Genomic DNA, 60,948 nt, shown 5'->3' on the forward strand with positions numbered 1-60,948 from the left:
TCTGCATGGGAACTGCTTCTCCCTGACAAAGGAGCACCAGCAGCTGTTTCATCCCTAATTGTGGAAGGATGAAAGACCTGACTCCTATCTCCAGGGCTGTCTCGGACAGTCGTGGAACCGCCATTCTTTGACACGGCAGATGGAGCAGGAGACAAGGCCTTTCGAGCTATGGGAGAGTCCTCACATGGTGGAGTTGGAGTGCGAGGGATGGCAGTGTTGCTTTTGCTGTGCCATAGCGAGGGTGCTGATGACTTCTCCTGGGTGTCAGACTTAGGGTATTTCTCCAGCACAGGAGGAGAGCGGGATTTCCTTCCTGGAGAGGTGCAGATTTCTCGGGAGCCTGATCTGGAATGCTTCCTCACAGGAGACGACCGAAAATCAGGAGACACTCTGGACCCAGTGCTTTTGTAGCTTGCTGTTATTCGTGGGGCATCTAATCTGGGAGGTGAACGGGATGCATTCCGGCTGGTAGCACTCCGTTGTGGTGACAGCCTAGACATCTCTCTCCGTGCTGGTGATCGGGAATGGCCTCTGCGAGGTGAGGCGACTGAGCGCTCACCCTTCCATGTGAAGCGAGATTTGTCTTGACGGGAAGGGGATCTTGAGCAGCTTCGGCCTGGGGATGAGATGGACCTTTCCCGCCGTAATGAGCCCCGAGACTTGTCTCGCCGCCTGGAGAGCGAACGGGAGCGACTCCTCCATGACAGAGAGCCAGATCTTCCCCGTCGCAAGGAGGTTCGAGGTCGGTTGTCACAGTGAGATGACGATTCAGATCTACGTGGATGCATGCTGGTGTTCGACCTCTGCCTTGAGCGCGATCTAGACCTCTGTCTCAGAGGTGTTCTAGATTTCCGTCTCGGGCTCAATGGTGACATAGATCTCCGTCTTCTTGTAATTGGTGTTCTAGACTTCTCTCTGGCTCGTGGAGATGAACCAGACCTTCGACGTCGTGGTGGGGTTCTAGATTTTATTCTGGGTCTTGGGGAGGATCCAGATCTGCGACGGCGGCGAGGTGGGGTTCTGGACTTCATTCGTGGTCTTGGGGATGAACCAGACCTGCGTCGCCTTGGTGGGGTTCTGGACTTCATTCGTGGTCTTGGAGATGATCCAGACCTACGTCGTCTGGGGGGTGTCCTGGACTTCACTCTGGGCCTTGGTGGTGACCCAGACCTACCACGCTTTGGTGGAGTTCTGGATTTTGCTCTAGGTCTGGGTGGAGACCTTGATGTCCTGCGTCTTACAGGTGTCCTTGATTTTACTGACGGTCTGGGAGGTGACGGAGATCTGCTTACAGATTTTTCTTTTCGTTCTGGTGAAGACTCTGAACTGCTCTCACTGTTGTGTATTCTTGGCTTCTCTTTAACCTCTGAATACGACCCTGACCTGCTCCTCCAAGGTGCATCTCTGAGTGCCTCTTTCTTCTCTACAGGATAAACCTTCAAAGTCTCACTTGCTTCTGGAGAAGCTCCAGGTCTGTTGTGCTTTGCAACAGCTGGAAGTGTGCTGTTGTCTGGTTCTGGAGATGAATCTGACCTGCTGTGTGCTGGCGATGATACAGATTTGCTCTTGTTGACTGAAAGTGTTGCAGAGCGACTCAGTCGTGGAGGTGATCGAGATTTATTGTCTTCTGGAGAAGATGTTGATGAAGAGGAGGAGGAAGAGGAGGAAGAGGAGGAGGAGGAAGAAGAGGAGGAGGAAGAAGAGGAAGATCCAGATCTACTTCGCCTTGATGGAATCTTTGACTCTGTGAGTACTGATGACCCAGGCTGGCCTTGACTTGGTGGAGACTTCAATTTCTCTTTCCCAGGGGGAGATGAATCTAATTTACTTTTCTGGAATGGTGATGCAGCTCCCTCCATTACTGCCAATGATTTGTTGTGCCTTGCAGGTGACCCAGATTTTGACTTTATTTCTTGGGACTTATTTTGTTTTGGGGGAGATCTGGATTTGCCATTTAGTTCAGGAGATGATCTGGACCCACTTCTCCTCATAGGTGATCTAGACTTCTCTCTCACTGCTGGAGGGGAGAGCCCAGGTCTGACCTGAATCAACGGTGATGTGACTTTCTTTGTCTCAGGAGAGTACTTCAACTTGCTCCTGGAAGGAGATTTAGATTGCTCCTTGACCAATGGGGAGGAACCAGATCTGCTTCGCCTTGCTGGTGATCTGGATTTCTTCAACTCCAAAGAGCCGGTTGTACATTTTCCCAGTGGTGAAGTGGATTCCTTCTTCAGTTCCAAAGATGATCCAAATGTAGTTCGTCTTGGAGGAGAAAGAGATTTCTCCCTCAAAGCTGGAGGTGATCCAGACAAGCTCTGCCTTCGGACTGGTGATCTAGGCTTCTCTTTTGCTGCTAAAGACCTTCCAGATCGGCTTCGCTGCAACGGGGGTGTAGACTTTGGTTCTGGAGAGGTTGTTCGTCTTGGAGGGGATATTGAGTTTTCTTTTGTTGATGACTGAGAGGAACCAGACCGGTCTCGTCTTGGAGATGATCTTAATTCCTTCTGCAGCCCTGGAGAGGACCCTGACTTGGTTTTCACCTCTGGAGAAGACTCAGACCTGTTTCGCCTTCTGGAGGATCCAGACCTGCTACGTCTTACAGGTGAGTTAGATTGGCTTCTTCTGGAAGACATTTTAGTTTTCTCTTCAACTGCTGAAGAATCCTCAAACTTCTTTGTATGTCTTGGAGATGAACCAGATCTGCTCCTTGAGGACATGCTAGATTTATTTTTGACTGCTGGAGGTGTCCTGGATTGACTTCGCCTTTCTGGTGATCTGGATTTCTTTTTTGGTGTTGAAGAACCAGACCTGCTTTGCCGTGGAGATAACCTGGACTTCGTTTTCAGCCTGGGTGAAGAACTAGAGCGACTGTGCCGTGATGGTGTTCTTGATTTTTTCTTCCTTGACCTTGGAGATGAACCTGAACGACTTCTTCTAGGAGACAACTGTGATTTCTTCTTTGCCTTTGGAAGTGATCCAGATCGACTGCGCCGGGGAGAAACACGTAATCTGCTCCTTGATTCAGGAGATGAGCCAGACTGGCTACGCCGCAAAGGTTTTCTGGACCTCTCTCTCATTTGGGGGGAGGAACCAGATCGGCTTCTTCTTGAAGAAATTCTGGAGGCCTTCCGATCCGGAGATGACACAGACCTACTTCGCCTTGCTGAAATTAACGACTTCTCTCTCCTTGGTGAAGAGCTTGACCTCCCTCTCCTGGGAGGGGTTCTGGTTCTAGATCGCCCTCTTCTGGGTGGAGTTCTGGATCGAGACCTTGCTCGTCTGGGTGGAGTTCTGGATCGAGATCGGCCCCTTCTTGGTGGGGTTCTTGAACGTGACCTCCCTCTTCTTGGTGGGGTTCTTGACCTGCCCCATCTCCCACTATTTCTGCTTCTAGACCAGCCATGCCTTTGGGGAGTTCTAGAACGAGACCAGCCACGCCTCTGAGGTGTCCGTGATCGGCCCCATCTAGGAGGACTTCGTGAGCGTGACCTGCCCCACCGCTGGGGTGTTCTTGACCGGCCCCGCCACTGAGGGCTGCGAGAACGGATCCTTCTCGGAGGAGTACGTGAACGGGATCGAGCACGTCTCTGAGCCGAGCGAGACCTTCCCCTCCTTGGAGGTGTGCGTGATCTGCCTCTCTTAGCTGGGGTGCGTGACCGAGATCTACCTCTTCGAGCAATGGGTGTTTGGGAGAGAGATCTATCCCTCCGACTGGTCCTTGACTTGTTGCCCCTGGCTGGAGGGGTGCCCGATAATTCACGACGAGATGTGACCTTGGCAGCCTGCTTTTGCCCAGAGCGGGAGACTTCAGGGGATGAGCTAGACCTCTCTCTCTGTGCGGAGGTCTTCTCTTTGCCTTGCCTTTTAGGAGGCTCCTCTGGAGAAGAGCTACGGGAAACTGGGGCTGGCTTGGTTGCTGGGGAAGGAGAGGAGGAGGAAGAAGAAGAGGAGCAGCTACCACTCTCTGAAGGAGAACAAGAGCGCTGAGGTGGAGAGCCATCGGGTGAGCCCTTCCTCAACTTTATCTCACTGGCTTTAGAAGTAGGAGATGAGGCAGCTGCCAGATTCTCCTTCTTGTCAGTCGATGATTTAGCCTTGGATAGTAGAGTCCCATTATGATCCTCTGTCTGCTTCTTAGGGGGTGGGGAGACACTCTCCTTCGAGGAGGGATGCTTCTGCCCCGAGACTCTTTCCCGAGAAGGATCACTTGGCATTGGAGAGCGATGCTTGAACCTTGAATCCCGCTCAAATGATGGAGAGGATTTCCGATCCCCATGCCGAGCAGACTTCCTCTCCTTCTCTCTTTCCTTCTCTCTGGCAGGAGATAAAGAAGGGCTGCCAGAGCGCTGGCGGGTCTCACGTACTGGAGAATGCTTGGACATAGTTTTCTGGACAACAGGAAATTTAAAAAAAAAAACTGTTAGTATTACAACCCCGACTCCATGATTTTTCTCCTACAAATATAATCAAGTCCTGCTGAAATCCCTAAGGAATCTCTGTTGCAAGTCACTAAAGTATAATCCCGTACCTCCCGCTTTTCTCTGCTTTCTCGAGGGCTTGGGCTCCTGCCCCGCCGGACAGGCTCAGGAGAAGATGAGCGTGTTCTCTCTGGCAGATTCTTGGAAATTGCCTCAGTTTCCCCTTGTTTACGTGAAGGTGCTGAGGGAGACTTGCTCTGTCGCCTTAAGGGGGCCCGCTTCTGGGCTATGGTGCTACCTGACCTGTAGATGATAAATAACTATCAGAGACTTGAAATGTGAGTTAGTCTGAAATCTGGTTTCAAGAACACTGGATTGGGTGAGGAAGGAATAGAGGGAACTTTGGATCTCCATCCCAAAGCCGTACCTGCTACAGGAAGCATCTGAAGAGGAAGAATCATCTGGGGATGAGGAACGATCCCGTCGGCCTTTCTGAGATGCGGACTCACTAGTGGACCTAAGAGAGTTAGAAATGTGAGCAGAAAGGATGCAAAAAAAAGACCACCTTTAGCAAGGAGGGATCTTGGTAGTGGCAAGAAAAACATGATTTTTACCTCCTGCGTTTCTTTTCCTTAGACTTGTGTTTGCTCTTGGGACTTGGGGACCTGGAAAAAGACATTTGTTTTCAAACATTCTGGAAACATTGCACAGCCATTATTTCTATCTCAATTCCTATAGTACCCACTGCAGAACATCCCTGTCCCTAGGAATAACCAAGAAGCTATTATTAAACAGATGTCCCTAAAACACCGCCACACAATTCATAACAAAGAGATCAATGCAACATGTGGCTAGTAATGTTGGATGTAGTTGTGGGACAATCAGATTCAAGTCACCACTCAACAATGAAAATCACAGGGTATCCTCTGAGAACTCACAATTTCTCAGTTCTGATTGGTTGAGAATACAAGCAGAGTAAAATCAGAATTGCACTCTCTATACCCAAATGCATTTTTAAAATGTTAAGACTCACCTGTGCTTTCTTTTCTTTGACTCTGACCTACAAAAAAGAAACAGGGTCTTACATACTTCAGCTTATTGCCGGTCACCTAACAACATAATAGTATGCCCAGAAACCTTGATACTGGATGAAAAGTGATGACTTCCCTCCACCCCAGTCCTACACACGATGCTTTCAGACAGAGAATTTCTGACAAGAGATAGCTGCATATAGGGTGAGAAAGGCCCCAAACTCTACATCACGCAACTTCTTTTGTAGGGAAAAACAAGACAACCGTATCCCACAGAAAGCAAGAGGTCTGTTCTCTCATGCACACTTGAAGACAAACCAGAAGCTACTTAGGAAACACTGAAAATAACCATCAGATGAAGAGATAAAGATTCTAAAGCCCAGTCTATCACACTAAACCAGCCTGTCTCTCCCAAGACAGCCCCTTACCTGTGTTTCTTTTTCTTTGAACTTTTCTTCCTCTCCCTCCGAGAAGGTGATCTGCTCTCAGATCTTGAAGAGACAAATGAAAGGGACATATTACATGTGGTAAGGAGTAAGGGAGACCCACACATCCCAGATCCCTTACTCTCTCCCCTCACTAATGCACCCCACCTAGTCAAACTCAAACTGACTCCCTCTTCTCGCCACATCTCACCACTGCCTTTGCTCATTCACCCACCTGCCTCTGTCTTTCTTCTTTTTCTTCTTCTTCTGTTTTGGGGACGGTGAGCGGGAGCTGCTAGACTCTTTAACAAGACTGGGAAAACACAGAGAAATGGTGAAAAACCAACTCCCAAACAGGCTCCAAAATAACGGCTCTCCCTTCCTTCTTTCCTCTCCCCATTCCTCCCAACACATCCCCAAGCAGGCAACTAGGCTGCCAAATTCTCAAGTTTAGGGGCATTAGCATGCACACCACAAAAGGAATATTAGGGAGTCCCAGTATCGTTAACAACCCTTACAAAAAATATGTCAAAACTACAGCAAACTCATGTCAAAATACAAATCAGATTTTTTAATGCATATATATTTAATAAAGGTATCATCTGATGTAATCTTACCCCAAGGCAAGGCTTGTATTATATAGTACAGTAAACGTCAAACAACTTTTATCAAGTAATATCTATTTCTTAAACAAAAAAATACAGTAACTTGATTCCCAATCCATGTAAAGCGACAGGAGCTCAACTGAGGTAAGCACAACCATGTCTACCTCCCCAACTTCTATCTTTTCTTTCCTCAGCAAGGATGCCCACATACCTGTACTGCTTTTGCTGTTCCTGCTGTTGCTTAGCTGCTGCTGCAGCTGCAGCTGCCGCTGCCTCCTTAGCCCTGCGGTTGGGGTCAAAGGAGCTGCCATCCACATAGTTGTCACTAATTCCAAAGGCAGCTCTGAGCCTCTCGTTCTTCTTTTCATTGGCCTCAGCCAGCTGATGGGTCTCTGTGACACTGGAGAAGAACAGAAATAGTTACTACAGGGGAAACCTGAGGTTATGAGGCAAGCCCGAGGGAAGTATGGGAAGAGCAACAAGCCCCACAGGGAAGGGAAAGGAGGTGGGGCGCTAATAAATCAGAACCAAAATCCACCAAGGTGCCTTACTTACGTCGGCTTCTGCTGCTGTTCCCCCTCCTTGACCACTGCTACATCCTTCTCCAAAAGCATCATCCGAAAAGTGGCTACCTTTTCCTGGATCTCCCCTTCTCCATACCTGGGTTGAGAACACCAGAAAATATTTTACAAGGCTTACCAGATGGGCCCCATAAACAAGGCAACCAGTCTCTAATGAGGTAGTAGGCAGTGCTGCTAAGGGACATGAATCATAACAGATTGAAAACACAGACTACTTCTATCTAGCACAGCATAGTACTTATGACTTAAATGTAAACCAAAGACTTAAGCACACACACACACACAATCATGACCTAGCTAAGTGTCTTTCTACGAACCACTATTCTCTCAGCCTCAACCTCCCTGAGATCTGCAATTTAGAGATAATATTACAATAACTGTGCATAGGAGAATCATCATTATCAATAAAGCATTTGACTAGAACTTCAAAGTATTTTATAAAAAGCTAAGCAACATTGTTACTACCCCCCAAAAGGAATAATTTTCTACTACAAATGAAAATGTCATCTTCACTCCTGGAATCCAGCAAAACAAAATTGACAAATTTAACTTTTCTTGCAATACACATAAAATTGATTCAACACCTACTAAATGTAAAGTAACTTCACTCTGCTTGTTTTTCCTATAAATAAGTTAATACTACATATATTGTACCTGAAGCACTTCTGAACAAGTCCCACTGAAACCAACAGGCAGCAAGCGGCCAGTGCCACAACGCATATGTACATCTAGCATGTATAGTTTATGACATGATTTCTCATATTTTCAACTCGAGGCAGCCAAAAATTAATGATGTCCTCCCATCACAAAATGGTAATATATATAGGCGGTTTGGTACTATCAGCAGGCAATTACTGACATCTAATCAATATTTAGAAATTACTAAATTCTTTGCCAAAGCATTTTCCTTGTGAGAATGAGGTCCATAGTTTAACTTTCCTCAAGCATAGTAGACATTTACTCAGGAGGTACTAAGACTCAGCCCCCCTATTGACTACTCCAGAGAATTGACAGATCCTGAGGCTCACTTTAAGTAGAGAAAGAAGGCTTTTCCCCCACTCCCAAGCACCTCTCATAAGTATTTTTACCCATTTCATGTAAATTCTTCTCCCATTCACCTTTCATGCTCAACTTGTGCCTCATTCCCCCACCCTACCCTACCCTCGAGCCTGGTCCTTGAACATGTTCACTTATTCTTCCCATTTCAGTTTTCCTCTTTACTCCTAGTTTATTTATACCTGTATTATTAATCATAAATATGTAACTTTCAAATTTCCTTCAACACCTACTCTCACCCTTTGCCCTTAGAGGAAGCACAGCTTTTCCTTCCTCACCCCTGCTTCCTAACTTTGTCTACCTTCCATCATTGCTGTGGTAAGAAATCAGAGTAATTGGTCAGTTACCAAGACCAATGTTGCCAACAAATGAAGGCAGAAATCCCAGGTGCAATGCCACATACCCCACCTTCCCAAATCCCACATACCCCACCTTCCCATACCCCACCTTCTTCCACAATTGCTATCAGCCTTATTCATTCAACAGCTGTCACTGTCTCCATGCTTATTTTCAGCCCACATTGTTATATCCCAATTGTTATATTCCCTATTGCCTGCTACAACCTACCCCTGCTCTTCCATGAGTTCAGCCAACTCTAAGCATTTCAGCTCAACCTTCCGCTTGCGCTCGTGGTCCAGGATGTCCTGGTTGGGTTTTTTAACCAGGGATGACTCCAGCTTCCTCAACTCCTCTTCTGACTTGTAGTCAGTGCGATCTTTCTTGTGGCGCACGGCCGAGAGGTTGCGCTGCACGTAACCGTTGGTGCCGCTGCCCCGGGGAGTGGGGAGTCCTATCCCATTGTACATGGCGCTCACAGGCTAGCACCAATGGTGCCTCTAATGCCTACAGAAAAAAACAGATGGTGTATGGCTAGAAGCAGAGGCAAAAGAGCAACTGGCAGCTTCTGCCAACATTTTCCAAATACCAGGATGGACCCATGCCTCTCCACAATCAAGACTGAAAATATAAATGCACAGAAGAAATACACAGAAATCATGTGGTGCAACATGCTTCCCACAAATTATGTACTTATGATGACTCCAACCTGAATCTAGTGCCAAACACCCCCTCACACATACACTTTCCTTTCTTCTCACTTTGCCCCATTAATGCTCCCTATGCATCTTCAAATTTACTCATCAAAGTCTCCCTTATTGCATTTCAGGCTCCCCTTCCCCTCATCTTCAAATTCTATCTGCTCCCCCAGAGAAGTGACTCACCTGCAGCCTCTTACCTACATCTTTCCTGTTCAACACTTTTCCCTTCATGAATCTCCCAGAAACCTGATTCCCCCCCCCCACCTGCTCTCAGAATTTGCTTGAATTTACTCATCGCACCCCCTAGAGAGCAGCGACGATAACAAAACTCTGGAGCCTTAACTTCCACTCTACTGAACCCCTCTTCCTATTTTTACATTTTACACAAATACAACCCTATCCTTTGTTCCCAACCCCACCAGTTTCAAGCCCCCAGCTAAGGCTACAATCCTGCTCATTATCTGGGAGCTCAGTCGGACTTACCTCTGAGCAAAAAAATAAACCTGCACACGATTGGCCTGCAACACTCTCCTCCTCCCTCCCTCACTATCCCGTTTGATCCTCGGCCATAAACGGCTGAAACTCCAGCCCGATATTTCCCCAATCTGGCTCCAACAACCCCATTAACCTCCTTTGAAGGACTGAACTCCCAGTCTTGTTATAACCTCCCCAGTCTCTATGAGGTTTCTAACCGGCTTAAAGGCCTGCGCCCCACCACCACATGGACCCACAACCTGGCTACGAGCAAATCATTCCTATATTCCCCACCCCCAAAAAGGCCTTGACAGCCATCTCTGTAGCAGTTTCAAGCCCCACCCCTACCCCCTACTAGGCCTTTCCTCCCTCCCCAGGAATATCCACACACACACACCTCTACCTATTAGGCCGATTCACCTCAAGGCCTGATGAGACCCTCCCTCTGCCCGCACCCCAGCACTCAACCCAACACCCGCCCACGCATGCACCGCATCCATGACGCGCGCCCGCGGGCCCCCTCCCCAAACCCTCTCCTCCCTCCCCCTGCGCGACTCCCGAGGACGGGCCGCCCCGGAGTAGGCCTCTCACCCGCCTCCCTCGCGCTGCTCAGGGAGGCCGCTCTCTCTGCCTGCGCCACTCTCTCGCTCTCTCTCTCTCTCGCGCTCCCTCACCCGACGCAGCAGCAGCAGCCGCGGCGCAGGCGAAGGGTGAAGGGGAGGAGGGGGAAAGGAGGAGGAGAAGCGGAACCGCCCCCCTTCCCGTCCAATTCGCTCCCGTCTGTCCCTCTCCTCGCCCGCGGGGTTATGGGAAACATAGTCCTTTCGCGACCAAGACCCTGACGCCAATAGTCTCCGAGGCATGGAAAAGACTACAAGTCCCGGCATGCATCGCAAGCAGCGCGAAGGTCGGACGCCATTTTCTAAAGCGCTCTGGGGAGAGGAATAGAGATGAGGGGGGAGGCTGTTTCAGGAAGACTTTGCCCCTGCGGGTGGATTTTCCTTTCGCTCTCACCCTCACTTTTTTCCCTCTCTCTCTCGTACAGCAGTCACATCGAGGCGCGACGCACTTCGGGAGGCACCGCTAGTGGTGCGTGAGGGAGCGCGGACAGGACGAGACGAGACGGATCCGTCCCTCCCGTCAGCCACCGCGCGTTCCCAAATTAGAGAGCAGAGGGGTGGAATCCAGAGTAGAAAGCCAAGTCTCGCGAGATTTCATTTTGTAAACCCGCGTTGCGTCTATCGTGACGCAAAATGTTAGGCGCGTGGTTCGCGTGCCTTCGAAGCATGCTGGGAACTGTAGTTCAGTTGTTCCCATTGCACCATAGCACCCGCACACACTCCTCCTACAAGTGAGACAACAACTTCCAGAATGAATTGCGAGCTGATGTTGCTGCATTTTGTTTCCCGTTTCTCCTCAGAAAGAGGAAAGAATGGGGAATTTTATTCCTAGAGGGACTTTCCATAAAGCCCAAAGTGAAAGGTTGGCTGGGAGTGGAGTGGATAATCCGTTGCGCACCAGACGGTGGATTTTGGGGAAAGTTAAGGTAGCAATAGGGACCCAGGTGGCGCTGTGGTTAAACCACTGAGCCTAGGGCTTGCTGATCAGAAGGTCGGCGGTTCAAATCCCTGCAACGGGGTGAGCTCCCGTTGCTTGGTCCCAGCTCCTGCCAACCTAGCAGTTCGAAAGCACGTCAAAATGCAAGTAGATAAATAGGAACCGCTACAGCGGGAAGGTAAACGGCGTTTCCATGTGCTGCTCTGGTTTGCCAGAAGCGGCTTTGTCATGCTGGCCACATGACCTGGAACCTATACGCCGGCTCCCTCGGCCAATAATGCGAGATGAGCGCGCAACCCCAGAGTCGGTCACGACTGGACCTAATGGTCAGGGGTCCCTTTACCCTTTACCTTTAAGGTAGCAATATCTCATCATCAATGCAGCCTTCTGCCATCTTGTCAGCCCTGATATATACTCAGCTTCGCAGCGTGGCGAGCAGAGTTTAATTCTCAAGAGTCGCATTTACATTTCATTTTTATTTTTTAAGAAACTGCATTACCCAGAATACACTTAATAAAAATACGGACCCTAAACCTTCTGGGAAATGTAGTTTTTACCAATTGGATCATTGCCGGATTTACGTATAAACTAAACAAGCTATAGCTTAGGGCCCCACTATTGGGGGCCCCACCCAAAAAAAAAAATAAAGGGGAAAAAACTGGATGTACATTTCCAAAATAGAAGATAAAAACAAAATAAAACCTACATACCTATTAGGTCCATAAATTACCATATAGCATATATTCAACACAAAAAACAGCGACAATTTGTTGTTGACAAAGGACAGCTGGATATATAAAGAGCCCCATTACCTTCAGTAGCTTAGGACCTCATCAAACCTAAATCTAGCCCTGAATTGAATATTTGTATTGGTTGCCTAGGGGTTACCCACCCAGTCCTCGCACCTTTCATAGCCCTCAGAATAGCCCTAAGCTGGTAGTGGCCAAACGTGGCACTCCAACTGTTTTGAGACTACAGTTCCCATCATCCCTGACTACTGGTCCTGTCAGGGGTGATGGGAGTTGTAGTCCAAAAACAGCTGGAGGGCCACGTTTGGCCACCACTGCCCTAAGCCAGGCTTCCTGAACCTCAGCCCTCCAGATGTTTTGGCCCTACAACTCCCATGATCCCTAGCTAGCAGGACCAGTGGTCAGGGATGATGGGAATTGTAGTCTCAAAACATCTGGAGGGCTGAGGTTGAGGAAGCCTGCCCTAAGCCATACATGGGAACTTCCAGCCCAGGAGCTTGCAAGGATCACCAGAAACGGCCCAGCCAAATGAGACCGCAGCTGAGTTAAAACCTCCCACCGACCCACCCAAACTTTATTAACTTATTTTTGTTTCTACTGTTCCTCTTGACACAGTTGTTCCTGAGGCAGTTTCCACGTGGTTTGACCTAGAAAGCCTTAAACAGCTCAGGACTGCAAGACCTCAAGGACCACCTTTCCCCATATTAACTGAGGTCATCCTCTGAGGTCCTTAACTTCATGTGCCTCCTCCATGAGGGTGACAACACAAGAACGAGCCTTTTCTGCCGTGGCTCCTGATTAGTGGAATGCTCTCCTCAGGGTGGTTCAGTTGCCGCCTTCATTATACACCTTTAAGCGCTTTAGATGTTCCTCTTTAACCAGGCCTTTCACTGATTGACATCCAATGCCCTTTTAAAATGTGTTGGAGTGGGGAATATTGGGTTGTTCTTGTTTCTATTTTTATTATGTCTTTTGTGATTTTATGTATGTTGTTGTTGTATAGTCGTTTAGTCGTGTCCGACTCTTCGTGACCCCATGGACCAGAGCATGCAGGCAACTCCTGTCTTCCACTGCCTCCCACAGTTTGGTCAGACTCATGTTCGTAGCTTCGAGAACACTGTCCAACCATCTCATCCTCTGTCGTCCCCTTCTCCTTGTGCCCTCAACCTTTCCCAACATCAGGGTCTTTTCCAGGGAGTCTTCTCTTCTCATGAGGTGGCCAAAGTATTGGAGCCTCAGCTTCAGGATCTGTCCTTCCAGTGAGCACTCAGGACTGATTTCCTTCAGAATTGATAGGTTTGGTCTTATTGCAGTCCATGGGACTCCAGCACCAAAATTCAAAAGCATCAATTCTTCGGCGATCAGCCTTCTTTATGGTCCAGCTCTCACTTCATTTTATGTAAACCTGCCGGTATATTATTGACCTCTATCCTGGACTGCTGTTCTTCAAACATTTACATTTTTTGAAATTGGCCAGAACTGGCAATTGTGGCGCTGTTGCCAGGAAATGCAGGGCAAGCAATGCAGAAAAGTGGGCTTCACCAGCCACATCACCAACTGCCCCACAAGGCCAGTTCTCCAACAGGTGAGTCGATAGCCATGTTGCCAATCCCCACATGAATAGGTGGCAAGGGCGTACCCACCATGCGGCAAGTTAGGGCAGCTGCCCTACTCTAGAAGCAGGGCTGGTGGGCAGAGGCGGAGCACAGCCCGGCGGAGCGCGAGTTCGCCATTCCCGCCGCACCGCGCCGCACCCTCCCTCCAGCTCCCCGGCGCGCCCTCAGGCAAGGCCAAGCGCGGCGGGGAACCAGGGAGCGCGGCGCGGTGGGCGGGAACGCCGAACTCGCGCTCCGCTGGGCTGGGCTCCACCTCCGCCCACCAGCCCTGCTGCTAGGGAGGGGCACAGCCCGGCGGAGCGTGAGTTCGCCGTTCCCGCCCGCCGCGCTGCGCCCTCCCTCCAGCTCCCCGTCGCGCCCTCTGGCAAGGCCAAGCGCGGCGGGGAACCAGAGAGCGCGGCGCGGCGGGCGGGAACGCTGAACTCGCGCTCCGCTGGGCTGGGCTCCGCCTCCGCCCACCAGCCCTGCTTCTAGGGAGGGGCACAGCCCGGCGGAGCACGAGTTCGCCGTTCCCGACCACTTTGTGGCCCCTCCCCTTCCGTGCCTTGGCCCCTCCCCTTGCCCCCCCTAGTTTTGATCCTGGGTACGCCCATGATAGGTGGTATTGCAATTGCATTCCAAGTTAGAAGACCCTCCAAGAAAGTAAGCCTTGAAAAGACAGAAGGGCAAATGGGAATATTAGAATGTAAGAATATTGATGTAACATTATCTAGGGTCTCTGTAATAACCTAATGAATTCAATTCTGGAGCATAGGGCTACAAATACGAAAGCAAAGACTACACCACTCTAGCCTTCCTCATTGCAAAATGTCTAGTAAACCTTTCACATCCGTTCTTGCCATATACCTGAGCGGGGAAGCAGATCAAGAGTTAGGAATGCATGGTGCATGAGGAAAAGCTGAAGCCACTGGCCATATTTGGCCAAGGAAGAGATGATTAAGATGATGACAGAAGCTTGCAAGTATCTAAAAAGCTAAACAAGAGAAGGAGTAACGTCAGTTTTCCAACCTAGCAACTAATTTCTATGGGGAATTGTCGTAATGGAATCTCAGCTGGTATCAAAAGCAAAAGTTTCATTTGTACTGCTATGGGATTTGTTGTTTTTAATGTTCCATAAAGACTCAGTCTTGTCCATTCATATTTTAGTCTGATTCTGTGCATGTTCACTCAAACATCAGTCCCACTGAATTGGACAGATGAAGACTATACAGTGGTACCTCTGGATGCGAACGGCATCTGTCCCGGAGCCCCGTTCACATCCAGTGCTGTACTCAACTTGAAGCGCCAAATCTGTGCATGCTCGCTGCGCGATTCGGTGCTTCTGCGCATGCGTGTGATGTCATTCGACACTTCTGCGCATGCGCGAATTGCCAAACCCGGAAGTAGCCCGTTCCGTTACTTCTGGGTTCAGCACGTTCGTAACCTGTGTTGTACACAACCCGCAGCATTCGTATGTAGAGGTATGACTGTATAGGATTGCAGACATGGTTGCACATCATCAATTCTCTACTTTTTAAAATGTATTTTATTGCTTTTTCATATGTAGAGTTCTTTACAGTACTTCTAATACTTAACCATTCTCTCACACCTGTATTTTTCTTTCTTAATATGTTTTTATTGATTTTCTTACATGGTAAAGATTATACATTCCAAATAAAATGCAAAAGAAACAACAAATTACCAAACAAATATGTATAAATCTTTAAATTCCTAAAGACAACTTGTATTATATAATTCACAATTTCTTAATTTCTCCATATGACTTCCAATCTCCTCATTGAGGGTTCATCCTTTTTCCCCCTTTTTATTATCACTGCTTCAATATTCCTTATCTCCATTTCTTTCTTTTATTTTATCTCATATATTCTTTATCTAACTTACACATTGCGGAGTTTAGACAAAGCATGTCCAGGTTTTCACTTGTAGACAATGTTTAATTAAATATTCTTTATAAATTCCCCATTCTTTTTTATACCTTTGGGTTGGCTATCTCCTAATTGTCTCAGTCATTTTTGCTAATTCAAGATATTCAAACAATTTCTCCTGCCATTCCTCTTTTGATGGTATCATTTCACCTTTCCATTTTTTGGCGACCAGTATTCTCGCTGCTGTTGCAGTGTATAGGAATATTCTTTTTTGCTTGGAAAACTCTTTTTTCCTTGGTCCCAATATCCCCGAGAGAAAGGCTTCTGGTTCTTTTGTAAAAGTTTGTTTGAATAAAAATTAATTTCTTTGTACTGTATATCATATCCCAGAATTTTTTAGTTTTATTGCAGCCCCACCACATATGAATCATTGTCCCTTCAGCCTGTTTACACCTCCAGCATTTGTTTGAGCATGTTCTGTACATCTTTGCTAACTTACTGGGAGTTATATACCACCTGTAGAACATCTTCAAATGATTTCCCCTTAGTGTATAACAGGCTGTGAATTTCCAGTCTGTATTCCATAGTCTTTCCTATGCTGACATTGGTATATTTTTCCCCAAATCAATTGCCCACTTAGTCCTGACTTATTTGGCTTCCTCGTCTTTAACCTCCCATTCAAGTAGGAGTTTGTACATTTTGGAGATTACCTTTGTCTTACTATATATTACTTCTTTTGCCAAATCTCACACCTGTACAGTATTTTTCTTTAGCTTTGTTGAGTTTGGAGCAGAGATGCTGTTGCACAGAAAAACTGGAATACCTCAATTGTGCAGCTCTTTTTGTTGTTAAAGTGTTTTCTTGCAAGAAAATCACACAACTGGTGTCTCTGGCAAGAGATTCTGGGGAACGGTGGGTAGCCCTGTACCATTTCACTAAACATGGCCCTGCCCTACAATGAGGAATGTGGGGAATGTGGTGCTTTTCATTAAAATGTGGGTGAAAAGTACAGAAGTGAAGCTCTCAAATCAAGTAGCTCTTGAAGTTTGAACAGCCCTTGTAAAAATCCCTTGCCATTGTTTGTGTGGACACAGCCACCAATCCTACAAAAAAGAAGCCCAAACCTTTGACATCGCCTCTTCAAGGTAAGTGTGCCCTATTGATACTGTTGACGTAAATAACGGTATGTTTTGCGTGGCTTCTCATGCCCTGCTTAACTCTCTCCCGTCTCTTTTCCTATCATGACCACAGGAAGGAGCTATAGCTTCGCAACCCACAATAACACATCCTGTCTCCTGCCTGAACCACTGCTAAGAATCAGAAGGCATTCCTGTTACTCCTGTTTGCACAGAAATGGAATTACGGTTGGAAGACTGTCGCACCACTTCACTGTCCACAACATGGAGACCGGGCACTGTTGGTCTTAAACCTCCAGAGGCATAAAATGCAAGGCTTGCTATGTTTTCTCAAGCAGAAACCAGCCAGACTTTAAGTATTTATAGTCAGAGGCTATTGTACAATGTAATGACAGTAAACAACAAAAGATGAATTCTTTTTTACTTCGCAATCGGACTCAAAATTATAAAGCGACACAGGCTGCATACACACTACCGTATACATTTAAAGCACATCACCTCCCCTCAAAGAATCCTGGGACCTGTAGTTCACTCCCTCAGAACTGCAATTCCCAGCACCTTTAAACTACATTTCCTGGTATTCTGGGAGAAGCCATGTGTGTTAAGTGCATTGTGCATATGCAGCCGCAGAAGGGAATATCAACTCTATCACTACCAATGTTACGTGGGCCTGAAATCCTTTAAACTGTGTGGCCATCTCAGATTAAAAACACACGCGTTAATACAGGCATCCCCAAACTGTGGCCCTCCAGATGTTTTGGACTACAGTTCCCATCATCCCTGACCATTGGTCCTGTTAGCTAGGGATCATGGGAGTTGCAGGCCAAAACATCTGGAGGGCCACAGTTTGGGGGTGCCTGCGTTAATAGCACACAATGGGGTGGAACCCTGTGGCGCTTGCTGAACTACAACTCTCATAATCCCTGACCATTGGGATTGGGACCATTGGTGGGATTTGGAGTCCAGCAATATCTGGAGGGCTACAAGTTCCCCGCCATCTCACATGACAGACATATTGTTTATATTCGTCACTAAGCATTAGGTTGCCCCACGGCAAGATCATGGAGCTATACAACTATGCCACAAGTTCAGAAGTGATGCCACAGTGGGGTTGCCAGCCTTCATGTCACGTTTGCAGAAATCTTTGGAACTCAGAGTTTGTCTGCCAACAGGCCGGATACCAGAAGCCAGCTCCCCATAGAGCACATCCTTGGGTATCCTGCCACCTTCCATTCTGTGGATATGACCAAGCCAGTGTAGACCTTGCTGAGACAGGAATGCCAACACGCTGGGAGAGCACATATTTGTCTGGAATTCTGTCTTGCCATTTGATACCCAAAATTAAATTTCTATTTAAATCATAATCATTCTTTCCAAACGTGCATCTATATGTATGAATTAGCATGTGCAAATTTTACGGCAGTCTCTTTGTGTGTTTAAGCCAACGAAGTGTGCCGTAATCCTCATGCCACAATAAAATGGGTTGTCTTGAAGGTGCCACAAGGCGCTTCACTGTGGTAGACTAATGTAGATAAGCAACCCTTCTAGCCGTTGCTGCTATTCCCATTAACTAGTGAACCCATGTATTAGTATTAAGAGAGAGGAGGGAAAGAGAAAAATATCTCCATCCACTTTCTCCACCCAAAAGCAGAACCAATAAAAAGAGGTCGCCATCCCATTGTTCTCTGGAACGTTGACTGAGAACAGCGGCACCTGCTTACGCAGAACTCCGAGTTTCGATGTGCAGAAAAAGACAGAAGGGCAGAGGAGGGGAGGCAGCAGCAACTCCTTCCCACTGGGCAGGTTGTAACAAGTACACCTTGGATATAACTAAGGAGCTCACCCGGGCAAGCAAATCCCCAGGGAAGATCCCTCCACGAAATCAGGAGGGGAATGGGAAACAGAGGCAATTGTAGCCATAGGCTCCAAAAGCACTCTGCCCATCAGCACTGCCAGGCAAACACAAAGCTATGCTCCGGTGTTATTTGTGGGATCAAAGCCAAGGAACAAGCAGTTCCCGGAGGCAGATTCCAAGATAATGACTCCAGCGGAAAAGTGAGCAGAGGCCTAAGCCACACACACACACACACACACACACAAAAAAAAAACCATCTCCCCGACAGGTGGATCCTCAAATAACTGAGGAAGCAGACTGGGTGAGTATACGTCAGCACCCAGCAAACTCAGGCCTACTGGGGCTGGGCCCTTGCCACAGCTTGGACAAGTCTAGCCGGAATAAAAAGAAAAATAATATTTATACCCTACCTATCCAGCTGGGCTTCCCCAGCCACTCTGGGTGGCTTACAGCATATACATAATACAGTACATAATACAAACCCACACAGACATTAAGCAAAATAGAGACATCGCCTCCCGACCCCACACCCACTCGCCTCCCCCCCCCCGCCACCTCCCCACCCCCATTTTCTTCCTAATGTAACCCTAATGTCTCAACAAATGAAACTGACCTATGGAAAACGTAACTTGGAAAAAGAGACATTGCGCATACCTTTGTAAACCAAGAAAACTTTAATAAAAATATTTTTTAAAAAAAATACATAATAAAAACATCAAGGGTTAAAAACCTTCAGATACAGGGCTGCCTTCAGGTGCCTTCTAAAAGTTGTGTAATTCTTTATCTCCTTGACATCTGAAGGGAGGGTGTTACATTGATCAGTGTAGGGCTTCTACCATGTTTTATCTCCTGCAAAACATTGATGTTACATCTGATGTTGCAGCCCAGGCATTGCATGGTGGGAGATTAAGCATGGCAGTTTCCCAGAGCCAATCAGCTGCTCAGTTTCCATCCCATTGCAACCTTGCCATGCAAGCCCATCCAAAGGGAAGAGGGTGGAAGGCAGCTCTTGTACCAAGTGGCTACAAAAACCACGGGCAATGCCAGGGGTATGGTGGTAGGAACCCAATGCCCCTCCCCCAGGGCACCCCTCAGTGCCACAGACAGTCCATTCAAGCTTGGCACCTGCCCTGTGAGCCAGTGATAAGTGTTGCACTAGGACATTCCCCACTTAGCCATGAAATTCACTGGGTGATCTCAGGGGTTATCTTCTTTTTTTCAGCCAAGCCTACCTGGCAGGTTTGTTGTAAGGCTAGAATGGGGAAATGTTCATGAATGCCACTGCATGTTCCTCCACAAAAGGGAAGGATATCATGTCCCTGGCATGTTTTTTTTTTTTAAATAACTTATTTATTCTGATTCTGCACTTCCTCCAAAGTGCTATTGTGGCATACATGGTCCACATGCACTGTCTTCCAAAGACACCTATGGGGTGGGTTAATATGAGAGATAGTGAACGGCCCGAGGCCATCCAGTAAGCTTTGCACCGTTTCAACATGTGCACAGCATTTATAAGGTTCCAGATGCATTTTTGAGAGTTTTGCACCTGGCACCCAGAGGCAGGGGGGGAACCAACATGGGAGCCATATTGATGAACAGAAAAAATAGCATGAAAGAGCAGTCCCTCCCGAACAACAGCTCCTCTGTTCAAAATGGCAGGCTTCTGTGGCTGCTTTATGTGGATCAAGAAGGATCTGTCTCCCCTTCTGCCACTCTTAATGGCTCCCAGAATCTAGCACCTGAGGCAACCGCCTCACCTTTCCTCATTGAAAGGCTCCCTCGTCCTCGTTCTCTCGCACACAACAGCCTCCCCAGAGCACGATGGCACACAGCCCACTTGGACTTCCACAGTGACCTGGGTTGTGTGCTGATTGTGTAAAGGAACATGTCATCCTATATAAACTAGTTCCTCGATACTCAGGTTTGACTCGGCTCCAAATAACTGACTCATGGTCAGCTCTGAGTTGCTGACAATTCAGCCCAGCTGGGGGGGGTTGGCTCTAGGCTTTTCAAAACAACATCCTGGAACAACTGTCTCTCACCCCTAGAGGCAAGGACTGTGACGCAACAGGACTCACTCACAAAATGAAGCATGTGCTCTGCTCCTATTTATCGAAAGCAGTCTTGGTTTCTGGAAATTTTTTGTCTGCTATGCGTATACACTTAAAGTAACTTTTGCCTTCTGGTGGTTCATTGCCAACATTTTGAACAGAGGTGCTGAAGGTGTGACCTTTCAGATATTTGATGGCCCTGCAGATGTTGCTGGACCACAATTCCCATCAACCCTGACCATTGGTTGACTGTCTGGAGCTGATTGGAGTTGGAGACTGATAATATGGGGGGGGGCACAGGCTCCTCACTCTTGGTCTATAGCAGGGGTGGCCAACTTCCAAGAGATAGCGATCTACTCACAGAGTTAAAACTGGCAGTGATCTACCCCCTTTTGGGGGGTTCAGGTCAAAGTTGATGAGCTTTTTTGCTTTTTTTTAGGAAGGAGAAAGGCCCATTCTTGGGCGGTTCAGGTTGAAATTGTTGAACTTTTTATAGGGAGGGAGGGGAAAGCCACGTTTTTTAGGGGTCCAGGGCAAAAATGTTGAGCTTTTTTGGGGGGGAGCCAAACTTGTTGAGCTTCTTGGGGGCCCCCAGTGACCTACCACAGATGTCCAGTGATCTACTGGTAGATCACAATCTACCTGTTGGACGTGCCTGGTCTATAGCAATTAGCAAAAGGTTGGAGAAGCTGCGTTTGGTAATCAAGGCACCACTGTATGTGCAAACCTGGGCTCATGGTTTGTCTCACTCCAAACAATCCTTGAGCTGTATCCAAGGTTTGTTCTTGCTCGTTCATGCTTGCTCATTTACATGTAGGCATGGTTTGTCTGAGTGTTTTATGCGAATAAGACTACATTCACACATAAGGTAAACAGTAGTCAATGGCTAACTGTGAACACACTCTCCTTTCGATCTACATTTTGCTCAGGCAGGAGCAATCAATCACTGGCTTAGCCCAGTTTCTGAACTGGGGATTGTGGCTTCTTTCATTCCAAACAAGCCCCAATGTGGCCGTCAAGGATTGCTCTTGGCTTATCTATCATGGTTTGTCTGAGCAAAACAAACCACTACCTATTCCCAATTCGGATGTAACTCAAAGCCAGTAATCTTGGATCGTTGTCCTTGCTTGCAGTAGGGAAGGAGTGAACCAGGAGCCACCTTTGGGTTTAGGGTAAACCATTAACTACAGTTTACTGTGGCATGTGAAATGGGCCATTACCATCAAAGGAGGGAGGCCCCTGTGAGATACACTTAAAGTAACTGAAGTAAAACTACACTACTATCTAAACAGCCTTTGCTAACACCATTAAGTCCAGAGTCCCTTTACCTTTACCTCTCTGAGTAGTGTTATAAGAATTTTAAGATCACATATATATAAAAGATAAATGTTCATAACTGTATATATAAACCACATGTCTGAAACTTCACAGAAAAAAAAAGTCCTGAACAAATTGACCTCAATTATTTCTCTGCAAGGTCAAAGTGGGAAACCTCCCCATTGTCTCTTTCCTCACAAATCCTGTCTTAAGGGCACATTTAAGATATGAATAGGGTGTAAGCCTGTGACCTGGCTCAGGAACTACTGGTAAGCATTTATCATTACAAAAGACTGGCCAGGCTCCCCAGGTAATCCAGTCAAATGACCATTAACAGGTAACCTGCCAGGCATGATAAAAACAATGCACTCAGATTTCTGTTGTAGACCGCCTCTTCTGTGATGTATCTGTGATGTTTCTGGGGGCGGTCTTGGACTCCAGGGCGGGCAATTTAAAATTTTCTATATAAGAGCTTGCACACCTTTGTTCTGGGTCTCTCCCCCACCTTCCTGTGTGTGGGGAGGGGGAAACACCCTGTTGCAACAATTTTTAATAAAGATCAAGCTTAACTAGCCGCCTTGCTTTTCACTAGAATTCTGGTCTGGTCTCTGCCATTTTACTACCGGTAGCTGGTAAGGGCTTTCAATTGTGCTCTGCCAGAGGTCCAGGCTCCCTCCCAGAAAAGGACCCCTTTTAACTCTTATAACAGTAGAAATATCAGGCATTTGAACCTGGGGCTTCCCTATATACAAGGCCCATTTCCTCCATAGCAAATGGTGCCCCCTTCCTCAGTTCAAGGCGTATACTGTACTATTAACACCCAAGGCTATGCCATTTTGGCACCTTAGACAGAAAATTCCACAAATACCTCTCCTGGGAAATAAATGTAAGAATAAATTTGGTGACTGCTCTTTCATGGACCTCAAAATCAGCTGCCTGAGGCAGCCTCCTCCCTCTGCTTTAATAATAGGGTTGGTATCAGATGGGAGATACACTTTTAAATGCTTCCCACATTTAATAAGAATAATAAAATCCATGCAGGCTTTTTTTAAAGAGCATATTAGGGACAATGGTTGTAGTGTCCATCCCTTTGCCTGGTGTTGTAGCTTTCTGTTTCCAGTTAATTTTGTAACCCAGGAGTTCATTAACTAATGTGATTCACCACATACACAAACTGTCTTTTGGCTGTCTCTCTCTCTCCCCCCCCCATGTCATTTTTTTCCGCCCTCCCTTCCACACAGGTGGGCGGGGTTTGCGGCACCAAGCAGGGCATACCAGGGCGGGTGCCACCCACCTGCTTAGGCTGGCCTTTGACTCGCCCTCGGCCAGGTAGGACAATGACCGGCCGGCCAGGGGTGGGGCCAAAGAAAAGAGGCTGAGCCTTTCAGCCAGGCCTCTCTTGGACTTCCTTCCTTCCAGTTCTTCTCAGACACAGTGATGGGAACCTGTTGATGTCACGCAGGCATATCCAACTCCCATGAGACTGTGATCTACTCCCAGTATAAGAAAAACTGGCAGTGATCTACCCATTGTCATTGGAAGGAGGAAGAGCATGTTTTGGGTGGGTGGATTGCTCAGAGTTGTTGAGCTTTTTTGAGGAGGATTGCACAGTTTTTTAGCTTTTTCCCCATAACTTTTTGTACACAATAAGGATCCCGTGATCTACCAGGATCAGCTGGGAAATCTACCATTAGATCACGATCTATTGGTTGGACATCCCTACGAAATAGGAACCCAGCTCAGGACAGAAGCCATATTGAACATCACATGCCAATATTGCATTAATTTCTTTGTGGACGCCTGATTTCACCTCAGCCCACACTTCTTAGTTTATTTACACATCAGCCCGGGCTTTGGAAGTGATGTTTACACAAAAGGAAACGAAAACAATAAAATGAGCAATAAAAACCCTCCATAAGACCAAAGGTTATAAAAACATCTTGTAGAATTTCCTTGCAAAAAACAACAACCATCAATGAATATATATTTAACCAAGACAAACATAAATGTCTAGAAGGTGTTTACCTTCACATTGAAACTCAGAATAGTCATTTATGAAACTACCCGGAAATAAGTGCTCCAGGACTTAAAGGCGCATTTGTGAGTTGGGGAATCAGGGAGGAAAAAAAGCAATGTGATACTGTCTGAAGTGTAGGTGCAATCACACCATATGTATGTGTGCAAACACACGCTTGTGTGTGTGTGCTTCTGAAACCAATGCCCAATATAAGATCAGATATTATTATAATGGGAAGTGCCCAGAATCCCCAGAGAAAGTTGCTGTTATCACCAATCCCTCTAATAGTGAACCCAGATGGTTCAGTGCCTATCCATTTCAAAACAGCCACCCAAAATTAGGGTAACTTCTACACACCTAGGTGGTCCTGTAAGTGCCTCCAAGTGTTGAGCTTTGCAAAGGAGGAGGAGGAGGAGGAAACAACAGCAGTAGTAGCAGCAGCAGCAAAGAACTGTGAACTTCCAGGTTTGAGAGCAACTGACAAAGAACTGTGAACTTCCAGGTTTGAGAGCAAAGCCTCTGTTCTGACAAGGAATCCTGACCAGGACCATTCCTAGGTCAGTGAGAAAGGACACGCTGCAACATTCTGTTGCAAGTCCAACTTTTCAGAAATTAATAACATGCTGGCTGGGGCTGATAGGAGTTGCAACCTGGAACATTGGTTGCCGAAGACTGTCATAAGGTTCAGGGAGAGAGTTCCACAGGGGGCAGCAAAGGATGATCATGAAAATGTAGCTACAGTGGCCATGAGCAGATTGCCTAGGACAGGGAAATCCCTTGATCTCAACTAGGTGTGCATGCTTCCCTAGGTTCAGTGACCTAACAAGCTGCATGCAAGGCAGAAGATCAACGTGGTGAAAGTTTTCCTTGCACTGCATCCGCAGGGACTGGGGAAATCTCAGCGGGTTGATTTTCTGCCTCGCAGGCAGTTGCTGTTAAAGGCGCAGGAGCTCTTCCCAGTTTAAAAAGTGGTGACTCTCCCTCCCATCCCCCTCCTAACTTTCCCCACCTTGTTCTGCCCTTCCTCCTCGCTCCCCCCCAAACCAACCTCAGGAGATCTGAAAGGGCCGGATCTCTCAGCTTTGTCCATTTCAATGACTCATTGTCATGCCCAGGCAGGTGGATAGTTTGCACTCTCCAGGGGGCTCATACAGCTCCCCCCTTCCTTGTTCTTCAAAAAGCCAAATCCCAGCCCACTCCTCCCAGGAAACTAGTAGAATGTTTCTGATCTAATAAACTGCTAAATTTATCTTCCTCCCGCAGAGGTGGTGAATAATGTTCTGGTCCCAGAAACCTCATCGAAAAGAGGATGACTGTCGTTACTCCCGTGGTGGAAGAAAGATACTCAGAAGATTCTTCTTATGTTATCTCTCTGTATGTGTCATGTGTGTGTATTTTATACTGCCTGTACACACATCCCTCCCACTACCCTTTACACCAGAGATCACCCGTGGGCCGGATGTGGCCCAATCGCCTTCTAAATCTGGCCCACGGACGGTCCAGGAATCAGCATGCTTTTACATGAGTAGAACTTGTGCTTTTATTTAAAATGCATCTCTGGGTTATTTGTGGGGCCTGCCTGGTGTTTTTACATAAGCAGAATGTGTGCTTTTATTTAAAATGCATCTCTGGGTTATTTGTGGGGCATTGGAATTAGTTCATTTTTTTTCTTCAAAATATAGTCTGGCCCACGACATGGTCTGAGGGATGGTAGACCAGCCCAGGGCTGAAAAAGGTTGTTGACCCCTGCTTTACACTACACAGTACATGCATCTTAAATGAAGACTGTGCTTCATGCATCTGATGAAGTGGGCTGTGGTCCACGAAAGATTCTGCTACAACAAATCAAATATGTTGCTCTTTAAGCACTTTATTTAAAGGCAAAGGGACCCTGACAGTTAAGTCCAGTTGCGGACAACTCTGGGGTTGCGGCGCTCATCTCGCTTTACTGGCCGAGGGAGTCTGCGTACAGCTTCTGGGTCATGTGGCCAGCATGACTAAGCCGCTTCTGGCGAACCAGAGCAGCGCACGGAAATGCTGTTTACCTTCCCGTCAGAATGGTACCTATTTATCTACTTGCACTGCATGCGTTCGAACTGCTAGGTTGGCAGAAGCAGGGACCGGGCAACGGGAGCTCACCCCGTCCCAGGGATTCGAACTGCCAACCTTCTGATCAGCAAGCCCTAGGCTCTGTGGTTTAACCCACAGCGCCACCCGCGTCCCACAAAGCACTTTATTGCTTATGCCAAAAAGGTGTCTGGCAACCAATCCTGCCACGAGTTCTCGAGTACCCAGGAGAGCTAGTTCCCTCCCCATCTTTCTACTCACATTCCTTGCTGTCCTAAATCAAAACTCAAGTCAAGCATGTGGAACTCCTGTGGTCTCTGCATACCGGTAAATCCTTCATTGCCAGCTGTACTCCTGCGAGTAGAGAATGTGGGATTTAAGGCTGCAGTTCCTAAAGGCACTTACTAGAAAGCAAGTCTCGGTGGGACTAACTGCTGTCTCAAAATACGACTACTGTAATGATCTTCTGTAACGATTTGAAAAGGGGATTGAGTTCAGCAAAGGTACAAGCCATTAGCCACAATAGCTAGACAGAACCTCCAGGCTCAGAGGCAGTCTACCTCTGAATGCCAGTTGCCAAGGGAGGGAGCCAGAGAAGAATGGCAAACCAAGCTGGTGGACTATGCCGAGATGGCAAAACTGACTAGAAAACTCAGAAACCAAGAGGATAAAAACTTTATAAAAGAATGGGGAAAATTCATAAGTTACCTTGGAGTCCACTATAAGCAGATGGAAACAATAGCAGGATTTTGATTCACTTGCTGTGTATAAATTACTATGGACAATATGGTTTGGTATAAAAATTGGAGTATGGATGAATATGCAGTTGTAGGGATGGGGGAAGTCCTGAGATTCAGATAATCTCTGTATATACATATGTTTTTACTAGTGTTTATTTGTACTTTGTGTCTGTAAACCCAATAAAAATGATTTCATACACACACACACACGATCGATCGATCAATAGATCGATAGATATAGTACTTTTCCTAAGTGCTGCTATGCAACCTTATCAGACAAATGTTTGCCCCACACAACAGCCCTGTACTGTAGGCCGGTACTGTACTATATTTCAGATTGGTAGTTGTAGTTTTTGCCCACTGAGTATTCTGGGTTGAATCAGGGCCTTCCAGGCTCACAGCTCATGTTCCTAACCATCACCTGATGACACTCTTGTCCAAGGGAGGGTAAGAGTGTCTCTAAAGTCTACACAGGAAATGTTTACCAGGGCTCAGTTCTCAACCACCTGGTATAAAGACAAGAATCCTTAGCATACACTCCTTTCTCATTATAGAGCAAGAAGTCCGGGCTTTTGGGAAAGTAGGTGTGGTTTGAGGGAAGACTTTATTTAAACAGCTTAAAAAAACATAAAAACACATGAGACATCCTTAAGAACTGATCTTGGGCAGGGCCCACTTTAAAAAAAGAATTATGACAAGCAGCCTTTGGAATGAACTTGTTCCTTCCTCATCGCATTAGCAATCCACTGAATTTGCAAATGGACACGGCAAGACAAATGACCACATTCCCACCAGAGATTCAGAGCACTGTGGCGCTACTTTTAACAGTCATGGCCACCCCCCAAGAACCTTAGTTTGTTAAGAGTGCTCAGACTTATGAAGAGACTTCTATTCCCCTCTCAGAAACACAATTCCCAGAATTCCTTATGAAGAGCGACTGACTGTTCAACCACTCTGTAGCTCTGGGAGGAGAACAGGTGTCTCCCATCAACTCCTAACACCCTTAAACTACAGACTGAGAGGCTCCAGTCCAAAACCCTAATCTGCTGCACTGGTATGGGGGGGGGAGAGATTGGATGCAGACCCAAAACAGCCCACACTGGCCTCTTGCCCCGCAACAGCCAACCCCCCTAGAATGCAGGAAGTGTAAGCGGGCAGAAATACCACCACCAAGACATCAGTCGGTGATAGCCTTCAGAAACCCACCTTGGCAAGTTAAGCAGTCTATAAAGGAAGCAATAATAATAGGGAGGGCTTGAGCCAGCCCCACTGCTGACCTTTGATGGCATGGGGCCTGGTCGCTACGCCTGCTCCAGGCCCGTGTATCTCTGAATAGGAGTTTGCCTGCCCCTACAACTGGCAGGAGGAGTAGGGACACATCCTGTGTCTGCCAGGCTGGGGTTGGGGCTGCTTTCTTTTTTTTAAAGAGAGTCTACATACAGAGGGGAAAGCACATATATGCATCAAACAAATGATCTAAAATTAACAAATGTATCCAAATCAAATCATTAGGGGTAGCTCAGTTAGCGGATCATGAGGCCTAATCTTAGGATTGTGGGTTCAAGACCTACCTTGCGCAAGAGATTCTTGCATTGCAGGGGGTTGGACTGGATGACCCTTCCAACTCTTATGATTCTGAGGAGAAAATCGTCAAAGCACAAATAATCCACAATGCTCCTTTCCCTGGCTGTGGCAAAGGCATGAATGATGTCTTGGCTCACGACACGGTTTTCTATGTACTGTACCTGGATTCCCCCTCAAAAGAAACAAGCACCGGGAGGAAGAGAAGACTAATAGGGAGTGAGTGGCCCAAGGTCACCGGGCGAATATCCGCGGCTGACCCAGGAAACCGAAAAGTCTAAAAATCTGAAGCGCCTAAGGTTAAACTCTATATGGCCCCTTTATTGGCCTCGTGGTTAATCCACGGGGCTACACTGTATTCGTGCCACCGAGGGGTAATATTTTGCTTCCTCCCCAGTTCTTGCAGCCCGATCCGGGTCACGCTTGCTCGCAAGGAAGTCCCCCACCGAGTTCCGCGGATATCACTGAACTAATAATAATAATAACAATAATAATAATAATAATAATAATGCTGGCCGAAGTAAAAGTCCGGCCGGGCTGGGTTAAGGAGCGGTTCGAGGGCGAGCACCTGGGAACTTTTCGACCAGATCCTCTGCGCCAACGCGGCCCTTCCTCCGCCCAGGTGCGCTCGCTCGCGCCAGTTTCGCCCTGGGTGTGGCAAGCCCGTCTCGGTCGCTCTTTCTCCTTGCCCCCCCCCCGCCTTCCTCTTTTGGGGGCTTTTCCTCCCGACGGTTTTCTATCCCAGGCCGCCAGTTTCACCTGCCACTGACGTCATCAGGGATGAGAGGGGTGTGGTCTGGGGGGGGAGGGCTGAGGAGGAGGATGAGAGGGGTATATAGCCGGCCCCTCCAGGAAAGTTGCTTCCAACTTGCCTCCTGAGGATTTGAAGCCTTTTCGTTCGTTGGGTCCCGTCAACAGGTAAGGGAAGAGACTTTAGCTAGATGGGGGTGGGGGTCCGGGGGGCTAGTGAGATTGGTGATCTGCAGGGTGGAAATGGGTTAACTGTTGTTGTTGTTTAGTGGTGTCCGACTCTTCGTGACCCCACGAATGGGTTAACTAGTTTTACTTTATTTTAAAGACTTGATATTGTGTGCCAGCCAGGCAAAGTTTTTAAAAATCTGTTGCGTTATGTGGGTCCCGAGGGATGCCTTGAAGAGTGATGGCAGGACGCCTGGGTCCCTTCCCCAAAGATCGATGCGGTGTATTAGACAGTATTTTTAAAAAGTCCTTTATTTATTAAATTTATTGTATTCCGCGCTCTTCCCAAATGACGCTCGATCTCCTGCGGTATTTGGTAAAGCTCGGAACAGATTTAGATTTGCTCTCTTTGGATTGGGGGTAAGATTAACGCGGGTGATGAAACTCGCGCTTGATCATTGAAGACCCGCGGACTCTTAAGCATGTGCAGAAAGCGCTTTCGTTTGCGGGCGTCTTCAATAAACGCCCGAGCGTTAATTTAGGGAGTTGCCGTGAGATGAGTTCTCTCGTGCCTTTTGGTCTCCGGTCCGGAGCGATAGTCTGCCTTCTCTAGAAGCCCTTGGAAGAGTAAAAAATAATAACAATAATCCCGCTAAGGGTCAGAGGGGCAATGTGAGCCCAGAGCCCTACGCGAGAGTAGACCCGTTGAAACGAGCGGGCATGGCTAGCTTGGGTTCGTTGAGTTCCGTGGGTGCTGTGCTCCCAGGGGAACTTAGGTGGAGAGCAAACTTGAGCGGCAAACAGAAATGGCTTTCTTTACTTTGCTGGGAACTTCATGGTGGGAAAGGGCTTGAATTGTGAGTCCGCGCTGCTCCTCCCCCCCCCTTGCCCATATCAAAGGCATCCTACCCCCTCTCCTCCATTGTCCCAGCAAGGGAATGGGGTGGCGCCCTGATGTTTCGGTGGCGAGCTGGACTCCCACTGAAACCCCCTTGAGAAGAAAGGAGGGGGAACAGTTTCGGTTGAAGGGCATGGACAAAGCGAGGAGGACGGCCCCGCCTTCTTCTCTCTCCCCCCCTCCCACGCTCACGCCCCGGCCCCGCCCGAGGCATACGTGTGGCGGAGGGGGGGAACCTTTGTTCCCTGGAGCGCAGGCACCCAGTGACCTCGTGTCTCTTTGTCCCAGAGGCTGGAAAACCTTCCATAAGGGCTGACGATTCTCCCCGCTACACCTACACCTGCGTCCGTATACCCCACCCACCTAGCAGGCATAAGAGGTCGATTTCTGCAGTTCCTAAGGCTTGCCTTCTCTCGAGAGCTTTGGGGCTGCAGAATAAGTAGGGCTAGAGTTGCCTTGGACCCTAGCCCACCTGTAACTATGGGTTGGTGTTTAGAAAGGAGCCTTGCGGCAGGTGGATTTCGTCTGTAACATACTGGTGGGCCTTAAGAGCTTGCAAGATGTGTCCAACCTGTAGGTACCGTAGGATAATAACTTTGCCCCCTTGCTATTGTGAGCAGCCCACCACTTTGCCCTCTGCTCCCCACAAGCTTGAATATGATGGGTCTCATTGCTTCCTGGCTGCCTGAAGATGTAGCCTTTGTCCTAGTAGCTGTTGCTGATCAGCTCCATGAATATTAGCATATTTTTGAGATATTAAGAGCTATCTAGACTCTTGCTTTCCAAAGTTCTTGTTAGTGTATTGGTTGATCCATAGGGGGGAGGTAATGCATTTTTTGGTTGATTCTAATAAATGCGCTGCCCAACAACTAAAAAAACTTGGCATGCTTTTGAGTTCTCCATAACTCTTAATCAAGCACCCTCTTTCCTAAATAACTCAAAAGTTGGCCACATTTTTGTGACATTTGGTTGATCCTAATGCAGGTATTTCCAAACTGTGGGATAATGAGAACTAGACACTACTTAAGACCTGTGTCTAAACTGTTTAAATCAGAATCAGACTAGACTTGTGTTACTTATTGGGAGTAGAAAGGGGAGAAGTAGGGTTGATTTTATTTAGAGTCACCTGAAAAGCAAGATGGCATTGTTTTGGTTGGGTATATTGCACCTGTGAAGGAAGGTAAAGTTGTTTCCTTTAAACTAGCTGAAAACTATACCGTAAAACATGGTTGGAATTGGCCCTGGATTAACATGGTTTAAAAGGGTGTAGTCTTCATGTGATGTAAACCTCACCTGAAGCTTTAAATAGAAACACATTGACTGAGACAGTGGGTGGTTGAAACAAATTGCAACTTGTTACTGATTTTTTTTAAGTGGTCTTTAACAGGACTTAATTACAAAATCAGGGCCTAGAACCTATTGCACAGGTATTATTCTGCCTCTTCTCATATCAGAAGGCTTAATGTTTTAGATCAGGCTTCATCAACCTCAGTTCTCCAGATGTTTTTGACCTACATTTCACATGATCCCTAGCTAGCAGGACCAGTGGTCAGGGATGATGGGAATTGTAGTCTCAAAACATCCGGAGGGCCGAGGTTGAGGAAGCCTGTTTTAGATTTAGAGACTATTTACAACAAAGGATCCATTTAGAACTCCTTCCTGTATGTTTCTTTCCTTAACTCCTTGTCTTCTCTTCCTCTTTGGGAAAGAAAATGGCGGTGCTGGTGTGATCAGTTCAGCTCAGGACAAAACCCTGCATAGGTTCTTCCTAAATCCTTCCTTGGACCTGCCTTCCCCAACCTGGATGCCCTTGAATGGTTTTGGGCTCCAAGGCCTTCCGCCTCATACAGCATGGTTGGTGGACGTAGAAAACCAGTGTATTCCATATCAATAAGGCTTGTACTTGGGAGGAGAGACTTGTTGCTACTTGCCTGTGTTTCTCTATCATTAACCTGACACATCCAGCATCTCCTTTGCTGTAATCAGCATTAAGGGCTTTTGGGGGGCCAATTATGTAGCTTCCAGGTGAAGTCTGTTCTTTGCTTTACTTAGGCTCATAACCCCAGCTCTATTTCTATTTATGCTGACTAAAAAATACTGGGATCCATGGTAATAAGCTAACAATCAATTGCTGTATGCAGCTGAAATGAAACATAGTGCAAAACCTAGGGTTTTGTTTTTTTTTAAGTTTAACATCCCAGTGTTTAAAGATCCTTTGCACACTTGCCTAGGCTTAGCAGATCAAAAGTGTACATCTCAAAAGGCTAAGCCATGCAGGAATTCTGTGGTCAGATTGCCCATTTTGTTAATGGAGCAGTTGCAGTTGGCGGGAGGTCTCTTTCTTTAACCTTTTCTCATGCACAATTTTGCCAGCCTAAAATCCCATTCTGCATTTCTTCCACTGCCCCCCTTGAGCTGCTATGAATCTTGTTGCATTGTGAGATACACTATACACTTGCCTTAGCGTTGAGCATTGCCCTGGCCTGGATCATCTCTCAAGGCCTGAGATCAGTTTGCTTGGAGCAGGGGTGCAACATCTAGCTTTTTTCTGCAGCATGGCTCTCCAACTGAAGCTACAAATTGACCTGTTCAGTCACTTAGCTCTGTGATACTGAGCACCTGCAGAGTGCCTTGGACTTGCTGGGAAAAGGTGATTTGTGAATATTTTTAAAGATTGAATTCTGCACAGAGTAAACCTACTCCAACCAAGACTGTGTAGGGCTTAACTCTTACTGCTGTTACTGAATTTGGAGCCTCCCCTTTGACATGCCGATGTAAAGCAAAATGTTGGGTGAGTTCTGATAATGGACCCCTTGCGTAATGTGTACTGTAGTTTGTGTCCAGGCATGTGCCGGTTGTTTTAATGGGGGTGGGAAGGATTTCCTTGGAATCAGCTGCTAGTTTCAGGAGGTGGTGTCCCATCCAAACCACTGTTTCCTCCCAGAGAGACCAGTGGGTGTTTGTAGTGCTTTCTTGCTGTACATGTCCTTGTAGCCTGACTTGCCTGGAGCCTTGGGGCAGAGGTGGGCTGAAACCTAAATACCCAGCTTTGACTAAAACAATAAGGACATTCCTCCCCCCCCTTCCCCATACAGACACTGCAAACAAGTGAGCCACAGCGCTGAGGAGAATGGCATGTATCTGTTGCCTAATAGTTGTGAAATAGGTCGCCAAATTACCGGTATACAGTACTGTTCTTTCCCTTCAGTTAATGTTGCGGAGTGCCAGTGGCAACAAACTACCTTGCGAGTCCTGAGGGCAGAAGATGATGCAATTCTTGAGGTTGCTCCTAGGGCAGGTGTCTCTCTCTCTACCTGCTCAAAGCGGATCTTGGGAGAACAACCAGTTGTGCAACCGCTGCTATTCTAGGTGCCTGATGAGTTGGAGGGAGGGAGTGTTGTTTTTCTTCTGCCCTGCTCAGCATGAGGAGGAGAAAAAGAGAGCTATCTATATCATCTGGCTTTGTTTAGACCAGGGGTGTCAAACTCAAATTCATCGGGGGCCGCATCAGCAGTTTGGTCACCCTCAAAGGGCCGGTTGTGTCTGTAGGATTATGTGTCCACTCTTTATTATCATAAATTATTGTCACTGCATTCAATTATTACTGTTTTTTGTAATAATGTAAGCTCATTCCCGCCCCCACGCGGATCACATTCCTGCGTCGTGGCGCGTGTGTGGGAGGGGATGTAAACGAGGGATATTTGAACAAAAGGTGGGGATCGACGGCTTCGGGGGGGGGCTCAACTAAACCTTCGGCAGGAAGGAGAAAGCCACTGCTGGGATTAAAAACCTGCAGATGGAAAGAGGGCTTCCCTCTCCCGCCCTGCGCACACCCAAACCCTGCTAGGCAGGATGCCACACGCTGCAACCCACCCCATGCTTTGGAGAGGGGCAGGAACATGCGGTGCAGCGCCAACTCCCTGCTTTGCTTTTGCATCCTCCCTCCTCAGCGCCAGAGTCCCTTCCCCTCGCGCTGAGGGAGGGCAGCGGATTTCCCGAGGAGGAAGGTGGCGGCAGCCCCAGCGGACGTGCATCTTCACTTCAGAGCTGCTCTTCCCCCCACCCGCGCTGTTGTCGTCTTCGCCGCCGCCTCTCCCTACCGGGACCGCAGGCAGAGGAGGCTTGAAAACCTCCCCCACCCAAAAAAATTTCCCCTCCCACCTACTCAAACCACGAGGCGACTCCATCTGGAGCCCTACATCACGAGGAGCTGAGAGGAGGCGGCGGCAGAGCGGGAAGAGCAGGAACCCGTGCCATCGTCGTCGCCTCCCTCCTGGCCGCCCCCCGGGGAGCAGCTCCGCCGGAACTGAGAAGCCAAAGGGCGGCTCGGGGGTGGGGGGCAGAGCAAAAGCCAGGCACCCTCCCGAGTGTCTATGAGGAGAAAACGGGGGAAGAGGGAAGAGAAACCCGGCTCCATCAAGAGAGTGACTGTTGCGCTTTGCCTACTTCTCCCTCAGGCTCACTCCGCGTCCCTTTCGCCGCTCGCTCGCCCACCTCCCGGATGCAGCCGAGGAGAGGAAGGGAAGCGGCGGGCGGCGGCTCCCCAGTGCCGCCTCACTCGCTCTCGGAGACAACAGCAAAGCCCGCCAAAAAAAATCCAGCGCTGCTCCGTCCCGGCACCAACTTTGCCGGCGGTGCCTGTAGGGCTTTCCTACCTCCTCGGCGGGCTTCCTCCTCCTCCTGCATATCACTTCCCCGTCTGGCCGCTGTGCCACCGCCTCCCTCAGCCTCATTCGAAATTGAAATTCCCTGGCCAAGGTCGTCAGCACGGCTCCAGCGCCCCGGCCTCCGCCTGCAGCCCCGCCCCCGGTTTTGACCCTCGGCCAATCGCAGGCTCCAGAACTACTGTTAGTGGCAAGTGTCGGCGGCGGCTACGCGGGCCACATGACGAGGTCTGGCGGGCCGGATTAGGCCCCCGGGCCTTGTGTTTGACACCCGTGGTTTAGACTGAAGGCTAATCCTGAATGGTTTTGCCTGACCAGATGAGTCAGGAGCTAGGCCTTGTTTCTGAGTCAAATAGGAGTATCACCTACCTAGGCTATCTCCGGCCTCTGAGTCAGGTGGGAGCATTGCTTAAAACACAGGTGTTCTCTTCTGAGAAGGCAGGATCCTAAGGTCAGCTGCCACACCTCTACCACAGCATAAGCCACCTGATGAACCCCTCCCTGCCAACTCCTTTAGCAGGTTGCCCTGATTTTCAAAGTCATGAATTGTGGGAACTTCAGCTGCTACAATCAGAGGCGGATTTAAGGAAACATGACCTGGGTGGAATATACACACATATAAAAACCCTTCTGAAAATGCTTTTTTAAAAAATAAAAAAGGCGGTTTTTAAAAATAGTGAATTTTCCATCACCATCTAGTGTCACATTGTATATTGCACTTAAAACATACCGTACTTAAAATTGTTTTATTTGCAGCTGTATAGCTGAGCCCCAGTTCACCTGCGCTAGGTGCCACAGGGGGCGCTACGACATAGGTGGAAGACAGGGTGCACTAAATTTTGGCATTACACAGAGCACCCCTGGAAATTTGTACGCCCAAAGTCCCCCTACAACTAGCTACAATCCCACTACTTAGGGGAGGTGAGGCAAAGTGCATCTGTAGAATTTTAGGTGGGGTTTATGAACAGCCAACAGTTGTTGCTTGCAAAAATTTAGGCCAGTTAATATTGCACGTTTAATGGAAAACAAAAAGCAGAGGAAATATCAGACGTTACTTGTATATATTCTCCCTTTCCAATAATATCGCAGTGGCTTACATGCTCCCCCCCCCTTTGCCCCTTTTAAAATCTTAACTACAACCCTGTGACAAGGGACGCGACTGGCGCTCTGGTCTAAACCATAGAGCCTAGGGCTTGCCGATCAGAAGGTTGGCGGTTCAAATCCCAACGGTGGGGTGAGCTCCCATTGTTCGGTCCCTGCTCCTGCCAACCTAGCAGTTCGAAAGCACATAAAAGTACAAGTAGATAAACAGGTACCGCTCTGGCGGGAAGGTAAACAGCGTTTCCGTGTGCTGCTCTGGTTCGCCAGAAGCGGCTTTGTCATGTTGGCCACATGACCTGGAAGCTGCAGACAAATGCCGGCTCCCTCGGCCTATAGAGTGAGATGAGCGCACAACCCCAGAGTCGTCCACGACTGGACCTAATGGTCAGGGGTACCTCTACAACCCTGTGAGGTAGGTTAGGCAGAGAGACCATGATTGACCCAGGGACCTTAGTGGCAAGGTGGGGATTTGAACTTGGGCCTCTCTTGAGGCCCAACTTGACCATTATGTAGTGCCAGCTTGGTTAATTTCTATTCAACAGGGTGTGGCTTGAAAACAGCAGGATTGCAGCTCTTATGTTCTTATGGGGATGGGTGAGGGAGGGCTGGCTGGCTGGCTAATTTTACAAAAACAACAATGGGATCGAAGGACTCTGTATGGCACACATGAGTCACTCCACTTGCATCTTCACAAGAGTCTTGGGAGATAAGCAAGTCACACACACACACAAGGGCGTAGCCAGGATCAAAACTAGGGGGGGGGCAAGCCATGATCATTCAGGGGCGGGGCCACAAAGTGGGAACGTGGGCGGGGCTACAGGGCCAGCTGGCCTGACGACATCGTGGTGGCGGCAGCGGCGGCAGCGGCCACCTTGTGCTTCTGGGGCTGGCAACGGCGGCGGCTACCCTGCTTGGCTGGAGAGGACGGGAGGGTCGGGCAGGCAAGAGGGGGTGACAGGGTGGGCGAGGGCAAGGCAAGGCACGGCCGCAGTCACGACGGCTCCGAGGCGTTGCTGCATATCAGCATAATATTTCAACCATGTTGTGGGTTCAAGCCCCACCTTAGGAAAAAATTCCTGCATTGCAGGGGGTTGGACTAGATGACCCTTGTGGTCCCTTCCGACTACAATTCTATGATTCTATTGATATATTGCCATAGCATATGCATCATTCTGCTTTCTTGAATTGTCCTACTCCTAGGCATAGCAGCCAACTCCTAGAGGCCTAGGTGCCTCCCCCCCCCCAATTACTAGTAAATACCGTATGTGAAAGAGTCATCCCCCCCATGTTGATGGGCTTTCTATGTGGGGCTTATCTGCCCCCCCCCCCAGTATTTTATTGAGGATGGAAGAGGGAGGAAAGGAAGGAAGAAATAGAGAGAGGGATAACTCACATTTGTGGGTGCCTCTGGGTGACGCTGTGATGCTAGAACTCTGCAGCAAGAGGAAGATACCGGTACACCTGTACAGGAGCCTTGTAAGCAGCTTTCTCTCTGCTTGATTTACAGCAGGCACGTCCAACAGGTAGATTGTGATCTACCAGTAGATCACTGGATGTCTGTGGTAGATCACTGCTAGATCACTGGCACCCCTAAAAAAAGCTCACCCAAATTTTTCCTCCTCCCTAAAAAAAGCTGAACTATGACCTGAAGCCCTAAACAAAAATGGGCCTCCCTCCCTCCTAAAAGAAGCTCCAACAAGTTTGACCTAAACCCCCCAAAACAGGGCTTCCCTTCCTTAAAAAAACTCAACAGCTTTGACCTGAACCCCCCAAAAGGGGGTAGATCACTCCCAGTTTTTAACTCTGTGAGTAGATCAGAGTCTCTTGGGAGGTGGCCACCCCTGATTTACAGTATACAGATGCAGGAGGAGGGGCAGACTGGAACACCACTGCTTTTTATAAACATCACTGTGTCTATCAAAGCTACAGCCCCCCCCTTCTTATTCACTTCCTTTTAGCCTTGCAGGGCCACCTTAGTCAAATTGCACCCTCTGCACCCTCATTAAATCGCCAATAGAACTGTTAATGCGATCCCTGAATGCCCATTAACAACTCCCACTGAATAACAATAGGGTGAATAGGGTGGACCTTGCCTGAAGGGATATTCTGCTCCATTGTCTTAACTGCTTAAGTACTGGTAGCCACTTTGCTTTATTTATTTGATGTGTTTTTGTTACAGCTGTGTTCCTGCCCCCAGCAAGTGGAGAGCTGCTCTTGCTAAAGCAAAGCCCTTTCCACTTCAGTTTTTGGAGGGGCAAAGTATTGGTTATGGTCTGTAAAATACAATAATTTTTTGCTTCTAGGGGGGGGCAGCTGCCCCCTCCTGCCCCCCCTGTCTACACCCATGCACACACACACACACACACACACACACACACACACACACTCAGCTTAACCAAACAGTGTTCAATGAGCTTCGTGTCTGGACAGATTTGAATTCAGAGCTGCTTCCCTTTTCACCCACCCCACCAAAAATCCACATTCTGTTGGGCGTTGCATGTTGCTGCCAGAGGAACCCACTGTTGAGGCTGATCATGGGTGGTGCCAGAGGTAAAAGTGTTCTGGATTAATCTGAAATAAAAACATCAGCTAATTTTTCAGTAAACAAAACATTGCCCTTTCCAGTCATTCTGAAACTATATAGAAAATGGAGAGAGAGAGAGAGAGAGCTGTTTTAGAAACCAGGAAGAATAAAGCAAGAGTATGAGGCACTTATCCTCTTTAGTGCAAGACGCATTAGTTGTCAACTAACTCCTGAACTGGCCAGCTCTGGTTTGGTCTGGATCTCTAAGCCAGGACTGCAAACCAGCTTTAAATGTTGGCTTTCAGTCCTGGCTTGGGGGGCGGGGGAGCACAAACCAGCACTTGCCAGTTCAGGTGCAGTTGCAAACTACGGGCCTTGTGTTTTGTTTTAAAAAAGAAGAGGCAATCCTTTGAACTGGAGCACATGGCTTGTTTATCTTAATTCCAAACCATGGTTTTTCATGGTATGTGAATTGACCTCAAATGTTGTATAAGCCCAGTATTGTCCACTACTGGCTGCCATTAGCTTTTGGGATCTTGGGCAGCCCAACCTTTACTCCATGTGACAGATGTTTGGGGGTACTGTTCCTCCTAAGGTCGCCTGGCCATTGCCCTCTGCAGGAGGACAGGACATGGGTGTGTCCTTGCCCCCTAAAAGACCTTGCTGCCTTGGGTGTAGTGGAGGATATTATCTCATCACCAGCCTTTAATTAAGGTTCAACTGCCAGCTTAGTTGGTATCTGTATGGGGATTGGGGGAAAGTGTGTAATCTTCTCTGCCTTAGGCAGTGAAATGCCTTGGGCTGGCCCTCTCCAGTAGAGTATTTCCCATCACCTCCCATTTTAGCTGGAGGTGCCAGGTATTGAACCAGGAATCTTTCACAAGGGCTCAACCACCAAGCTCTACATGGCTTCTAAATACCAGTTACTAGCAACTGCAGGGCAGGGGAGAGTTGTCTTGCACTCATGTCCTGCTTTTGGGCTTCTCATGGGCATCTGCTTGGCCATTATAAGAACAGTATGCTGGACTAGATGGGCCCACTGGCCTGATCCTGCAATGATCTTCTTAGTCTCTCTCCAGAGTGAATATGGTAGGAGTTGGGTTGTCCTGTACCAAGGCTGAAGAATCCTGTAACTTTTTTTAAAGCTGACACAGAAAATGCTACCAGGTGTGTGTATGACTTTCTAGTGCTTGGTGAGCTGCTTCTGCCTAGGCAAACTAGTTATAAGCACAAACTGAGTTTAGAGCTTGTTTAACCTTCCCCACCATATTGTGGGGGGTGGGGGATGAATTGAAGCTTGGTAAAAGAAACCTCATTCCAACCTATACTTAGCCTGAAGGGATCTCTTCCCCCGCCCCCACTGCCGCCGCAGCCACCTTAAAATTTAACCCCAATAATGGGCGGGCAACAGAATAAGTAACGACGCCTGGTTTTCTGGAAAAAACAGGTTGTATAACTGCATGCAGTTAATCCATGTTCACCGCCCCTCAGTGACAAGGGGAAACTGGCTTGACAAGGGGAGCCCTTCAACTCTATATGGGCTATGCAGTCTGCGAAATGGCCTGCTGCAGAGTTCTGCACTTACTCAAGACAACTTTTAACATTTGCCTAATTGTGTTAGTTTGTTCTCAGTTGAAGGTGGCTCCAGTAGGATATTTCGTACTTGGATATTTCCAAGTGTCAGAGTTGTGTGTGTGCCACACATGAGCTTTGCTGGATCAGAACGAGGGTTCCTCCAGAGCAGCTTTTCTCAACTTTGTGTCTCAAGATGTGGTTGGATTATAGCTCCCACTGTTCCTAGCCAGCAGGGCCAGTGGTCAGGGATGATGGGAACTGTAGTCCAACAACATCCGGAGACCCAAGGCTGGGGAATGGTGCTCTCTAGAGTGTGGATCCTTGCAGGAAGGCAGCAAGTGAGGCTCAATAAGGCAACAAATATTTCCAGCTTTGTAGCTTTGCTGCCTCTGAACAAAAGGACTTCCATTTAGCCGCCAAGAGTTGAATGGGCATAAACTTGCCTTCCCCGAGCTGGTGCTCTCCAGATGTTGTGGCCTACAACTCCCATCAGCCCCAGCCAGCATGGCCAGTGGTCAGAGAGGGATGGCAACAACACCTGGAGACTTCCAAGTTGGAGATGGGTGACCTAAGTCTTAATTAGAATGTAATGTTACGTATAAAATTTCATAAGTTGAACTGGGCATTGCATGGAGAAAGTTGAGTTGCACCAATGACCGCCTGCGTGGATGACCTCAAATGTAAGATGGCCTTCCTCCATGCCGATGTGTTAAAACACTAAGGGCAAGTTGTCTTGCCCCAGAACACAACGGGTAACCATGACTTTCTGGGGATATTCATTAAAAGTGTCCTTGCTTGTATTCTCTACAGGGTTGTCGTCTTCACCTTGAGTCATGGCCTCTGCTGGATTCCAGATCATGGGCATGGCCCTGACAGTGGTGGGCTGGATCGGGACCATCATAACCTGTGCCCTGCCCATGTGGAAAGTCTCCGCTTTCATTGGCAACAACATTGTCGTGGCGCAGATCACCTGGGAAGGGCTGTGGATGAACTGCGTGGTGCAGAGCACCGGGCAGATGCAGTGCAAGGTCTACGACTCCATGCTGGCCCTTTCTCAGGATGTGCAGACGGCCCGTGCCCTGATGGTCATCTCTGTGCTCCTGGCTGCTCTGGCTCTGATGGTTGCCATCGTGGGGGCCAAGTGCACCAACTGCGTCGAAGACGAGGACACCAAGGCCCGCATAATGATTGTCTCTGGCGCAGTCTTCATCGTGGCAGGGATCCTTTGCCTCATCCCCGTGTGCTGGTCAGCCAACACCATCGTCCGCGAGTTCTACAACCCAATGGTGATCGACGCCCAGAAGAGGGAGCTGGGAGCTGCCCTTTACATCGGCTGGGCGTCTTCTGCCTTGTTGATCCTCGGAGGAGCTCTGCTCTGCTGCAATTGCCCCAAGAAGGAGGGCAACAACTACAGCGCCCGGTACACAGCCGCTGCCTCTCAGCCCCACAGTGATTACCCCAGCAAGAACTACGTCTAGGAACACCACCTCCGGAAAACAAAGCTGTCATCACTACTGCTTGGGTCCTCTTTGGAGGAGCCGAGATGCATCTCTCCTGGGGCTCTGCAGAGAATATCCATCCATCCAAAGAACAGAACATCTGATAGTCCCATCACTTTCCAATGTGCTTGTCCCATCAGTATTTTCCCCCACCCCCAAATGTTACCACTACATTATTGTATGGACTTGCCTACGGAAGTCAGAGCTCTGCTTCTAGAGAACATTTTCTACTCTTAACTGGTTCTCCTCGATGTAGGTAGAAGAGATGTTGGACCTCGGGGGGCAGGAGAAAGTCATTTCCAAGTAGTTCTTAATGATCAATGTGGTTTTTGTTTTTAGGTTTCCTGGGTGCTCATCAGGAGACTAAAACTACTAATATTGTCCTGGACGTCACCGTTCAATATGGTCTCCATTTGGGGGCAGAAGTAGGTGGTGGAAACGGGTACTCCAGAAATGAGTTTATAAAGCTGTGATGTGTTGTACGATGTTGTTTGTAAACAAAGGTGATGTGGTCTTTTTTCCCATTTTGCTAACTCACTGCAATTCACCATGCATGCATTTCATATTGAATGCCATTTTATTTCTGTTTTTTATTAGTATGACCTGAATAAAATTTACAGGCTTTTGTATATAACAGTTGTTATTGGTTATTACTGGTATGTGTGTGAGAGGGGGGGGGAGAGAAGCGCTCTGCTCGTGTTTAGAGGTCATTAAATACAAGTTCCAGGTCATTAAATACAAGTTCTTGGAGCCAGGTGTGCCTTATCTAGTGAACCTTCCTGGGAGAGTTAGCAGAACATATTCTGACTTGTGGAACATTCTAACTAAGAGGTGGGGTAGGGAGAGAAGGAAGATAAGTGACCTTCGCATTGCCCCCAAGGAAGGGTGAACATACTTGGTCTCTAGATACCAGAGTATGCATCAAAGCCATAGGAATCCATAGCCAAGGGGCAAGACTCCCCTCTTGGAAGAATTTAGTCTCTGCGCCAACATATCCCAAAGGTATTCAGACAACTGACCAAGCAAGAATTCCCAGCATAGAAACAAAGCAGAGAGGAAGTTCAAAGAGAGGAGGCCGAGGGAGGTGCTTTTTCCATGAGGTCTTAGAGAGATTGGAAGTGCCTAGTGGTCTTGAAAGTGCTAACAAGAAACTGGGAGCAAATTAAAATGGGGAGAAGTTAGGTAGGCATCCCCAAACTTCGGCCCTCCATATGTTTTGGACTACAATTCCCTTCTTCCCCGACCACTGGTCTTGTTAGCTTGGGATCATGGGAGTTGTAGGCCAAAACATCTGGAGGGCCACAGTTTGGGGATGCCTGAGTTAAGTAGTTGGGGTCCTGGGGAGCAAGGGGAGATTTAGCATTGATAATGTTGGAAGTTCGGGAGGTGGCAGGCTGCTTGTGAAACATCAACAGTGTTTCTGAAAAAGTTTACACATCACTTGGGAAGACAGGTGAAACCAATGCCAGTGTACTAGAAGAAGAAAAGATCACCATTGTCGAATCAATGATTCGTTGGACTGGTCATGTTGTTCAGATGCCTGATTATCATCTTCCAAAGCAACTACTCTATTCCAAAGTTAAATGTGGAAAGTATGCTGGTGGTCAACAAAAGAGGTTTAAAGACGCTCTCAAGGCAAATCTTTAAAAACGTAGTATAAACACTGACTGGCCTGTGGGCGCTCCAATTGGGGAACAGCCTTTACTGAAGGTGTCAGACTTTGTTGATGCTCAAACTCCGGACAAAAGGGAGAAACGTGATCAACTCCTGCCTGGAAACCTATGTCCCCACTGTGGAAGGCTGTGTGCATCCAGAACTGGCCTCCACACAGTCACTGCAGACTAAGTGTTAACACCATGTTCATGGAACTAGTTACAAGTAGGTAGCCGGGTTGGTCTGAGGTCTGACATAGTCGAAACAAAATAAAAAAATTAAATTAAAAAATCCCTTCCTGCAGCACCTTAGAGACCAACTAAATTTGTCATTGGTATGAGCTTTCGTGTGCATGCACACTTCTTCAGATACACTGAAACAGAAGTTCGTGTTCATGGAAGACTGCTAGGAGTGATCCCCAAAGAAGCAGAAGCAGCATGCCTGAATTCCTCTATGGTAATTCCTGGAGCCAACAAGGATCCAATTGCTAGAATAGCCAGACAAATTTTCTGGTAATGGCCCCGTAAGTATGGGTCCTTAAGGTAACAAAAGGGAAATTGGGGGGGGGGGGCGCTCCCTCATCTGTCTGTCACTTAGAAAGGAAAGCCAGAGTTGAGGTGTGTGAGCTAGAAGTTAGAAGCTGGAAGCAGGCTGAGCAGCTGAGAGACAGAGCCATGCCGAATTCTGCTGGGATCCAAGGCTGTGGCTATGGGAGAAGCAAGACCTTATTGGGGTGTTAATGCTGTGAGCCCCTCCATTGTAGGCTCAGGTGGAATATATGTCTAAATAAACCATATATCATGAAGACACCACAGGCTCCGCTGTCCCTAATTTTCAGGAAACCGAACTCTAGGTAAACCCCTGGAATCTCACACATAGCTGCCAAGTTTTCCCTTTTCTCGCGAGGAAGCCTATTCAGCATAAGGGAAAATCCCTTTAAAAAGGGATAACTTGGCAGCTATGATCTCACACTGCTTTTGTGTGTGTCAGAAATAGTATGTTTATTTTTCTTCCATAGTGGTAATTTTTCTTCAATGACAATGTTTATTTTTTGGCCATTAAAAATGTTACTTGACAAAACCTTTAAAAAGCAAGCAAACCAAACTGGACAACTAAATTTATTAGCACAGTTACAAAAAACTTTCCCCCAAAAATAGTTATTCTCTCATTTCTCCATCTTCTTCTTCCACACCCCTTATATAAAGGACATTATTGCACCTTATCAGAACTTCACCAAGGTGTCCAGATAATGCACCATCAATATATTATTTATTTGCAGGCTGCATGTTCATGTAGCCATCAACGGAGACGAGGTAGCCTTTGTATTCCATCCCCCACTTCAGCTTCACCATCACTGGCTTCCCAGTTAGCCCACTTAGGATTGAGAGCCAGACTCATAGCAACCAGATCAACCTAAGGGCAGCTGTGGCAACAAAAAATTACTCTAAAAAGAAAAGGCACGGAAGTGACAAAAAACACTTCTGCTTCTGCCAGTCTGCAAGCGGCTCTTATCTCATTCTATATACTGTATTTGTGTGTGCATGCGCGCACACACACATCAAACCTGCAAGAAAGTGTGGCAGGATGTACTGCTTTTGAAGGTGCCAGCCAGCCATGCTCTCTCCCACGATACTCCATTCCATTTCCTTTCCAAAGTACAGTATTCTTGTCATCCCACCTCACAAGAGCCAGCATTACATACCCTCTGAGTCCTCCGTCCTCATTGGACTATTTGGATGGGTTAAACCACAGAGCCTAGGGCTTGCCAATCAGAAGGTCGGTGGTTCAAATCCCCGTGACGGGGTGAGCTCCCGTTGGTTGGTCCCTGCTCCTGCCAACCTAACAGTTTGAAAGCACGTAAAAGTGCAAGTAGATAAATAGGTACCACTCCAGTGGGAAGGTAAACGGTGTTTCCGTGTGTTGCTCTGGTTCGCCAGAAGCGGCTTTGTCATGCTGGCCACATGACCTGGAAGCTGTACGCCGGCTCCCTCGGCCAATAACGCAAGATGAGCGCCGCAACCCCAGAGTCGGACACGACTGGACCCATTAGGGTCAGGGGTCACTTTACCTTTACCTAGTTCCAGAAGCTCTTTTCCACTGCCATTCAGTTCATTCTATATTTAGTTATTTCTAACCTATGTTGCTCACCCATCAAGTTAGTTGCACTTTTTCAGCTTTTGGGGTGGACACTCCATTGTCCCTTTGGGTGATGTGCCAATTACTAAGATAAATGTTTTGTGGGTGGAGGGTGCTTATCGTTCTCTTCGGTACTGCTGGAGTACATGGTGCACATGGGGTTAACACAGGCAAGTAAGACTCCCTGAGGAGGTTATAATCTAAAATGGAGAATTTAGGAAAACAGTTGTGTAGGATGTAGGAACTTGAGATGCTTTTGCCTGGCTGGAATGCGCTCTTGAACTGTGGTCATGCCTCTTGCATGCCTGGCTGGAAGATGAGGAGCTGGCAGGTAGATGTACAAACACTGCATTTTTTGGAATTGAGCCTCCTGTACAGAGGTACGTTTGCTTCTGGTTCCTCCAACTACTGGCATGGATCACTATGGAGCTGAAATGAGGTTGCCCACTCTGAGGCAGGAGGAGGAAAAAAGGAAGCAGTGGGTCTGGCTGTGGGTGTTGCATGTCCTTTGAGGCTTGGTTACAAGTTGGAATAAGCCTATTAAGGGGATAAGCCAGAGGCAAAATGGAGGGGGGGAGGGGGTTTGAAGGGAAGAGGTGGCAGGACTTAAGAACTGTGATTGAGAGGGCATGCTTCCTTGGCCAGTAAAGGGAGATGAGCGCTGCAACCTCAGAGTGGTCAGGGGTCCCTTGACAATCATCATGATCATCATCATGTTGTGGTTGTTGTTGTTGTTGTTGTTGTTTAGTCGTTTAGTTGTGTCCGACTCTTCGTGACCCTATGGACCAGAGCACGCCAGGCACTCCTGTCTTCCACTGCCTCCCGCAGTTTGGTCAAACTCATGTTCGTAGCTTCGAGAACACTGTCCAACCATCTCGTCCTCTGTCGTCCCCTTCTCCTTGTGCCCTCCATCTTTCCCAACATCAGGGCCTTTTCCAGGGAGTCTTCTCTTCTCATGAGGTGGCCAAAGTATTGGAGCCTCAGCTTCAGGATCTGTCCTTCCAGTGAGCTCTCAGGGCTGATTTCCTTCAGAATGGATAGGTTTGATCTTCTTGCAGTCCATGGGACAATCATCATAACTTCTCTCAAACAATCCTGGAAACTGTACTTTAAGGGTGTTTGGGGGGCGGCGGCTCTGTGACGGGTCTCCTAACAACTCGCAGCACCCTTAACAAACTGCAGTTCCCGGGGTTTGTTGGTGGAAGCCCTGGTTACTAAAGTGGCATAAGTGCTGCCAATGTGTGGTGCGAATGTGACAGATGCAGAGGGAGCAATGGTGGTGAGGTATTAAGATGGCAGAAAGTGTGATCCACATGGCCTGGCCTGGGCTACAAAACCAGCCTCCTGTCCTGCCCAAATTTGCAGCCCAGTTGCCTTCTGTACATGGGTGGAATGAGGTGGGGATCTTTAACCTTTATTCCAGGCAGCAAAACACCACAGGAAAGAAAACCAAGGGAAAAAATAATCCATATTCATCACATTTTTCCACCCACGCTTCCTCGAAAGCTCAGGTTCCCTCCCATTTTATCCTCAGAGCAAACCTGTGAGGTAAGTTAGGCTGAGAGATAAGAGATTGGCTCAAAGCCATTAAGGATGTATTCAGACTTCTGGAATATTGTGTTACTTTCCCCCATTATAATACTAGCGGTTCTGACCAGTTTTCTAAATGTTCCTTTCACACTGCAGTCCCTTTTGTTATTGAACTCTGGCTCCTTGACCAATATACCAGCATGTCACACTAAATTTCATTCACAACTGAGGGTGCAGAGCCACACAATGACCACCACTGGACAACAATGCACACACCCCACACCCCTGCTTTATGGACCTATGCACTTCTTTCTTCTGTTCCCTCATGATTCCCGCATGAAAAAGGCAGAAAAGAACTGCATGCAGCCCCCAAATTCATGGCTTTAGTCCCACAATTTTCTGAGTTAAGGGGGCTGCAGATTCCCTTTTTTCTGGGATCAAATAACACGGAAATGAGTGCTAAACATGTGCTGTAGTTTTTGTTTTCTAGAAGTGGCTTTTACGTCACGTGAAAGCTCACATATAATGCGGAAATTAACGGAATCATTGGGGAAATGTGATGTTTTTAAAAGCCTGCTGTGTGAATACAGTCGCAGTGAACTTCGTGCCAAAGTGAGGAGAAAAATCTGGGACTTCCCAGCTCCACGATGACCACTACAGTTACAGTAGGAACTGCTGCTGCTGCTGCTGCTGCTGCCTAGATTTCACAATGTGGGTGCTATGTACAAACTCTGGAGTTTGTACAGAGTTGGGATTTTGCATCTTGTGTGTGGTTGCATTAGGCAGCAAATGTTCTGGGGACTATAGCAAAACAAGATGAAATTACAGCACTAAGACTGCAGTCAGCATGTATTGGGGGTGAGGAAGCAAGCCGGCATTAGGTTAGGGGGTTGTGGCACAGCCTCCCTCCCCCCACCGTCTCTTTCTTCCCAGTGTTCCCCTTGCAGTAGCTTGTCCGCCATTGCCCTCTGTTCCAGACCCCCACCCTGTACGTCCCACTTCATGCCAGTTTTGACGGGAGGAGACTCGCATCTCATGCCAGGGAGATCGGCTTCCTTGTCCCTACGTGTCTGGCTGTGGAAGGCTCGGCCTGGCCCTGGAATGTACTGGTACCCCTCCAAGAAGTCAGGCAGGGATCTCTCCTTACAGGGGTCGACTGCTGGGCCCACATCCAAGAAAATAGGAGGGTGGGTGGTGGTGTGGAGTAGGGGGAGGGTGTATGTCCGCACTTCTGCTTCTTTGTTGAAGTAGAGGAAAACCAGCCAGCCAGGTTGCTCTCACTGCCTGGATAGCTAGCACCTGAGTTCATTCAAAGTGGCGTGGTCAGACAGACAGACAGACTCACTCATAGGGAGTTTCAAACTGAAATGGGGGATTTCCAAAAGATGATGGTGGGGCAGATCTGATTCTTTCATGCCTCTCTCTCAAGTTCCCCAGCTGTTTCACAAAAATGTTGCTCCCCCACCTTCACAATTGCAATTGGAATGGGGAAGTGAAGTTCTTCATTCCCACCCACCCCTTCACACAACTTACTTTTTTCTTAGAACAGTCACCTTATGTTTGGCTCAAATTAATTTACCTGCCCCCCCCCAATTAGGAAGGAAGGGTGTCTGTAGGTTTTGCACTCCGCCTTCCACAACCTCTCCCTGTATAATTTGTTCTCCCCTCTACCCACCCCATCTTGCCACTGCCACTAGGCCTCAATTTGTTCTAGGTTTCACCCCAGGTAGGGTTGCCATACATCCAGATTTTTGCAGAAATCACACAGCATTTTGGTGTCCGGGGAATTTTTGCAAAATCAAGGGGGAACATTTCAAGGAAAACCCAGGTATATGACAAGGGGGATAAACAAAAAAAAATCAGAAAAAGCCCCAAAACTTTTTTTTTGGGGGGGGGGGAGATGTTCCCCCCAAAAGCTCAACTTTGTCCAGATTTTCAGTTTTGGGAATATGGCAACCCTAAACCCAGGCAACTCTTTTGAAGGAAAGTTTCAGCCCAAACTGGGAAGCAATGAGAGTTCCTGAACATATACAAATCCCCCCACATGCATATATCTGGGGTTGGGGAAAGATTTTCAGTTTAGTGTTTTTGTCATTCAAGAGGATATGATATTTTAAACCTCTCCTTAAGAAATTAAGCACCACTTGTCTACACAGAGCAAACACCATATGCTTCTGGTACGTACTGGATTTAACCTCCTCTCCTCATGCGATCTGTGGGTTTCACCTGGACCGGGGAGGGCTGTTGTGGGGAGTGAGGCGACTCACATCCTCTTTCTCCCTTTCTCTTCATTTCAAGGAAATGCTTGCCATTCCCTATGGGCTAAATTCAAAGAACAAGTGTCATTGATCCCCATGCCACGAAACTCATGAGGTTTCGAGCCTCTTTTGGACAGGAAAGGCAGGTGATAGAGAAACCCTGCCTGTATTTCATCCTGGGGCGGGACTGAGCGGAAGAGATGGCGTCAGCATAATGTATGAATGACAATTATTTGCTATTTTTAATTATATTTATGCATTAAATAACTTCTTTATTGTTTACTTTGCTCACAAGCTCAAGGTGGCATGTGTGCTTCTCCCTCCCTCCGTTTCATCCTCGCAACAACCCTGTGAGGTAGGTCACCCTGAGAGATATTAAGCGGCTCAAGGTCACCCAGTGGCTGAGTGGGAATTTGAGCCCAGAGTACCAGCCCATTACTCTAACGGTTTACACAGCCCTTCTGGATCAAGCCAGTGACCCCCCTCTAGTCCAGCATCTTGTTCTCACAGATGCCTTTGGGAAGCCCAAATTATGTCCTAATTGCTGTGCAAAGGACATTAGTTTCCTGTAGAGCTATATCCAGGTTTAAGAAGGCACCAATCAAAACATCCTTGGATAGGCCCTGAAAGGCTGATGTGGCATCTCTGACAGGCAGAAGCAGTGCTCTGAGCTGTGCCATGTGTCAGGGGGGGGGGCTGCCATTTTGATTTCCCACAGTGTCCCAGACTGCGGCACTACAGTGCAGGGGGTTGTTTTGACCCAGATGCCACTCACAGCACAGTGAGCTGAGGGGAAAGAGGGCCCTGGCACCTGCCCAAAGCTCAGCTGGAAAAGTCACACACTTTGCATTGTAGATCAGTGTGTGAATTTGTATTTTGCATCTAGAACACAGGTGTTCGTCTGAGCTGAGGATCAGCCCAGGAAATGTGGCGCTCTCTCTCTCTCTCTCTCTCTCACTCACTCACTCACTCACACACCCATCCATTCTTCAATGTCAGGCCTTCACACTGCAACATGTAAAGCAGTAACAAGGAGCGGAGTGCCTCTGAGCATGGGCAAAATGAATTTCTCTCAGAAGCTCCCTTGTTATCTGGGAGTAAAGGTGAATGGTTTCAGCTCAGCGGCAGAGCGCATACCTTACATCCAGAAGGTTCCAGCATCTTCTGGTAAATGCAGGAAAAAGAGCCCCCGCTGAAACCCTGAGGAGCGGATGCCAGTCATTGTCAGTACTGAGCTCTCTCTGGATTCGGAATAAACCAGCTTCCTCTGTCCCCTCCCCACACATATAAACACACCTTGTCAGGCCTTTGGCCTTCCCATTCATTTACACTTGCATTCTCTTTAATAAATAAGTCAATCCCTGTCCTGACACACTTTTCTACTCCAGGACAGCCTCTGCTCTTTGGCCTGCGCTCCCTGGGATGCTTAATTTGAGTTTTGTCCTAGAACCTTTTTAAAAAAAAAACCCCAAACCCTCAAATCTCCCCCATCAGGCATTATCTGGGAGGTTTTCTCCCCCTCCTTCCTTTTTTACTTTCAAGCGGGCTGAAAAGGTACCCCTGATGTGGAAAATGTTTGAAATGCCTTTCACTCACCGCCTGCCAACTCTAACAGATTCGGGAGTAGTGGGGGGGGGCTTCAGAGTCCAAAGGGGCACAGCTACCAGGCAAGTGTGAGCCCCGGGACCTGCTTTTTGTTTGACAATATATACCAATGATGCTGTCTAACCCTTTAGTCTTCAACTGGTGGGTTGGGACCCACTACTGTGTTGCTTCCTGGTGTCAGATAGGTTACTAATAGTATCACCACTATAATATATAGAATTGGAAATATATGTCGGAGTTCCTGTGCCTCCATTTCATAAGAGCCTGAGAAGGCTGGGGGCTTTGCTAAGGAACCACTCTTGAATGGCAGGGCATGAGTAAATGAAGCGGTGAAGAAGAGTCCTCCTGAGCTTACACAGAGTGCCTTTCCTCAGAAATAATCCCCAAACACGGAAGCTTAGAGCTTCTATGTCAGACTGAGTGATGTGTGATATGCACAAACTCCCAACACACTTCACCTATTACAAATGAAGCACTTTTCAATATATTCACTATCTATCCTCCCCATACTTGTTTCTGTGTCCCCCTCCCCGCCCTTTGTAGTTAGGCTTTGTTCTCACTTTCCAAAAGCTCTGCAGTCCCCTTTCCTCACCCCAAAAATAAGACCAGAGACAGATAGGTTACAAACATTTATCTTCTTTATCTGAATAATACAGTTTTCAGCAACACCACACAGACCTCTGGGAGGGCGTGATCACAAAAGGGAGTCCCATTTGACCCCTTCTTGCTCAAGGGAAAAGAGTTACCTCAGGAAGTCCCCCCCCCCACTTTCCTTAGGAAAACTCTGAAGGGAAAAGGGGGGCAGGGCTGAGAATCCTGTTTCCTACCCCCATTCCAATAACAGAGGGGGGTGGAAGCCAGAATACCTGGGTTCTCTTCCCAACTCTGTGAGCGGAGGGGAGCCTAATGCATCTGGGTGTGTGAGAGAGACATATTGATTTCATTCTTGCACTGTCTGAGGAAGGCTGTGGTAGTGAACAACAGGAGCAAAACATCCTCATCTGTTTGTCCAGGCCTCCAGGAGTAGCCAAAGCCTTGACAAATTATTAACCAGCAAGCAAATAGCGCCAGTCCAAGGCAAAAGAGGGTCAGGGTCTCCTGCCACATCCTGCCTAGCCCCTCTGCACTCACCAAACCAAGGCTCTTGTTCATCACTTCCCATTTTATTTTATTCTGCCATTCTCACACAAGCCTTGTGAGGAAGTCGTGCCTTGCCTCCATTCTCCACATCCCTTGTGGTCTCTTTGTTCTTGATATGCCAGGTTTGGGTAGGCTTACTCACCCTGCCCATTTCTCATTTGATTAGTTTCCTTTCCGCCCTCAAGCCTCACCCCGTTAATTCCCTCTTTTGTTTCAACCATGTCAGCACCCATTCGCCATTTCCAATATTAAAAACCACTTGTTCTCTGACTCTCCGTTTCCCCCTCACTTTTTGTTCCTGACGAAACATTTTCGCATGAGCTGGTTCTTGCAGCAGGGCTGCTTTTTAACAAGACAGACAGTCCTCAGTGTTTCCTCTTTCTCTCATATTTAATTTCACTGGCCCTTCTCATGTTCCAGCCTGCTTTTTGTTTGTTCACAAGTGCCTCTCCGTTCTCTCCCTTATCTGCCCCATGCCTCCCGCTCCCAAACAATCATTTGCTGGCTTAGCCATTAACTTGCCCGTATCCTTGTCCCATCTCCCTGCTCTCATTTGCTCAGCCCTCCTCAGGTACAGTTCCTGCATTCCACTTGTGTTTGCTGCCGCACTCATCTCTTTCCTAATTGTTTGTTCATTCTCTCACAGAGCCGTTTGTTTGTTCATGTTTCCCCTAATCTCCCACCCGCTCGTGGTCTCACACATACACCTGTGCATGCACACGCAACTGAGAATTGCCAGATATCACGGCTCAACCCATACCGATTGGCTTTGTCCCATTTTCCCCGCTGAAAAAGTCCTTGGGCCAGTAACTCCTGTCAGGGTTTGGGCCTAGCAACATCTGGCAAGTCTACCCTCCCCCCAACCCCAGCTGTTCATACATAGTCCCGCTTGTCGATCCCACTGCCTGGAGGTGCAGTGGATCTGGCCGGGACAGAGTACCCAATGCGGGCTGGGTAACGGTCTTCCCGTGGCGGGCAGGAGCAACATAGAAGCGACCCTCCAAGCAGCAGCAGTGCGGAAGCGGCCCAGCCAACATAGAGGGCGGCCCCCAGCTCCCTTTTCAGGGCCTCGACCACCATAGGGTTGTAGAAGTCGCGGATTATAGAGTTGGCTGACCAGCACACCGGAATGAGGGTCAGGAGACCCGAGATGATGAAGAGCGCCCCCGAGGTGATGACAATGCGTGCCTTGGCCCCCTCGTCCTCCACGCAGTTGGTGCACTTGGCTCCCACAATGCCCACCATCAGCGCCAGGATAGCCAGCAGCACAGAGACGACCATGAGGGCCCGGGCGGCTTGGACATCCTGCGAGAGGGCCAGCAAGGAGTCGTAGATCTTGCACTGCATCTGCCCGGTGCTCTGCACGATGCAGTTCATCCACAGACCCTCCCAGATGATCTGCGCCACGACAATGTTGTTCCCGATAAACGCGGTGACCCTCCACATGGGCAGGGCGCAAGCGATGATGGACCCTATCCAGCCAACAATGCACAGGCCCAGGGCCAAGATCTCCAGCCCTGCGGAGGACATTGTGAGCGGAGACTCGCTTTCTTAGCCTGCTGCAAGACACGTACTCCTTCTTCCGCCACCCTCTGGGAGGGTCGGGGAACGCACGTTTTACCGGGTGGCAGTGTCCGAAGGCAGGCTGTCTTTTACAGGGATCAATGAGGGTGAGAATTCAAAGGCACACGATCTTCAGAGTGAATGATGCTGCAATGGGAGATAACGTATTTCCCCAAAGAGCAGCTTTGGACAGTAAGTCCTGGAAGGATATTCCAGCAACTTGTGGGCCCAGGAGGAGGGTTTCTGACGGGGCTCCTCTGCAAAAACCAAGTCTCTTTATCGGACCAGTCGATAGCACGGCTACAAAAGAGGCCTTCTTGTGTTACCTGCGGCTGGGAATGCCAGCCTGGAAGATGGCAGTCAACAGCATCCAAGAGATGGTCTGTGATGTGGAGTCGTCCAGGGATACCTGTCCGTGGGGCGTCACTTTTAGGAGCTTGGCAGGACCAAAGGCAGACAGGTGCGGTGGAACCAGCAAAGGAAGGAGGCCCAGGAAGAAGCTGCTAGCAATGGTGGGAGCTGGACAGATCCTCCGTCTTCTCTTCCCCTCCCTGGGTTCGGCAGGCTGCTTGTTATTGAATTTGCTCTCCTTCACAGGTACCTGCTGTTGTCTAGAAGGATCCCGTGGGAGCCCGTGCTTAGGGACAGGGAGGGGCGGGTTATATGAACCCCCAACAGGTGGGTGGGAGGAGCAGGCAGCCCAAGCCGAGAAGGGCATTGGGGGTTCCATGGTAACAACAGAATGGGTGGTGGTGTCGAGGAGAGAGTTTGAATATTTCTTTATTTTCTGTTGGCGAGTTGGGAAGCTGCCCGTTCTAGAGGGGAAAGGGTGGGAGGGGAGGAGAAGGCTGAGAAAAACAAGCAGAGGTGGAGAGAAGGAGGGAGGTGGGGGGGAAAGAGAAAGAGCGAGCGATCAAGCGAGAAAGGGAGTTTCTGTGGTTGAATTCAAGAGGCACAGAGAAGTGGATTCCAGCTCCCATCATTCCCAGACAGAATGGCCAATCTTCAAGGGCAATGGGTATTATAACCTGGGGAGCCAAAGGTTTCCCATCTGAGGTGTGGGTGAATAGCAAGAGTATAACTTTGCAACTGAGACCCTGTGCACTTGAGTGGGCAGAGCCAAGTTCAAATCCCCACACAAGTAGTAGTAGTAATAGTAATAATAATAATGATAATAATAATAATAATAATTTATTTCTACCCTACCCATCTGGCTGGGTTTCCCCATCCATTCAGGGCGGCTTTCAACAGAACCTTAAAAACAAAATAAAGCTTCAAACATTAAAAACTTCCCTAAACAGGGCTCAAGTTGCGATGTTCAAGGGGCTGAACAGGGCAAGTCACTCAGTATCAGCCTAACTTCATGTGAAATGGGGAGCACAGTCACGTAGGCCTCTCTAAGCTCTCTGGAGGGAAGGTGGGATACAGATGCCAGAAAGAATCAGCATTTGTGCGTAGCCTCCTTTCACTTGTTGCCATAACAAAGCTATATAAAACCCAATCCTAAGCAAGTTTGCTCCAGTAAAACTCGTGGAGTGGGACTCAGGCTGGGTTCACTCCCCTGTTTAATCCGCATCCAGTGTGCTCCCACCGCTGTTTTGGAAAGCGGTATACAGTACGCACAATGATAACCGTCATCCACACCTCTCCTGTCATTTTGTATGAAGCACTGCTTTGATCTGAATTAAGAAAAAGAACGACCTAGGATCTGAAGAAGTGTGCATGCACACGAAAGCTCATACCAATGACAAACTTAGTTGGTCTCTAAGGTGCTACTGGAAGGATTTTTAAAATTTTGTTTCAACGACCTAGGGCTCAGCTATACAGCTGCAAATAAAATGTTTTGAAATGTGTTGTAAAGAGCAATGTACAAATGTGACACTAGATGGTGACAGTGGGCTATGCCGAATTCAGTGTTTTTTTCAAAACATTTTTTTAAAAAGCACTTTCACATGTGTGTGTAGATTCCACCTTAGTTACGCTTTAAGCTGGTAATGTATACAGGGCCTTACACAGCTAAGTGACTTTCGGCCTACAACATTTATTGCATGGAAAGGTAGCCCAACAATAATGCAAAACGCAACAATGCATGTTAACTCTAGAAAATAACAGCAATCCAGTTAGCAATCCACAACACGGGCATCAAAATAATTTTGGTGGCCTTTTGAAGCTATGATACGAAAACAATTTTATGCCTGGTTTTTATTTCTGATTAGACCAATAAGATCTCCTTAAAATAATCCTGAGAGGTAAATAGCAGTGAGACAAATATACATAGCACTTCAAAGCATTCATATTCAGGTAGGAGAGGAAGTATCCCCATGTATGCTAAAATCCCTACAAAAAATATTTGTTTTCGTTTTCATTTTAATTAAAAACATTGAAGGAAGTAAGTCATATGTAGTAAAACAAGCAAAAAATACCATTTGTATCTAAACAAAAGTGAAATCAAAATAAACAGGTGTGTTGTTGTTTTTTTAAAAAACAATTTAAAATTAAAAGTCAATACCACTCCAAGGTTCAGAAACAATGGAAAACTAGGGTGGAATAAAAAGGTAAAGGACCCCTGACAGTTAAGTCCAGTCGCGAACAACTCTGGGGTTGCAGTGCTCATCTCGCTTTATTGGCCGAGGGAGCCGGCATATAGCTTCCAGGTCAGGTGGCCAGCATGACAAAGCCGCTTCTGGCGAACCAGAGCAGCGCACGGAAACGCCGTTTACCTTCCTGCCGGAGCGGTACCTATTTATCTACTTGCACTTTGACGTGCTTTCGAACTGCTAGGTTGGCAGGAGCAGGGACCGAACAACAGGAGCTCACCCTGTCGAAGGGATTCGAACCACTGACCTTCTGATCGGCAAGCCCTAGGCTCTGTGGTTTAGGCCACAACGCCACCCGCATCCCTAGGGTGGCATATAATAAATTATCTTTAGTAGACTACTCATGATACTAGTATATAGTATCTACTGCTAATAGTAGTAAACATCCACAGCATGCTTGGTTCAAGGCAAGAAACTAAAAGGATTAGGCGTTCTAATGGGGTTCTTCTGTCTCCAGGTCAAAAACAAGTCATGTTATCAAAGCCTGATAAAGAGCAGCTTAAGCACACATAACTCTGAAGGAAGTTGATAATGTGGCAACCACAGTTGATAAGAAGGAATTTATTTTCAAACAGTAACCACGGACAATTTATTTTACCCAGTGCATTTTCAAACAGTTTGTAACCTTAGCATAGCGGTTCCCCTCCGAACAAGAGATTACTCATTTCTGCAACAGGCAAAGGAATGTGTGGCTTCCACGTGCATCTGGGCTACAACCCCTATGATCCCTGACCGCCATCAATGCTGGCTGGGAACACCCAAAAGATCGTATCCTCTCTTAACTACTGAATCACTGTGCTCTGCGGGTGCCATCTTATCAGGAGGACCTTTCTGCACAATATAGGAACTGGGCCTTTAGTGTGATGGCATCTACCCTTTGGAATTCCCTCCCCTTGAATATTAAGGCAGGTACTATTGGTATTGTCTTTTTTGTGCCTACTGAAGACCCATCTTCCAACAAGGCTTTTAAGTTGAGATCTTTCTCGCTCTGCATCTGTGTTGGCATTATTTGTGAGAATTTTTTTAAAAAATATGCTTTATCTCTTGCCATTTGCTGCCCTGGGCTCCTTTTGGAGGAAAGGCGAGATATGAATTTAAAATGTAAGTAAGTTGAATTATAAACAGACACCTGGAGGGCCACACAGCGTCTCCACCACTGACCTGGAACAACATAGCAGAGACCTCTGGAGCTCCCTGCCGTGCCAAGCGAGACTTTCTACCAGGAGGCTAGAGGCTCCATTTAGGCTCCGTTTTGAAGTCGTAGGGGCGGGGGGTGCGATCCCCCTCTTATGTAGCACGCACCCACCCACCCCGAATTCAGAACGGAGCCTAAACGGAGCATCCAGCCTCCAGGTAGAAACCCCTCTAAGTTGTACACATGTGCAGCTTCGTTACGTAGCGACGCCCCCCCCCCCGGGCATGGCAATTTGCCGCCCCGGGTGACACAGCGGCTTACTCCGCCACTGCCTGAATCCTTTGCTGTTGCTTGAGGCTCAGGAGGTCTCAGTGGCACGGAGTGCCTTCCATCACCTTTGGCTGGTGGCCCACCTTACACCCCTATCTGGACAGGACAGCCTAATTGCTGTTGCCCATGCTCTGGTGACCTCGAGGTTAGATTACTGCAATGTGCTATACGTAGGGCTGCCTCTGAAGACGGTTCAGAAACTTCAGCTAGTGCAAAATTCAGGGGCCAGGTTGCTCACTGGACCAAGACTGCTTGAGCATATTAAAGGTAAAGGGTAAAGGGACCCCTGACCATTAGGTCCAGTTGTGACCGACTCTGGGGTTGCGCGCTCATCTCGCATTATTGGCCGAGGGAGCCGGCGTATAGCTTCCAGGTCATGTGGCCAGCATGACAAAACCGCTTCTGGCAAACCAGAGCAGCACATGGAAACGCCGTTTACCTTCCCTCTGTAGCGGTTCCTATTTATCTACTTGCATTTTGACGTGCTTTCGAACTGCTAGGTTGGCAGTTCGAACGCATATTACACTACGAAAGCATATTACACTACGGTTAGCTTATTACACTACGGTAATTCTGACCTAGCTGCACTGGCTGCCAATGAGTTCCCAGGCCCAATTCAAAGTGCTGGTTTTGGCGGCTCAGGACTGCGAATACCTCAAGGATTGTCTCTCTCCATATGGACCTACCCAGACCCTGAGATCATCTGCTGAGGGGAGCAACAGGAGAAAGTGCCTTTTCTGCAGTGGCTCTCCATTTGTGAAATGTATTTTGTGTTTTTTATATTGTAAATTTATGTTGTGATCCGCCCTGAGATCTAGGGATTAATAAATAATAATGCAACGTTCTTCTGCCAAAGATCACTGCGACGACGCTGGTGGTGATAAATTCATCTTTGCACACACACCCCTTCTTCAATTGAGCTCAGGTTGTCAGAGATGCTTCAGTTTACGGAATGCCCTGCCATAAGCTATGAAATGGTCTACCCCTGTCTTTCTAATGCCTGCACATCACTCAGGGCACCTAAAACCAATTAAAATCACGATATGACTATAAAACCGCAATATAAAATGCAATGTTACAGTGATGGCTGCTAGCTTAGGGCTACGCTGTAGAAGATGTCATTGGTACACTTAGCAATCACATCAGTTGTTTTTAAAAAGATCGTGGCAAGGCGCGCCAGAATCCCAGTGCCCAAGCCCAATTCTGCTCCGGTGCCCTGCAAACCTGCATTGGCTTTTTGGGCAGTGTTGAGCTTGCAGGGGCCCAAGCCACTGTGTCACTCCCAGGAGTGGCTCAGGCATGGTAAATGCCCCCCCCCGGTGTGGTGTCTAGTACCCCCCCCCGGCCCGCCCCAAGCTACGCCTCTGAAAAGACAGTAACATTTTTTAAAAAGCAAATAACCACTGCATGACAGGGTTTTTTTGCAGACTGGTACCCAAGAGGAGGGTGGGGGAACTTTAGCTGTTGGCATGGGTGGCGCTGTGGTCTAAACCACTGAGCTTCTTGGGCTTGCCAATCAGAAGGTCGGCAGTTCAAATCCCCGCGACGGGGTGAGCTCCCGTTGCTCAGTCCCAGCTCCTGCCAACCTAACAGTTCGAAAGCACGCAAAAAAGTGCAAGTACCGGTAGATAAATAGGTACCACTCCAACGGGAAGGTAAACGGCGTTTCCGTGCACTGCTCTGGTTTCAGTGTTCCATTGTGCCAGAAGTGGCTTAGTCATGCTGGCCGCGTGACCCAGAAAAACTGTCTGCAGACAAACGCCAGCTCCCTCAACCTGTAAAGCTAGATGAACGCCGCAACCCCAGAGTCCTCTGTGACTGGACTTAACTGTCAGGGGTCCTTTACCTTCCCCCCTGCTGCAGTCCCAGTCAGGATTGCCTGGCCCATGCCTACTATTTGCAATGCAAGGAAAGCGCTCATATCTGCCAATGGAGGTTGTTTCCTAATGCAAATGGCAGGTTTGGGTTTGTTCAAACAGGATTGGCGATTGCAGGGGGCCAAAGGGGAAAAGCCCCCTGGCCTCCCACAGTTAAAGTATTGCGCTAGGTACACATCACCGTTTACTCTGGCTCTGGTGTTGAGTACACAAGGTGCTAGCCACAATCAAGCTCTAATCCTGCAGTTTCTTGATAGAGGCTGCTGTTGTATGTGCTTTCCCAGCCAGATGGGCGGGATATAAATAATAAAATTATTATTATTATTATTATTATTATTATTATTATTATTATTATTATTATCTTCCATGTGATTTGTAAGCTGCGGTTAGACTGAGGTGAGTACACTTCAGACAGTTGTTGTGCATGCACAGATGTTAGCCCATGCAGTTGACAGCTACTTTGAATAGAAGTTCAAGGGGGCTTGCAGGCGCAGTGAAACAAATCAGCTGATGCACCCTTGATGCCTCTTTGGTGTGTATAGCAATGCAAAAATGTGACTTGAAACTCACTAGGGAGAAACAGCCTCGCTTCATTTTAAACCACTAATGTGTACATACATGGCCCCAGTCTGGATTGATAGTGTGTGGGGGGGGGGGGAGAGAGCACCCTGTAATTTGCTTTTAAAAACATGCAATTGCTAAGTTCAGATTTGGAATTATATACAGTACTTGATGTTTTATATGGCTAGGTTAAGTTTAGTCACATTGTTAGCCATTATTGTGAAACAGAAAATCTATGTGCAGAGACCCTTTGGCTGCTTCCAGGTGACCTGATTACAGCCATACCTTGGATGTTGAACGGAATCCATTCCAGAAGCCTGTTCAACTTCCAAAACATTCAGAAACCAAAGCATGGCTTCTGATTGGTTGCAGGAAGCTCCTGCAGCCAATCGGAAGCCCCGTTGGACGTTCGGCTTCCAAAAATACAGTGGTACCTCTACTTACAAATAACTCTACTTACGAATTTTTCTACTTACAAATGGAGCTCCGTCCACCATCTTGGATGCGGTTTAGATAGGATTTTTTCTACTTACGAATTTTTAGATAGGGTTGCTTCGACTTACGAATTTTTTCTCCCAATGCATTCCTATGGGATTTGACTTACAATTTTTTTCGACTTACAAATGTGTGTTCGGAACACATTAAATTCGTAAGTAGAGGTACCACTGTAGTTTGCAAACCGGAACAGTCACTTCTGGGTTTGCGGTGTTTGGGAGCCAAAATGTTCAAGAACAAAGCTGTTCGAAAACCAAGGTACGACTATATTGAGCAATTATCCTGGTTAGTTTTCAGGGAGGGTAAATGACTTTGCATGAAGCAAAAATAAAAATATAGATAATCGATACTGCAACTGGATAATAAATAATAATAATTAAATAGCTGCAAAGGCCTGTCAGCATAAAAAATGATTCAGGAAGCAAGGGCGTAGCCAAGGGGGGCAGTAAGGAGCAGCTATCCCCCCCCATCAATAAAAATAAATAAAAATACATAGTTAACTGAGATTCTGACACACACACCCCAACAAAAATCCTGGCGACACCCATGTCAGGAGGCACCTGAAAGTCAAAAGTGAGGATGCCTCCCAAATCTCTGCTAAAAGAAATTCCACAGCATTGGCGTAGCAACGCTAAATGTCCTGTGTTTTTATTACACTCTCTCTATGTGTTAATTGCCTTACCAATGCCAGAACGTCTGTGTTATCAACAA

The 60,948-nt window shown here is 47.7% G+C and overlaps 3 protein-coding genes and 1 long non-coding RNA gene across 7 annotated transcripts in view; 1 reads left to right on the forward strand and 3 right to left on the reverse strand.

Moving 5' to 3' along the window:
- The window catches only part of SRRM2 (serine/arginine repetitive matrix 2), a 17,001-nt gene extending 6,020 nt beyond the window's left edge, over nucleotides 1-10,981 (reverse strand). Inside the window, exons 1-11 of one of the 3 annotated variants that reach the window (XM_035135646.2) lie at nucleotides 10,648-10,981; nucleotides 8,684-8,959; nucleotides 7,035-7,139; nucleotides 6,691-6,879; nucleotides 6,110-6,187; nucleotides 5,878-5,940; nucleotides 5,452-5,478; nucleotides 5,033-5,083; nucleotides 4,846-4,935; nucleotides 4,529-4,721; nucleotides 1-4,388 (exon numbers count right to left, since the gene is read on the reverse strand). The exon at nucleotides 1-4,388 is cut by the window's left edge and continues 429 nt beyond it. In XM_035135646.2, coding sequence (XP_034991537.2) covers nucleotides 1-4,388; nucleotides 4,529-4,721; nucleotides 4,846-4,935; nucleotides 5,033-5,083; nucleotides 5,452-5,478; nucleotides 5,878-5,940; nucleotides 6,110-6,187; nucleotides 6,691-6,879; nucleotides 7,035-7,139; nucleotides 8,684-8,922 — 5,423 coding nt within the window. In that variant the 5' untranslated portion in view covers nucleotides 8,923-8,959; nucleotides 10,648-10,981. Of the gene's footprint in view, nucleotides 4,389-4,528; nucleotides 4,722-4,845; nucleotides 4,936-5,032; nucleotides 5,084-5,451; nucleotides 5,479-5,877; nucleotides 5,941-6,109; nucleotides 6,188-6,690; nucleotides 6,880-7,034; nucleotides 7,140-8,683; nucleotides 8,960-10,218; nucleotides 10,586-10,641 lie in introns of those variants that run through there. The other 2 variants (XM_035135645.2, XM_035135644.2) reach the window with 2 other exon arrangements.
- Nucleotides 10,982-19,702: 8,721 nt separating this feature from the next.
- Nucleotides 19,703-28,900, reverse strand: LOC132593040 (uncharacterized). The gene is made up of 2 exons (XR_009558470.1): nucleotides 28,169-28,900; nucleotides 19,703-26,211 (listed from the first exon to the last, which is right to left on the reverse strand). It is a non-coding gene; the product is annotated as an uncharacterized LOC132593040 (long non-coding RNA).
- Nucleotides 28,901-28,980: 80 nt separating this feature from the next.
- Nucleotides 28,981-42,010, forward strand: LOC118094915 (claudin-4-like). 2 transcript variants are annotated; one of them, XM_035135697.2, is made up of 2 exons: nucleotides 28,981-29,096; nucleotides 40,669-42,010. In XM_035135697.2, exon 2 carries the CDS (start codon nucleotides 40,692-40,694, stop codon nucleotides 41,334-41,336), a length of 645 nt encoding a protein of 214 aa, XP_034991588.1. In that variant the 5' UTR covers nucleotides 28,981-29,096; nucleotides 40,669-40,691; the 3' UTR covers nucleotides 41,337-42,010. The 2 variants fall into 2 exon arrangements, with proteins under 2 accessions (XP_034991588.1, XP_060137559.1); XM_060281576.1 differs by lacking the exon at nucleotides 28,981-29,096 and adding an exon at nucleotides 38,137-39,450.
- Nucleotides 42,011-51,159: 9,149 nt separating this feature from the next.
- LOC118094914 (claudin-9-like) lies at nucleotides 51,160-53,891 on the reverse strand. The gene has a single exon (XM_035135696.2). The coding sequence runs from the start codon at nucleotides 53,207-53,209 to the stop codon at nucleotides 52,553-52,555; it is 657 nt and encodes a 218-aa protein (XP_034991587.1). The 5' UTR covers nucleotides 53,210-53,891; the 3' UTR covers nucleotides 51,160-52,552.
- Between the last annotated feature and the right edge of the window lie 7,057 nt (nucleotides 53,892-60,948).

This window comes from Zootoca vivipara, chromosome 13, assembly GCF_963506605.1.
Source record: "Zootoca vivipara chromosome 13, rZooViv1.1, whole genome shotgun sequence".
NCBI lineage: Eukaryota > Metazoa > Chordata > Lepidosauria > Squamata > Lacertidae > Zootoca > Zootoca vivipara.

Coding starts and splice junctions, on each gene's coding strand:
- LOC118094915 (XM_035135697.2), top strand. CDS start 40,692: ATGGCCTCTGCTGGATTCCAGATCATGGGCATGGCCCTGACAGTGGTG.
- LOC118094914 (XM_035135696.2), bottom strand. CDS start 53,209: ATGTCCTCCGCAGGGCTGGAGATCTTGGCCCTGGGCCTGTGCATTGTT.